This window comes from Lichenostomus cassidix, chromosome Z (genome assembly GCF_008360975.1).
Source record: "Lichenostomus cassidix isolate B80296 chromosome Z, HeHo_3.0, whole genome shotgun sequence".
In the NCBI taxonomy this organism is placed as follows: domain Eukaryota; kingdom Metazoa; phylum Chordata; class Aves; order Passeriformes; family Meliphagidae; genus Lichenostomus; species Lichenostomus cassidix.
The window spans coordinates 49,621,712-49,676,723 of record NC_139511.1 but is presented as its reverse complement, the minus strand read 5'-3'; the positions used below and the strand labels follow the sequence as shown (position 1 = coordinate 49,676,723).

The window sequence follows — 55,012 nt, the reverse complement described above, 5'->3', positions numbered from 1 at the left end:
ATTTTTCGGTGTGCTGGAGACTCTCAGGGAGAGGCAGAGAGATTGCTGTGGGCAGCAGATTGTTGAGAAAACCCACAGACCTCACATCTCTTCCAATGATGGAGATATTACCTAACCAGGTTAGCGCCAGGCACATGATGATAGAACCAAAATTCTGATAAATGTAGGAGGCACTTCCAGTCATTGGACAAGAGAGAACATGAGTTTGCAGTGCCAGCGTGGGATGTTATATGACCTGTCTCTGCCACAACATTTTCTACCCTTCCTTGAAATCATGTGGAGTCACAACTATTGCCATTATCAGGCACTGACAAGAGCAAACATAATGTGAATGATGACTGGGCTGCCTGTGATTTGGTGAGGCAAGAACCTCACAGCAACTCAACATGTGGGCAAGTATGAGAGCAGCACAGGTGTGCCCAAAACCTTCCCAAATTCTATACTTTATAGCTAACTAGAAAAGATTTTAAAACTCCAGTAATTCTGAGAGGGGGGAAAGCTGATCTAGGACCTTTTGGAAAGATCCAGCAATAATTGCAATAGTTACACCCACAGACTGTTTAGTGCTCATCATCAATAGAAGTTCTGGTCTGAGAAGGCGAGAACTGAAACTCTGCCATTTTTATTCTCTGAAAAAAAAATCTTTCACTGTTGGAAAACGCAGTTTTCCAGCAAAACTTATGCTAACCAAACAGGCCTGAATGGAGCCTCAGCATAGCCAAGCCTCAGTGAAAGTTGTTTTGAAGAGCTGACGCCTGAGAACCACAGCTGTGTTTCTGAGCTGTGGGAAGAATGTCAGGAGAAAGATTAGGGAGTCAGAAGTGTTATGAGAAAGAAAAAGGGAGTTACCAGGAGGATCCCTGAATGTGTGAGAACAGACTGCAGGTGTGTGTGTAACTATGAATAGTAACTTCTGTAACAGTATATAAGTCTCTCGTTTGGTGAAATAAAATGGAGCTTACTTTATATCTCATATTGAGACTGCCGTGAGTTCCCTCTTGCCGCGATGTCATTTCACCTTGCAGAGCATCAACACAAATAGGCCTGCCCACATCCAAGCACTCAGAAATGCATTGCCAGCACTAATCACTATTTGGAAAACAGGCAGCTTTGGGAAAGAGGATGGGAAAATTTTTCCACAATGTTTGGGAATGCTTGGCATGCAGAAAATGCCTGCTGGCTTCCTGCCACTCTGCCTGGGAGCCAGAGCACAGAACTGCAGATTCTGCTGATAACATCCAAATGTGTTAATTTTGCTGCTGCTTTGAGTGGTTTTCCTCATCCTTGTCCAAAGCAAGAGAGAGACAGGAGGGGCATTTTACAGCTCCCTTTGAAGCCTGCAGCAGGTTTTCCTTCACTGGAAAAGTGTCAGAACCTTTGTTTGACTTAATAATTTTGCATTTCTGCAGCAGACTGCATATCCCTAGAAGTTCTTGTCTGAGCCATAGGTCCCAGCCATAATCTCATGACTCCATAAGAACAGATTTTGGTCTTGGAGCTGGCACCCCATGCAGATGATGCTCCTTCATTTCTGTCACCCTGCACAGCAAACCCTGGATGTCCTATTGATGGCAATGCCCCCACATTGTCTGCAGCCTTCTCCTAAAGCTGTATCTCAGCCCTTCTTGGTTTTCACTTTCACACTTGCACTCACAATTTGGCACCAGCACTAGCTGTACTACAAGCTTGTCAGGTCAGAGCTGGAGAGATCATCAGGGTGGATTATCTTCCTTGCTGACCCCTTGGTTCTGGTCCTGCAGCTAAGTATTTCCTGGCAGGGAAGGTCATGAATGATGTGGTGACAATTCCCTGCTCTGATTCTGGTGCCACAGGCTGTTTGAGGGATGTGGCTCTTGAGTTGAATGCTGTAAGGAGGCAGAAGATTCTCACACCCAAAATGAGCTTTGTACTCAGATAGAAAGGACACTGGTTATGTTAACTGGAAAAATAAATTCCAGCCTTGAACACCATGCTCACTCTGGCTGCAAGCACAAACTGCTTCACATCCATATGAAAGGTGTCTGCATGCTCCTGTGATCCCTTCCCCATTTGTGGCAGGAGGAATCAAGGAATAACATGTAGAAAAGAAAGCCTTCATGACACCCACCACCAACTTTTCAAAGTAACAGTTTGGACCTGAGTCCTGTCTCTCTGCCATGGCACTAGGAAATGGTAGGACTCAATTTTTAAGCTCAAAATCATTAAGAGGGGTATGGCACTGAAATTAAAAATAATATGTAATTTCTGCCCCCAGGAGATGCATGTTTTCCTGCCAGGGAGATCAAATTTGAACAGACACAAAGAAACATTTACATAAAAACAAACTGTGTTTCTTCTTACAAGACTGTAAGAAGCATACTCTAAAAGAGATCTGTAAGCCAGAGCCGAAGTGGCATCAATTTTTGTGGTGATAACAATACTCAAGCAAATAAACCACAGGGCTCTGAGAGCACATCCGAGATATGCATTACTGCTGAAGGCATTCAGATGAGATGAGAAATGAGCCTGCTGGAGCTATTCCGTACCTGAGCAAGATGCAGAGAATTAGAGTTTGCAAGATGGTCATGTGTGCAGAGCTAACACACACAATCAGGAAGCAGGAGGCTCTATTACGTGTTTTCACAATACATGTTGTACATACTGCTCTCTATCATGATGTGATAAACTGTTTGTTTGCAACCAGAGACACATACTGTAAAACAATCAGCAAAGAACTGGATTGCAGAGCAGTTTGTCATTGCTGATTGTCTAAGCTGTCAGTGACCTCTGTTTTGATCATATTTTTGCTGTTTGTCCTTTTAAAGAACATGTGGCGATATAGCAAGTATCAGAGCAGGAAGAAAGAAACATTGCTGATGCAGAAGTTTAACTGCATCAATCCTTGCTCAAAGCAGAGCAGGTGTTAGACATCTGCAGCCTGGACATAGAAGCACTGCACCTTTCCCCTTCCTCCCTTAACATAATGCAACTTGCAGTGTTCTTTAGTGGCCTCAAACCCTTCTGCAGCCTATGGTTCCATGTTGTGTCTCTGATTGTTTAAAGCAGATAGAACATATGTTGATTTTCTCTCAGCCTTTTCCTATAATTAAAAAATACCAAGTTGCAACTCAATTTTATTTTGCTTTTTATCCAAATTTCATGCAACTTTACAGACAATTGTTAAACCTCACAAACCTCATACAAGATAATGTGTCTGTGCATTTTGTCAAGATGGAAACACAAGAACACAGGTGTTAAATGACCAAACGAGAAATATACCAGAAAATTAATGGCAGCACCAAGAATAAAATAAAAAGTCCTTTCTCAACAGCCTTTGTACCATAGAGTCTTCATCACTGTCCTTAAATGCAATGCATAGAAGTGCACAGCTGCTTCCACTGATGCTCTACTATTAACAATGTTTTTCTATGCAGATGGAAATATAATTTTTCAGTGTAGATTACTCCCTGTCTGTAACAACTGCCTCTAAAATCCTCAAGTGATTCTCCACTGTTTTGTGCTTCAAAAGCAACATCTTCAACATATTTGCGTTATGCTAAAGAATACTTTAGTAGGTTTTTTTTTTTTCAGTTAGGCTATTGGGAAAACCAGAAAAGATGACCCTCTTCTTAAGGAAAGCCTAGTTAAGGACCATAATTTTCTGAAATTCTTGCCATGCAAGTTGAACACTAGGGGTCATATTTAGATAACCACTGACATGCTGCAGAGCACATCCAGGAGAAAACAACCACTCACTCACCAATGACCCATGAATGTTAAACAATTCGCAGAGGAACAGCAGTACTTTTCACAGCATACACAGCAATTGCTAATTTGCTGCAAAGTGCTAGGTTGACTTTTGTATTTCTGTGTTTTCGACAGTTGGGAAACAAAATAAGAAGACTGACAACGTGCTCACAGCATCAGATGCGCTCTGTCTTTCTCCCTAATGGGGACGGCCCGTGTGCAGTTATTTTGTCTTGTCCTTTTGTATTTTCAGTACCACAGTAGTTCCATTTCAGGAAAAGGGGGGCACAAAATTCTTATTGAGACAAAATGCTTCAGGGAAAGCCACGAAGTTCATTTAGGAGTCAGATTCAGAGTCAGCAACACCCGTGTTTTCATCAGTTTTACTAAGCTTTTGTATACTCACCCATTTCCTGTAGTTAACTTTCACTACTTACAATCCCCACACAGAATAGAACTGGCTCCAAGCAAAGCACCTTGATGTTAGTTTTCCACCATTCTTATAGCAGTGGTAAGAGACCAAAAACAGATACATGGGCTGTGGAAGTGCAGCTCTACCAGTTTTGAGACACAGATGTATTTCCCTGCATCAAGCAAGAAATTTGAGAAGTGGATGTGTTTGCATTCCCACTGTGCCCAGCTGCTCTCTGGCTCCCCGATGGCTGCAGAAGGCTTGTTTGCTCATGCTGTCATGGATTGCCATAATTCTGGGTAGATCTCAGCTTGCAGCGTTGTGCTTCTGCAGTTCTGTGAGATGAAATGCAGATGTAGAATACAAGAGTTAACTCAGGCCTAACACCTTTCTGCCCACATGGCTTGCTCGTTTCCTGTGTTATAATTTCTACTACACAGCTGTCCAGCCACCTTAAAAGTCTTAAATACTGGAGGTTCCAGCTTTTCGTTTAGAAGACTATTTTACAATTTGAAATGTCATGCTGTCACAGAGGTTTTCCTGACATCCATCCTAAAATTTCCTTCTCTTAATTTCGTCTCACCAGTCCTAATTAAACACCAACATAAAAAATTCCTATTCTCAACTACAGCCAGATTATGGCAGATCTTTCACGCACATGAAAGCTGAAGAAGAAACAGAGAACCTGAATTTACCGTTGCCTGTGAGGTAAATGGAAAACTAACATCAAGAGAGTCTCTAAAGGATATTCTTTCAAATTTGAAGTGATGTACATGTTAATATATACAGTTTATTTGAACTCAGATGCTGTAGAAAATGTGAAACAAAACTGAAAATAAATTAGCAGTTCAAGACAAATCAAATGTCTAAAGGTTTTTTTAAGAGCCTTTACTGCTCTTTCGTGCTAAATGTATCATGTCACAAACATGTCTTTTAATCTGTCTTTGAAAATGTATTGCCACAGTTAAATATCCCCACTGTTTTGTGGTTCTTGTTGTGAAATTCCCTGACCAGTGCAACAACTTTCTGAAGGGATTAAAAAGTTACTCCAAAGCCTTATTGCTGGTAACTTAGTAGTAACAGGTTATCCCTTGAAACAAGGATTTACACTCCGGCAAGGTGGTAAGAAATCCTGGGTTCATAGACTTGACTAAAACTCATCAGGACTTTGCTGATAATAAGAGATTACTCCATGTTGTCCTGATTAAATTCTGATTTACCTCTATTGTGCTGACATTCAGTTTTCCTATAGTTTCAAATTGAGAGGGATGGTTTTTAATACCCTTTCTCAAAAATCACTGCATTACATTTCCAGTACACAGTGGTTGATTTTGTTGCATGAATCGCATGTAACATGAATCCTCAACAGTGAGTGGAACAACTGATGACATACTTCAACCTCTAAATACTCTGCAGGAAATCAAAAAGTTCCATTCATATAAAAATTTAGTGGCATAGACACTTCTTGTTAAAATACATAGTTGTTCATAAGGTTTGCTCTTCAGAAACCCATGTTATTCCATATAGCATATTTATCTCAGATTTGATTGCAGAAAAGTCAAAACAGTATCAACTGAGACCCCAAAGGACTAAACTAACATTTCACAGTCAAAAGCTTACAGAAGTAAAAAGAATATTTAAAAAATGTTACCGTTCAAATGAAATTAAAAACACTTAATATAACCCTGTTTTCATTAAGATCTCTGGGGAGAGATCAGTATGCCTTAAGAAATGGATTGATTATGAAAAGCACACCAAATACCAGCTATTGAGTCTTAGGTCTATTAACTAGGATTCCAAAAATCATGTTATTATTTTTTGCTGCTTGGGACAGAGAAGCTCCACACAACTAATTGCTGAAACATGGCTTTTCCTACATCATGTGGGCTGGATTTGTGGGTTTGTTTCCAAATCTAAAGCATGCCAAAGAGTGTTGGTTAAAGATCTCACAACACCCCCCCCCCCGCCCCCCCTTCATCCCGACAGGGGGGACATTAACTCAGTAACATGATGCTAACCCTGATTTCAGGGTGGATGAGGACAGCACATGTCCAGATCACGTCCAGTAGCGATGGATTTCAGGCGGAAAGCCTGCTGTCTGCTCTGCCAATTGAAAATGGCCTTGTCTGGAGAAGAGCCAAGCAGACAGTGAAATGATTAAAAAAACCCTCTGGTTTCTTAGAGGTCTACAGACAGTTTGTGTGCAAAAGAGGCATAGTTGTAGCAAAATTATATATTATCAATTTTCTTCCTTGGGTGCAATATGACAATGGAAGCACGTAAAGACAGAGGCTGGTAGCTGAAACAGTGTTCTTGTGAGTTTTAACAAAGCTGAACTGGTACTATTTTCATGCTGGTAGGTTTTAAACAATTTGTTGCAGTCTATCGTTGTGACCCATTTTAAATCACAAGGAGGGCCCTATTAATTCTTGAAAATGTAATCTCAAAAAGCGGAAAGTTTTACAGACTGTTTACAGTCTGTGTTTTACTACATCTCAGCCTCAAAACTGGACTTTTAACAGTAGCATCCCCAACCCATACTATAGAGAAAATTTTTTTTATTGAGCATTTATGTTTATTTTAGCATAATCCATTCCTATAATCAGATAAAGCTAAAAGACGAGGATAAATATTAAGCTAGAGAATTTCTATCCAATAGCAATAGAGGACTATTCCTATCAAATATGTGACTTTGGGCAAAATAAACACCTGATGTACTAAAGTAAGGCAGATGGGGCAACCCATGAGAGGCAGGTCAGAGGCTGGAAGAATTATCACAGGACTCTTATACAGATCACTTTACTTGACATATTTTTTTATTCCAATAGGAAATCACATAAACAAAACCTGTTCACTTAAAAATTGAATTCAGCATTTCAAATCACAAGGTGGACACCTTTTAAAAGCTAGTGAGAAGACTTAGCTTGGGAACAGCTTATGCAAAACACTGAATCATGGACATTTGCTGTGACAATGAAGAGAGTGACTCATCTTTGGAGTACTAGCTTCACTTTTTGACTCTTCAAATCACAGTTTCCCTGCTTGGGAATAGAAGAGGCCCTACCAAGCATGGGGCTGAACATCCTCACTTCTTCTTTTCAATGAGGATCGGTGAATTCAGCACCTTGCAAGGACTGGGTTGTTTGAGGAACCACAGTGCCGTGTTTTGTTATAATTTTCTGTAAATTGAGAAACCATTCCCTCATTGTGGCTGGAGAATTATTTGCACACTGAAAGTCAAATTTTTGGTACTGTAAGAACTAAGACTATATGCTGCAGTCTACTTATCTAGGGTTTTATCTGAAACACATAAATAAAATCTACTGATTCATTAGGGAATAACCCAGAAATACATCTAGACCAAATGTTATTGCTCTGCTGTAGCAAACAAGGACATAAAAGTGGAAAGTCCATTTCTATGGGCTGTCCCAGGACACACAGCACCAAACCACCACGACAGCTCAGGAAAGGGAGAACTAAAGACCACTTGACTCTAGCCTTGCCTAAGGGAAAGACAGCTCCTGGCTGTCCCAGGAGCTCTCTTTGCTGCAGATGGGGAGCTGTTGATCCAGGAACTCTGTGGGATTGCAAGGTGTCCTTGGCATAAGTGAAATGTCACCTCTCCGATTTCTTCCTCGTGCACCATTCAGAATGTGTTTGATTCATGAATCTGTGGCTTCATGACGTGACATTTGGGTGGAAGAACCTGTTCAAGATGTTGCAGCCCTTATTTCCCCACCCTACACGCATCCTGTGTGGCAGTGCTGCAGTTTCTGCAGTTTAACCTGGCAGAGACTATTTCTTTACTTTGGGACAGAGGAATCATTGTTCCAGGCATGGCTTTTAACCACGGAGTCACTGCACTTTAGCACTTCCTGCCCAAAGCACTGCAGGTCTGTCCTGGCTTTTCATTTCCCCTGTGACCAGTAGCTCATTCCTGCCCCACTGCAGCCCAGCTGGACGAACAACTGCTAGCACTGGGGAGCCTGCTAGGGAGGTCACAGACATACAGCAGGTTGTCTTGTGCTCTTCTTCATATTCCAAGGGGCCCCAGGGCATAGAGACATTTTAGGGCCAGACAAAGAGGGAAGTGAGACAGCCATGAGAAAAGTGAGGGTTCTTGTGGATTCAATTTCTCCTTTGAGCTGTGATCAACTCCTTCATAGGATGATTAGAGCTTTTCTAGGCATCTCCCTAGAGGTGTGTTCACACTGTCTAATTTTAGGCATCTAATGTATGTGCTCTGACTAGTCTTCTGAACAGCTCTGTCTTTCTCTCCATTAACTCTGTGGGAGCTCAGGCATCCAAGCTCTCCCCAGGCTCTTCTGCATTTTCTCCTGCAGTTCAAACCCCAAAGTGGTCCAAAATATTGAAACTATACATTTTCACAAGCTCCACTTTCCTGAACTCCACCAGCAGAAGCTGCTAGTTGGTGCAGGCAGCAAAACTCCCCCAGTATTTCTTCTCCTGATGGACCAGCCCCTGCTGGGGGGGACGACTAGGGCATGAAGAGGTCTCCCCTTTAGCAAGCACTGCTGAGTGTTTGCACCCACGTGTTCTTTGTGGTACTCACATGAAGAGAGCCCTTCAACATGAGCAGCCATGCTTGATCTTCCTCTGTCTTCCAAGGGATTGGCAAAGGGACCTATGAGGCTAACACTGTTATACCGAAGATACACAGGATGCAATAAAAAGCCTAGAAAATGAACAATTTTTGTCTTTGGCAGGAATGGGTGATATTTTAATGAAATGTTTATTTCCCACTTTATTCCTGAATAGGTTGTGTCTTGCAGTTGCAAAGTGCTTCAAACCTTATCCTTCAGTGACATTGTGTTGATGTGAAAACGAGATGCACCAGAGACTGGAGAATGTTTGCTTAGTAGGTTATAGAAGCAAATTGTTATTGATAACACACAGATGATCTTTGTGTGATTATGTCTCCATGTGTCTGGTTCAGTGACAGCTGTTGGCAAGGAAGGTAAAAAGGGAATTTATATTTTAAGCAGCCATGGGAGAATTAAAAGTAAAGGAAAGAAAAAAATCTCAATAATCTATGAGTTGGTTCTTTTATTAGTGCATTAAAGAAGTGTGAGGAGTATACTGTTTGCTAGTCACTGTAAAAATGTAAAAATTAACCAATAGGTTGTTTAAGTCCAAATCTTATTGTTCCCAAAACCGAAAAACGAAGGTATACAGAACCCTAAAGATTACTGAAATATCGTTCAGATGAATGTCTTACCAAAAGGTAAGTTTTACCTTGGATTTTTTTAAAGCCCATATCATCCAAACCCTCATTTATAAGAATGGTATATCTGATTAATCCTTTTTTGCAGAACTGAATGAAGGCAAATGCTGAGCAAATATGAGAAATACTGAAAAATTAATGGAATTGAAAAAATAACACTGAAATTCGAGAAAGAAAGTATAGATCTGTGAAGGTAAAAAAGGTTAATGTAATTTGCTGTAAAACTATCTGACTGTCCCTTGCTGGGGAGCAGGGATCCTCAATGACACATGGTGGCATTCCCATGACACCTGAGTATGGGATACTTTCCACCTCTGGCCATGCATGTTAAAGGAGTTGTGCAACCATTGTATGATGTGGATGCAGGCAATTGGTGTAGTGTGGGCAGCTGACCATCAGAAACCACCCTTTCCCCCCACCCACCCTGCTTAGCATGGCACAGAGCTTGCCAGTGGCTCTAGCCACTGGAAAAAAAAATCACCTTCTTTGAGTATTTTTCTCTTAATTCTATGTTGAATCACATTCAATGTATGTTTCTGAAAACGCCATCTTGTGAAAAGAAATCCAAATAATATGCTTTTAAAAGAATGTATCTTTCCCCTCTTTTCCCTGCAAAGATTTGCCTGATCTTAACTGGATTTCTACCCTTGCAAAATGTTTTGATTTTATTCTGATTTAAAGATAAAATTCTGGTATTTTTCTTTAGCTACATTGATTCTGCAGATATTCAGATGGTATTGTGGAAAATAAATTTTGATCTTGTTCTTCTTCATTCAGATTTAGGTTATATTCACTCTTTTTCTAAGTTGCTACATCACAGATTTCACCCAAGGAGAATCTATTTTCCTAGAGTCTGAACCAGTCTTGCCTATTAGTTCTGCTCTTAGTAGAAACCTCTCATTCCACTCCTGGGACCTTCCCTCACCCACATTTGGGACCATCGTGGCTCCAGGTTTTTCCAGTGTGACTCCAGAAATGTTCTTTTTACTTAGAGTGAAGAAAATCAAGATATAACCAGAAACAGGCTCTCATTTTCTGATTTGGTTTCATCATGAATGCATGCATGAAAATCATCCATTTCAGTAAATTCTGCTGGCTTTTCAACATATGCACATAGTCTCTGTCTTAAAACTCAGTTGTTCTGCAATGCTTCAGTGGACGTCAAAGGATTCATGCTGATGTAAGAGATTAGGATCATCTTCACAGTTAGGTAGGGCAGGCTGGGACCATCTTGCCACGTATTTGAGAAGTCTTAATCCACACTAAAACTTCACATGTGGAAAATGAACAAAAGCAATGTTGCAGCTAAACACAAGAATTATGGCACTAGCTCTTGCATCCAATTGACAACTATTTACAGTATGATCTTGAGAGTGCTGGTTCACTCCCACAGTTTAACAATGATCATAAAGTTATTAAGAAAAAGAACAGAGAAGAAACCCACTCTTTATGTTATTACTATTTGTTAACCATCTGATTTGGAGCTCCTTGGTCACTTACTGTGTGGCTATAACCTCTGTGGATAGGATGGCTGCCAAGCAGAAAACATCCAACCTCTCCTCCCCTTTTAATGCAACATGGATTGCCACATTATGCAAGCTAACCACCTTTGCAATATAGGTGGTTTCAAACAAACGAGAGAAAGACAAACACAAACATCATGTCTCAGAAGGGAGCAACAGGCTTGTTTGAAGGCATCCCCAAACTGAGGAATGAATCAGGAGCTCATTTTGGTCTCACTTCTCATTCATCAGCTTATTAACCTACTCATAACCTACTCAGGCTGTCATATTTATGGAATAAAGTGTCTGGCTTATAATCAAATTACAGGCAGTGTAAAGTGTATGCGCGAGACCTCTTGGGCCCACAACTTTCTTTGCTGCTTGATAAAGGAGCCTTGGAAACACTGCCCACCATTTATATGTTAATCACATCATTGGTGTTCCAAGTTCATATGCATTGACACAGACTGTGGAATGAGATGCTGGAAAGCAGTGCCGTGAAAAGAACCTGGGGGTCCTGGTCAATGGCAAGTTGAACATGAGTCAGCAGTGCCCTGGCAGCCAGGAGAGCCAACCCTGTCCTGGGAGGCATCAGGCACAGCATTGCCAGCCTGGCAAGGGAGGGGATTGTCCTGCTCTGCTCTGCACTGGGGCAGCCTCACCTCCAGTGCTGGGGCAACTTTGGGTGCCACAATAGGAGAGAGATACAAAGCTATTGGAGAGTGTCAAAGGGGGGAAGCGAGGAAGGCGAAGGGCCTTGAGGGGAAGGTGTATGAGGAGCAGCTATGGACACTTGGTTTGTTCAGCCTGGAGAAGAGGGAAGACCTGAGGGAAGACCTCAATGTAATCTACAGGTCTCTCACAAGGGGAGGAGGAAGGACTAGCACTGATCTCTTCTCTATGGTGACCAATGACAGGACCTGAAGTTGTGTCAGGGGAGGTTTAGATTGGATATCTGAAAAAGGTTCTTCCCCCAGAGGGTGGTTGGGCACTGGAACAGGCTCCCCAGGGAAGTGGTCACACAGTCAGCCTGACAGAGGTCAAGGAGCGTTTGGACAATGCTCTCAGGCACAAGGTGTGTCTACTGGGGACTTTGCTATGCAGGGCCAGGAGCTGCACTTGATGATCCCTGTGGGTCACTTCCAAATCAGCTGATTCTGTGATTCTGTGATACTTTCTGTGTCATTCTGGCCTGTTGTGAGTTTTCAGAGAGCAAATTGAAAGTAGAAGAGTTCTTGTATTGATGACTTAGGCCTTTACCACCTTTGGAGCCTGTATCAAACTAGAATTACTTTGTTTAAAGTGTTGAGCGCACCTGTCACCAGAGGGCTTCTAGCTGAAGTCCGTTTTCAATGCTCGATCTCAAGCAGCAGGATAAAACATCCAGAATTTCAAATCTGATTGGCAGGAGATGAAAAAAACTGCAGTAAACAAAACCAGGAAAGCCTAACAGGTGAGAGATAATAATTCTTTGTGACTGCAGTCTTCAGTGCTGCCCTACATTGCTCTTGCATCCTTCGTTTTAGTGATTGTTGCATAGAACTAAATCTTGCCAGTCAAAATATCAATGAACTTTAAACAAGTAATTAAAACTGCCTCACAAAGTGGTGCTGTTATGAGTCACACACACACAGAGACACAAAACACACACACACACAGCATGCACACACAAAGACAGCTTCTTCAGGAATGCTCAGGGACCTCGCTACACTGTTGCATGAGTGATAACTTCTCAGAAGGGATAAACTGATAGTATGCTTATCCAGAATGATCGCCAGCAGAGTGGTATCAGGGTATGCTTTCGGTGAATGAGCCAAAGCAAGCAGCCCTGATGAGCCAAAGGTGAATGTAGAGCAGAAGAAATCCCAGTGACAAGACTTCTAGTGTAGTCAGAAGTTTTTCCTGCAGGTGTCTTTTTTTCCTTTTCTTTAAATCATAACCAAATACTTTTCTGCAAAACAATAGCAGCCTCAGCAAAAGTGTTTTGTTAAAAAAGAGTAAGATCTGAAAACAAAACCTACTTAAACTTTTTGAAGAAGAGAGAAAAATCTAACAAACTTAAGAGGTCTGCTTTTCTTTTCTCCTAATTATTCTTGGTTAGATGTCTTAACACTGTCTTTTTATTTATTGCTAACAACTCTGAAGTACTGTAAGTTCATGTGTCAATCCATATGCTCTGCCACATGCAATCAATTAGTTTACATTGTGACTACTGGCTGTAGTCTTTAATAGGTGTATGGGGCCTAACACAATTGTCTCCAGTTGTGGGGAAGTCTTACAAAAGTCCATAGGAGCACCAAATGAATGAGGACTTCAGGAGTATAGTGTTTGCTCTCTGTAATATTTCGTAAGTGTCAAAGAACAAAACAAACCTTAAAATACAAGAAAATCAAACCCCAAACACAAAATAAGGAAAAAAACGTACTCAAATTCCTTCCTTCCTTCCTTCCTTCCTTCCTTCCTTCCTTCCTTCCTTCCTTCCTTCCTTCCTTCCTTCCTTCCTTCCTTCCTTCCTTCCTTCCTTCCTTCCTTCCTTCCTTCCTTTCCTTTCCTTCCTTCCTTCCTTCCTTCCTTCCTTTCCTTCCTCTTCCTTCCTTCCTTCCTTCCTTCCTTCCTTCCTTCCTCCCTCCCTCCCCCTCCCTCCCTCCCTTCCTCCCTCCCTCCCTCCCTGCCTCCCTGCTCCCCCTCTTCTCTGCCTCCTCTGCCTCCCTCCCTTCCCCTCCCTTCCTGCCTCCCTCCCTTCCCTCCCCTCCTCCCCTTCCCTCCCTTCCCTCCCTTCCCTCCCTTCCTCTTATTCTCCCATTATCTCTCTCCTTCTTTCACCCTCCCACACTAAGACTTTAAAAAAGAGACACAATTGATTTATCAGTATTCACATTGGGTATGGAGCACTTATTTCCCAAGAGTTCTTTTGTCTCTACAGTCTAGCAGCTATAATCAGAGGTGCACTGCTAGGTAGCACTTCTTTATTTTGCTCTCAGAAAGGGCCTTTGTAAATTGCCCACAGGAGTTCTGCTGTAGCGCAATGACTGGATACTTTGGTAAAAGTATCAGAAACTAAAGGACAAAAACATATCTCAAAAAGAAATACTGCCATTCATTTAACATAAAACAGAGACTATATTAGCTAAGTGACTAAAACATTTAAAATGAAAATGACAGCAGCTGGAGAGTGGTTGAAAAAAAAGATAAATTCATACTAATTTCAAATTAATCTTGGAATAGAATATGAGGCTTCCAGAATAAGTAGTTATATTATCAGAGCTAACAAGGTAAGAAACATCACTACACAGGGAAGAATATGTAAACATGCCTTTTCCTCATATTTTCTGAAGTTACACATTTTACAACATTAGATGCCAGTCTTCACCTGTAAACATATTAAGTAGTTTCAGATGTTAGAGGATATTAATTAGACATCAGAGTCCATGAACATACTTAATTGAACAACATAACCAAGAAAGATGAGACCAAATGCTAGATTTATTTTCTAATCTAAGCAGAGGTAAAACTTGGCAGGTAAAACTGCTATCAAATGGCCATTTTGAGAAAGCACCCAAAAACTTGGTGGATACTTTGTCAACTTTCCCCATGTTACAGATCTTCAGTGTGACACCAAATTCAAACATTCTTACCAAATCCAAGCTCTTGACCACCTCTGACCTGAAAAAGGCTCACAGTCCTGGTCTCGTAACATCATACATGTTAAAAGATGAAAACACATCCTCTTAATCAGATCATTGTATTTTAAAATAGCTTTTGATCGTATTGTTTTTGTAAAGGTAGTTGTGATGATTGCATGCAGGGTACAGGAAAAGCATGTCTTTAAAAGACTGCAGCCAGTGTCATTTACCAGAAATGAGCTTGGCCCAGGATAATTTGTAAAGGCCACTTTAAATTGTGATAAGATGTTTATTGCCAGGAACACTACTCTCTTTGGTACAGATTTCCACTTTTCTCTCCCCGAAACAACTGACAAACAATGTGGTTGGTCCAAATCTTATAGTCTGCAAATGTTAATTGCTCTTTACAGTGGTGCTTAGGTCTTACCTATCTCAAAAGTAAGATATACATTAATGAAACAGCAGTAAATTCAGCTGTACAAACACATACTCACGTGAATACTCTGTTCATACTATAATCATGAAAGACATGCAGTAAAATAAAACCTTTGGAATATCTGCTAGCATTCTAATATTTTATAAGCTGAGAAACTAAATGAAATACATATCAGTGTACGCAGGATTATGGTGTCGCAATACAATAAATTGCAAAACATAACCTAATATTGGTAACTAGAGCTACGTCCTCCACGTGCTGCAGCACAGTTCTTTAGACTCAGCCTGTGCCTGTCTCTGGTCCCATTAGCCTTCTGCCAGATTGCTCCTGAACTATCTATGTTAAACCTGCAATGCAGAAAAGAGACTAGGAAAGGACAGAAGAGAGAGACTAATGCAAAGCAATTAGGTGTCCTGCGGTTTTTTGGCTCTGAATGTGAACTGTATTATTTCTACTCAGCTAAAATGCCACAGGTATGCTGTAGAAGGAAGGAAGATATTAATCTTATTTTTTTTTACTGGCAGTTAAGATATATGTGATTGTTGTCCAATAAAAGCAGTAAATGTTTCTGGTTTTTGCTTCTGGTTTCATTTTCTCAAGGTGAAGTTGGATACTATTACTGGTGCAGTTACCTCTGTGTTCGCTCTATTATGCTGGATAGAGGCTGAACTTGTTCAGTCCATTTACAGGAAAGTATCCTGCTATCATTGGAAAGAGACTGTGAAACACAATTTGCTTCCTAATGAAGCAAAAAAGACAAAAAAAGGGGTCTTAACTTCATATATGCTAATCTAATTAAAGATCTAGTCTAATCATGCAGACTGCTACTAGAGGAATCATCCTGGTCTTCAGAACTTACCTTGACCATGAACACAATAATATGTTTTTTTGTGACCTCTCCTTACAGGACAGTTTGTTCTGGACCCAGGAAATACTTTCACCTAATGTTTTTCATCCAACTGCATTGAGGCTGGCACTGTATCCCTCTGAATTTGTATTAGTGCCTTCATTTGGATAACAGTAGCATGACAAAAGGTTAAAAAAAAACCCAGTAAAAATCCAGGCAAACATTTCTTCCAGGAATGTTCTGAAAACACATTAGCCTGTCCCTTAGAACTTGGGTAAATATCATAGTGTCATCCCCTGTTACTTGGTTTGCATGACTCCAGATACCAATGATTTTATACATGCTTTTTTTTCCTCCATATGCAGTAATTGCACACTGATGTTACATGCAAAAGGCATGACATTGCAAGGTATTTTCCTGGCATGAAAATCACAGTTTCAGTGCCTGTTCCTCATTGAGTTGTGATTTTCTGGCAGCATTTAGGAGAAATTTGCAAAAGAACAGGTCAAGTACTTCAATGGCTGCATGCTGGGAAGCAAGATTACTCTACCTGGACTGGGCTGGGGCAACTAAGTAAGTCCTGACCTCTTGGATGGAGGAAAGGCTGCTGACAACAGAACCTGAAATAGGACTAAGTGAAGGAAGACCTGACATCTCCTGCAGTCTTTGCTGAAGTAGGAGTCTCATGCAATCTCCTTCAATTGAGATAGCAAAGTCTTATAATTTGCTGGAGATGCTTCATGGATATTTGTGTCAATCTGATTTGCTTTGGAGTCTTCAAGGAAAGGGAAGCTGCTCTTTGAAGAAGTACAGGGCAGCTGTGACAATTAAGTCCTTCACAGAGGACTACACAGACTACCACCTACCCTCAGAGACTTACTTAAAAATGACCTGAACTTAATCAGGATAGGTTTTCAAATATGTTTCTGCAGTGGGTTCTCAATGGAGAGAAACAAAATGCTGTGTAATGGCAGCCTACATGGTCTCATTAACCTGTTGTGCCTCTCAAATAAATAAACTATCTGGAATAGCCTGGAAGTTGTTACTGTCTTCAAGATCATAAAAAACTATTTTGAAACAAAGTTTTGAGCTACTAGGCTGACCCTGCAGGACAATACATTACTTTGGTGACCTTCCATGCCTCTTTACTTTTCTTGTGCTCAGTATGCACAACAGACCTCTTTGATTAGCACTTCCATTCCCAAGGGAGAATTAAGGACTTAATTTGCAGTATACAATCTAAGTGCATTGCATTCTTTTGCTTTTAAAAGTCACCATCCTGTTATGGTTTTTCCCATTTCAGAAAACCTTGGTGGTGTTGTAAGGCCAGAGATTATTCATAGCACCTGCACTGCTCTGTCAAATGCTGATGTCTATTATCAAAGATTTCTGAATATTAAGATAAAAGCCTCTCCAGCCAAATAATTGCCAGATATCTTCAGGAAACAGCACAGGAACACAGGTGCTAAAGATCTGCTTCCTATGTTGGTTTACAGCCTATCAGTTCTCGATATTGTATGATTACTGAAATAGTAATCTCTATTTATCTCCATGGGATAAAATACCAACTTGTCCTTCCATTGAAGCAGTTGGATTTACTGCAGTAATTCAATTTCTTTCAGCATCATTGATCTAGATATTGCTTCCAGATCAAAGTCTGGATGCAGAGTGTAGAGGTGAGTGCCATTTGAGAAGGCTTTTTTTCAAAAGACTTTCATGGAATTTGGCCTGAATTTCTTGTTGAGACCAGCTCTATATTCACTACTGAGTAACCAGACAAACTAAAAACATAGCTCCTGAGACAGCATGAAGGTGTTTACTGGCAAGCACATTTGAATGAAAAAAATTAATGGGGAAAAAAAGGGACAACCTAATCACTATAAGCGACCTTCAGATGGTAGATAAAGTTAGGGGAATAGAAAGAAGCAAACAAAAACATAGTGGAGCAGAAAGGACTAAACTTATCCCAAGTATAACTCCAGCCAGCTGGCCAGTATCTGGTTGTCAAAGTATGTTTAATGGGGAAAGAAAGAAAGAAAGAAAGAAAGAGAGAGAGAGAGAGAGAGAGAGAGAGAGAGAGAGAGAGAGAGAGAGAGAGAAAGAAAGAGAGACAGAGAGAGAGAAAGAAAGAAAGAAAGAGAGAGAGAGAGAAAGAAAGAAAGAAAGAGAGAGAGAGAGAGAGAGAGAAAGAAAGAAAGAAAGAAAGAAAGAAAGAAAGAAAGAAAGAAAGAAAGAAAGAAAGAAAGAAAGAAAGAAAGAAAGAAAGAAAGAAAGAAAAGAAATATCTGTTCTAGAACATAGCACATTGGTTTTGTTTGGATAAATGCCTTCTATAGTGCCATTCTTTGAGATCAATTACTTGTTACTGCACTGCCATGCCAAGCTATGATCCTTGCCATTTTTCTGACCCCTTTCATCCCCCTTTATGTTCCCCCACATCAGTCTATAAATATCCAATATGCTATTTTCTTGTGATCACAGTAAAGAGGGGTTTTAGGCATTTTTTTACCTATATCACCATGGAAACAAGATCTGTGTATACATCTATGATTAGTCTTTCTCTGGAGAAAAAGCCTTCATTATCTATGCAAGCTTACGGCTAATTGTTCTGCATAAGATATGGGTGCCTTATTCCTACCCACTACTTCGGAAATTCATTTCATGTAGTTGCACATAACAAGCTGTAAAGAAGGTTTTATGAAGCCAATAATGCAGATATAATACTTGAGGAATTCCTTTTGGATTGGATATATTTATTTTTCCAAACATTTTGTTTGAGAGAAAACGAGATTGCTATCTGCTGTTTCCTTATTTTTTTGCAGGAAAGCAAAGGGTTGTTGACTTCCTCTCCCCTCCCTTCCTTCCTTCTTTCTGAAGGTACTGTACTCATCTGAAAAAAAAAGAGAACGAAATGATTGTTCCTGTTCTCCTTCTTAAGTCATTTGAAACATTGTCCCTGCTAGTTTTCTAAGTTTACTGCAATCTCTGCACGGGGGGGAGGGAGACAGAGGGAGAGAGACACAGATATTGCAAACACGAGAGCAGGTAGAGTTTAGGGCAAGACTCCTTCCAGCTTCAGCAACTGGTAAGTTAAGTAAAATGCTTTTTTGGTTAACTCTTTAGAAGTGCAATATATATATTTGCTTTTGTATTGAGAAAAGGAGTTAATCAGATACACATTTAACTGATGAAACAATAATAACCATATGCATTAACGGGAAGTCTATTTACGCAATAGATACCTATAGTCTGGTTTTTAGATACTGGTGCTATTACCATGTGGTTTAACTTATGAAGATAGGAAAATAATTTCCAATGGGGCTGATAATATTCGTAACATAATCTGCTGTGAATTTTGCATATATAACTCCTGCTACCAGAATCTTGTTACAGGCTTCACTAACTTTATCCTGGCAATTTCAGCAAGATTCACTGGGCCATTGCTGAAATAAGAGAGGAGCTCTGTCATATGCAAATCAATGCATTTCATTTATCATTTGCCAGTACTGAAGTCTGCTCCAACACACCAACCTGTGCTATACTGGGCGAAGAATTACTGGGGCTGGTTTTGTTCCCTTCAAACTGCATTGTGTTTAGGATTACACATGTTTATCTCTGCTCATCTGTGTATATGATTAGTCTAAGAACAGTGACATTTAAGAGGTGGTAAGACAGTTCCTGGATCTCACTTGAAAAAAAAACAAAACAAAAGAAAAAGTTCATGTTGTGTAGTACATAACAACACTGAGGCTGATCACCCGCATCAGTAATAAGATGGACTCGACTGTTTATCTCATTTGCACTTTTGTAAACATCAATAATGTTTTTCATGTTGGTCATAAGTGGATCAGAATGATCAGAATTGCCATGTGAAATAATGATTGAATGAAGGAGTATGTTTCAAATACTGGATGAGAAAAATCCCCCTCTGTCTTTTGTAGAAGGAGAATGCAGAGGTGTGGCAAGAATTAGGACAGGTGTCCATTTCTTTGCAGAGGGATAATTTGTTCACATTATGATTCAGTATTCTTGAAGCTGCTAGTCTCTGAAATGCAGGATCCTCTGCAGGATGCCCAGAGCCCAGGGAGAGAGGCTGCAAACGGTGGGCAGATACTGCAGAGGGCTGGCAGGCAGCTACAGCTGCCCTGCTCCAGTTCCTGCTCCCACCAGGGTACCTAGGCTGTGCTTCCAGCCTGGGACAGCCTTCCGCTCCTACCCCTCACTGAAACAAATAGTGGAAAGGACTTTCTGCCTCACTCTATCCAGTGTCTTTCTGCAAGTTTTTCCATATGAAGGAATGATCTACCACAAATTCAGCCCAGTTTCTGGGTAAGTTGTAGATTCCTTTTGTTTTGGGAGCAGCCAAAGCAGGTTCTGCCAAAGGAGATGGAAATAACTTGTTTCTTGAACTCCTAAGCTTAATGCTGCTGTTCAGTCTAGTTTGGTACCAATTAATAGTTTATTTGGTTATGCTTAACCCACAAAAATTTTTTTGTCTGCTAATAACAAATGTGTGCCAGGTCTTGTGATGAAAATCATTTGCCACATCTTCCTCTTGGGATACCTGGGTTTATTTTTACATTATTACATACTGATTGAAATTAAAGAGATGATTTGGACAGCCATTTTGACAGTTATATGTAAAAAAACTGGAATACCAGTTTTTATATCAAGTAAAACATTTAGGAATCTTCCAAATATGCACAAAAAAGTACATAAACTCGGTGTTTGTAGTGGTATTTTGCTCAAACTGCAGGGTGTTAGTCTCCATTGCAATCACTTGTAAGTTTTGGTCGGGTTAGTTCAGAAGTTCAGTTTGCCTTGTAGGTAAGAGCAAGCTGAAGCCTTTAGGCACAGATTTTGTTTCTGAAGATGATAAACATTTGTGTATTCTTGATTTAGATCATATATACAATAAATTCCTTTTCTGAGACATTGTCTGAAATACATAAATAAGAACAAGTTCATTCAAATCATAGTAGGTGAACAAAAACAATACATACTAATTTAAAACCCAATCCCCAATAATGAGCACAGAAAAAGCATTTTTAAAGGAATTACTTGTAATTTGACATTAAAAAGCAGACATTGCGTTTTGAACTTTATTCTTAGATTTCACCTATTAGGTTTACTTTCAAAAAATACATTTTCGCAATCCTTTGGAGTTTATTTGTTTTCATTTTGCATAATCTGTTGCTAGAACAACTGTAATATGATTTAGTATAATAGGGGACTATAACAGAACAAGTATCTTTCTTGAGGTGTCAGGAAAATGATTTTTTGGCTGACATGTTATTCTTAACCTACTGAGATCACTTGTAAATATCACTGAGATATTTACAAGAAGAAAAATGTATAGCCTGAGCCTGGATTGGGTACAGATTTACAGCATAAATTAAATGTCTGTGAAATGAATTTTCCATTATTCACCCCAACATTTGTGAGAGACTGGACTCTTAATGGTTAATGACTCAAATCTTAAAATTATAAAAAGTATTGACACAACAAACCAAAAATAAAAAGAGACAGATTGTGTTTATTTTGACTAAAGTCTTATTGCTTCTATTGCTTATAGCCATATTTATGTATATAACATAAATAAGTAAATGGTCAGCCAGTGTATGTATTTCCTTAGAGAATTATTTAAAGTCATTATTTCCATTTGATGTGTTCTCAATTATAATGAAATAAAATATAGAAGAATATTGCTTTCGTTTAGAAATAGAAAACTAAAGCTAGGAAAGTAATGCAGAGAGGTTACAGAAGCAATTTGTAGCCCATGGAAATCCCAAGTTAACAGGTCTGGTTCAAAAAGAACAGAAACTAAGAGAAGTATTTCTGTAAATGTCAATTGCCTTTTTGTATTTAGGACCAACTCCTTTAATGGTTTAAACTACTAAGACATTTTGCATACAGAATATTATCACGGAGTTACATCCCCAGTAAAATTTTGGCATGTCTAATATATATTTTTTACCGGGAGATAATTAGAATCTTTTAGTCTCAAGGAGGGTTGTTTTTTTTTTAATTGTTTTTCATTCTTAAAAACAAGCTCATCAACAAGAGCCTTGTTTTAGGACTATCTGGGTGCAGAGCAGATAGTGGTGGTCAGAAAGACACAATGTGCATCTCACTGACAAACATATTGTCATGTCTTTAAGGTGCTGTTCCTTGTAGCACCAGAGGGATACACAGGATTTAGAACAGGATAAGCATGAGGACATGAATCATGGGAGCAACACAAGACAAGCCCCACATACTGGGGCAGAAGAGTATAGATCACCTCAGACAGCACTTAGGTTGTTTACAATCTTTGCAACTGTGAAGACTCAAAGGTGCAGAGAGATGTCTGAGTGGACGGCTCCACTCCTATGCCAGCAGAATGGCACCACAAAAAACAAAAACAGTAAAGGCTGAACAAGGTAATAGGGTTTTTCTGTGGCTAAAGGGCACAAATCTGTATGTAAGGCAACAGTGTGTAAGGTAACATCTTACTTACTAGTTGATAAAAAATGATCCATAGTTTCTGAGCACCAACTAATGTTCTTCAGTAGCAAGTGATCCAATCACACTGCTTCTTCAAACAGTCCTTGCAAATGCTGTGAGACTGCTACAGATAATTGTCAAATTATTCATTTGTTGAGGGACTAATTTTATAGCTCAACCAATTTTTAAAAATAAGCCACCTATTAAAACCAAATAGTTGCTTTCTTCTTAAGTGCAGTAGCTTTCCACAATCTAACTTACAATGTCACAAGACCACTGAAAAGAAAGGAATTTCATCTTGGAGAAGAAAGAATTATAGAGACACAAATAATGCAAAGCCTTTGAAAAGAAATAAGCAAGTCTGGGGGGAAGAAAAAAGAGACAGAAGTTTACTTGGGATTATTCTTTTTTTGCTAAAAATCTGATATTCTGAAATGGAGAGTGCAGGTCTCCATTGTTGTAGAAATGCAGTGACATTTCATGAATGATATTCAGATTTTTACCCAATGAAGAGGGCTAAGTTAATCCTCAGCAGTTATTAAAACACAAACTGAGTTGCACGTTGGATGTGTGTTTTTTCTTTATATCTATCTGGCAGGGACTAGTTTGTCTTACTTGACATCTAAAATACTAATGAGCCAGTGAAAAACATTACTTAATACTTGGTTTAGTTCCTTTCTAACTTAAAACCTTTTTGACTTGCTTCTGTGAAACAAATGGCTTTATATGTGTTATTCTGCTCTTTATAAGCAAAACTCAGCATTTCGCTTATAAACCAATGATGCTTAATGTTCTGTGAAAATGTCTAATATCATTGGTAGTAATTAAGCTAAGTAATCATAGCAAAAGAAAATGGTTTTGTGCTCTGCAGGTTCTGCAAAGAAATTATGTGAATAATTGCTTTTTTTCTTTTACTTTCATTTCTCATTTCCTGCTTTTTATGTTAGAAAAAAACCCTTATCAATTATTTAAATGAAGGATGAAAATACCACCCTATTTTTAATTTCTCTCCACTCCCTCCCTTTTCTACTATGACAACTAAAACACTAACACATTTTCCTTCTACTTTGTGGGTGTGCAGGAATTTATTTGATTTAAAGGAAAAATCTTAGGTTAAAAAGTGTGTTTCCTGAAAGTCTATTTTCACCTTGCCAATCCTCAAAAAAGTAAACCAGGAAACACCCAGCTTTTCATCCTCATATGCTCATTAGAAGCATTAGAATTCAGAGAGCACTGAAAAATAAGAAGTTGAAGATTGGTATAATTACTAAAAGCTACAATGTGAACTGAGCCTCCTATGTTCATAACATCACCTTTTGCTAAGAGCTAGAGGCAGGTACAACTGACTTGAAATGGAAAGCAAGTCTATGAGAAGGTGCATACATTTCTAGCTGTATTTCTTGGATGATGCTGTAGTAGAAGGGATACTAATGCACAGCAAGCAGGCACGACTCACACAGTCCTCTGTCTGGAGGCCTGACGAGGAATACACACCACCTGATTTCCCTACATGGATGTCTTTTGAAAGTCGGTCTTCCCAGAATGGAGGAGCAGATGTGGTGGCTTTGGGAGAGAAGCATGTGGCTTTGCCCCTTCTTGGGGAGCAGTTCTGACACCAGCCCCTCTGACAAGCCACAAATGTATTGGCTGGGAAGAACACTGTGATTTTTAGTCTTCCTTTTTGCTGGTTTGTTACTATTCCTGACTATGAAGCTCCAGGGAAAAATTATGTGAGAGCATTATTTGAAAAGGAGGTGTCTGTCATACAACACTTCCAGTTAGCATAATTTTTTCAATAGTTGGTTTTTCTTAAAAGTATTTAGAGTACCTGTGTAATGAAAACAGTATCAGGAGGTGGAAAGGGAAGGGATGACCTGTTAATCTGTCAGCTTCTAAGGAACAGCAGAAGTTGTTTGAACCATCTGGTAGGCATCAGCCCACACTTGGTCAGCTCCTTAGTGCAGATTTCTGATGCTGTGAAGATTATCCTGTATTTGCCCAAAACCATTGTCCTGTGATAGGAATTCCAGAAAACTGTAGAGGACCTCCTGGGAGAGCAAGCTGACAACAATTTGTTCATAGGTTCACCAGAAATTAAACTCATCCCAAACATAAATATGCATGAAAATATTTTTTCTATAGAACCACAGCAAGGAATCACACCAGCATGAGTGCTATATCAAACAGTTTTTATGCATAATGCTGCACTCACAATATGAAGTCACCAAGATTTCTAGAAGAATTTTGTATGTCTGCAGGTAGCATTTTGTCAGGATGACACAGAAAGAGTCACATACATCAAAGAAAGGGTGCTGACCAACTCCTTTCCTTTACCAGAAAAAATCTAAATACTAGTCTTTCATTACAAATACATTAATTGATCTTTTCACATCCCACAGAAACTGAACACCACCTAAACTTCAGCCACGGGTAGAGAATGCAATTTAGTGGCTATCACTGGATTCTGCAGGAAAATGATCAGGACTCAGGACTCACCCTAATGACTTGCTGCAAGGATTTTCACTAGTTTCCTGCTAAAAAACAATGAACAGGCTCCCACTGGAAGGCACTGAATATGGTTAGGACAGTAAGTCATAACAGAATTCACAGGGCAATGTAATCATGCTCAGACCAGAGCTTTAGCTGTAATTCCTCTTAAAAGACAGCAATAATTCCCATTAAACTTTCCAGGTTTTTGTATGTGATACTTGTTTTTTCCAGGGAAAAAGTCTGGGTAGAATGATTGGGGGTAGGGTTGTGGGGTAGGATTGATAGAGACAGTTATATTAATATATAAGGTGATTTCTCACAAAACTTCATTTTATAATGTTGGTTGGCCATTCCTAGTCATGCTGTAGTGTCACACTGGTTTGGTGGGATTTTTTGGTTCCCTTTTCCTTGTGATGAAAATCTGAACAGAGTTAGTATCTGGAGTAAGGCTTTGCCATCAGTCATGATGAAGGATTAGTACTAGAGTGGTTTGACAAATGTTCAGAATTCTAAAAATTTTTGATTTTCTTGTCACTCATGTGTTTTTATTTTTGTCTTTTTCTTATTTTTTTGTTTTTGTTTGGTTTTTGTGTGTGTTTTTTTATTTTGTTTTTTGTTTTTTGGGAGGGTGTTTTGGTTTGTGTTGTGTTGTTTTTTTCTTGGTTTTTTGTGGGGTTTTTTTTGTTTGTTTGCTTGTTTGTTTGGGGTTTTTGGGGGGTTTTTGGTTTTTATTCCCTTGGGCAAAAAATAATTTCTCATTTGTTTGTGATTCTGGTCTCTGTTCCAGTAACTGCTGGCGATACTTGGCCAACTCTGAGCTGTCTTTCCCACTCCATATGCTAGTTTATTGAATTCAGTAAAACTAGCATTTTAAAGCTGTTTCAGTTTAAAATAATTAACCTCAAGAATTTCCCCCCATATTTACTGTAGGAATTTGTTTTCCAATTGACAGAAATTGCAGAAGCAAGATAAAATTTGTTTCGAACTTCATATTTTCTGTAGTTTTGGCAACAAAGTAGTGCTTATTTTTAAAACTTTCTAGAACTCAACAAAATAATTAAGACCAATATGCAGGGTGTCTTTTGTGGATCACAGAGGGAAAGTGTTTTTGTTGTTCAGTCAAGGAGAAGATTTAAGTTTGGCATCACAAGTGAAGGTCAAAGCCAGAGAGGAAAGTATCTTAAATTACTTCATGCAGGTACTTCGTATGATCAGACAAAAATGCCATTCTGTGTTGGAACTGAAGAAGGAAATACATTTCTGTCCAAACTAAGTAAACTGATTTTTGAAAAATGAACCCTTATTGAATGAAGTTGAGAGATGCATGTGCAAGTGATAATTTTTCTGGACCATAAATACATATTCAACACAGTTTCAATGCTTTAACAGAGGTTTTATGCTCTGGCAGTTTGGAAAGTCAAACTCTCTAATCACAGTACAGATATATCAAAAGAAGTTCCTTTCAATGCCTCAGCAATTTGCCTGAAGAGCCTTTTTAAACTCTGTCTTATTGAAATGACTCTTATTTTTCTCTAGCTGAGTCTCAACAAAATAAACACAATGGTGTCCTAAGAATAGCAGTGATATGTCTAATTCCTTTACTCTGTTTTCTACTGTACTTTGGTTCAGAGGGAAACATCTAAGTCACTACTAAGCCAGCTTAATTACAAGTAATAGAGGCTAATAAGGATTAATCAGTCTTTACAGCCAAGCAGCTTTTCCAGCAAAAAATCTGCTCAGACTTCAGCTGAAATAAATTTTATTAATCTTTCCTAAATGAATAGGAAAGCATTATCTGGTAATTACTTTTAATAACTGTACACCAAGAGACGTGCTCAGTAGCGGATATATTTTCATAAATATACACACACACATACATATATATATGTACACTACTGTCACTTTCTGGGTGAAAACCTCTTCTTTCAGTTCTTATGGGATATTACATGTCTTACTGAAACACATATACTTACCACTTGAGCAACCTTCAGTTTCACTATGAGTTTTGAATTGGGTGAAACAAGGAATTGAGCACAAAAGAAATACAAAAAGCAATGATCCTGCTGAGGACAAATAATAGTCAACCACATTTAAGAAAAACTAGCCTTTCATTAAAACTTAATCTGTTTTGGAAACTTTTTATGAAATGTCTTCCATACAATCCTCTTCTCCCTTGGCTCTTCTCCAATCATGTTGTGCATATTTTACCTTATACTTTCTTTTTTGAGGTACATGTGAAACCCAGGAGGTGCCCTTAACTGCTGATGGAAGGAGCCAGCTGGCTGGCTTGGAGAATCAAGCTGGAGGTGGTCCTTAGCTACCCTTTAAGATAACAAAGAGAAGGGAGGAGAATAGACCATCTCTCTGGCCTCCATATAGGTGATAAGGACACTGGGATTACAGTAGGAAGGAAAGCTCAATGTATTTCCTTTTTAAAGGTCATGAATGCCAGTGAAAGGTTTGCTTTCAAAATAACAGCTCAAGTATGAGGGTTATGGAAGGGCATGCTTTTTTGATCACTCTAATTTTGGATGTTCTACATAGCTCTGTTATTTTTCTTAAAATAACAGCTCAAACCTTCTCTGTACTGTTTACAGTGTTTAGTGATTGTGCATTGTAGGTGGAAAGATTATATCCGAAGTGTTCTGAAAGTACTGCACACTCTATCAAACATCACTATTTTACTACCAAATCCTTCCTAATATTTATATTATTCATTTTTTCTTCCGTTCACCCTGTCTCTTATAATATCTTTATGCAGAGAAACAAAATCCTAAAGCTCCATGAATGTTATTTGATAATTTTCCAGAGGAAAAACTATTTAACACATAGGATTCCTATGGTGCCAAAAATGTATTATTTTAATTTGCAGTGGCAGATATGGGATAGACAGGAAACAGGGATGGAGTGATAGGACTTCTATCAACAGTGATTAAAGTGACTCCGCGTACTTTGTAAAGGCAGGGACACATCCATGGTTCCAGCCTCTGACATGAGAGCACCTTATCCACTTAAGAAAAGGAAGAAATTTGTCTAATTGGCATCACCTCATAGCAGTCTAATCCCAAATCTTGTTCTCAGCTACACCCAGATATTCCATAATTATTTCAATACCACATAGATGATGTCAGGGAGAAAATTAAGTCGTCTGGTTATGATGAGAGTTGTTCAATTAAGTAATTAATTGAGCTGGCCAATCTGTCGTCAATTCCAATGCCTAGTGAGGGCAGGATCAAATGGCATTTCCACCCTGTCTGCTGGCACCAGTTACACTTTGCCCATTTGAAACTCTTCTACTGCGTGTGCTCCAAATGGCCAACCTGATCTTGTGAGCTTAGCAAGATACCTATGCCCAAATGCTCTTGGGAACCCAGGCCCGTAAGAATACTTACATATAACTGAATATACACTGGCAACATCTAATCTGGGGCAAAATACAACAGCCTCAAAATGGGAGACTGATTTATTTCCCTCCCTAGGAGTTTGGACCCACACCTCTAACCCCTTCCAATTTGTTTTCAGGAAATTTTTTAAGATGCTTTACAATCATGCTGAAAAGTTGACATAATACACCTTCCTGTTTCTTGTATTCTTCAGAAGCCCAGTGTCTTGAGTTAGCTATACTGCTAGTCTGAGCTGACATGTCTGGTTTTACATGCCCATGTGCCTTGATAGAGGAGCTGTGTCTGGCTACACTTAGAAGGTTTTTGTGAAGGAACGGGGAAAAGCAAAAGGTTGGGCCAGAGCTCACCTTTCTGTGGGCAGAGATGGGGCTGGGCTACACTGTGGACCCAGAGGTAGAGACCTGCCAGCAAACAGCTGCTCCCTCTCCTCTTCCTTCCCACTCCAATGCAGCCTTGAATTCCATGTTGGAACCAGCAAATCAGGCAGATGGAGGTGCTCAGCCAAGGACATAAAATCTTGGTCTCTGTATACACTTGTAGACCAGATAACTTTCTCTGCCTCACAGGCCCCCGTCATGTGTAGCTGTGGTTTGCAGTGACTTTGTGTAAACAGCTAACCCTTCAGAGTCTGTGGACTTAACATTCGGTTCATTACTCAGGTTGTCTCTGTGCTGCTGACTGTATTAGCAAACAGAATAGAGAAGTAGAGAGAGGGTGAGCAACAGATGGAATACAGAAGTGAAGAGGGAAGAACATATAAGAGAAGAACTAAGAAAACTCATAAAGAGGAAGAAAAAAAGAAAATAAAAGGAAAAAGGAGGATAAGAAAGAGAAAAAATAAAGAACCAAAACAGCAGCCTAAACTATGCTCCAAAACTACTTTGTACATAGCCTGAAATGATTAGAGATCCACAGGGCTCAAGTACTGCTAGGGGAATTGCCAGTAAGGCCCTAGGGTAGATGATCAGTGGGTAACCTGGTCATACTGCTCTGTCAGCCTCACCCACTCTCGTTAGGCAGAGAAGAGCAGGGAGAATGATAGCAAAGGTGTCCCTGGAGTAAGGACAGAGCACACGTAAAAGCAACAAGAGGGATAGATAGCAAACCATTTTGCTAAACTGACAACACAGCACTCATACTGGGAAGAAGAAATAGATCTGCAGCTGCCTCACAACAGCATCCACCAACTTAATTATTTTTGGTTTAAATCTAATAATTGCAAACACTGAAAAGCAAATTATGCCACAAACTACCCTATAAAAACATCTGATGCCACAAACAATATCCCAGCTTTGGCAGCCTGCATGGTGGGACTGCTCCAGACTTTGAGCAGAGGAAATCTGAAAATGTAGTTTAATACTTTCAGTAATTATCAAAACAAAAATTATCTGTAAGTTACACAGATGTGAATGTGTATAATTTTGATAATGTTTTGAGGCATTTGCCCTATTTTGATGAGTACCAAAGTAATTTTACTCATGTGAAAGGTCTCATAGTGTCTTGCTCACTAAAAATGAATACAAACCCAAGTTATGCACAAATCCAAGATAATTTCAAAGGCTACTCTATAGTCAGTGCAGGCAAATGGGTATGTTTGTTAAATTTCTGTATTTCCCAGTTAATGTAAAACAAAAATTATTCAAGTTAAAATGTTAAAATTTGGGAGAAACAAAGACAATACAGGGAGACTATTTCTACTGCACAATTTTCTCTGAGAAGACTAATTTCTTTGTTTTGGTGCCAGCTCCCAGACAAAAACAATTCAGCTATGCTGGATAGAAAGCCCTGAGACCAGAAGGAATATCTAAAATGACCAAACTTCAAGCATGAAGCTAGGAAGATGCTAAAGTAAAAAAATTAAGGGAATAAATATTATTTCATAAATAAGTTATCCTTGAAAGTTCATTCTTGTAGCATCTATTTACTCTGTCATGTTAAGCTGTCAGATTTTTTAATCAATTAAATTCTTTTGATTTCCATTAAGGTTGTCTGCAAAGATTGCCACCTGCTGACGTTTGTTCTGAGGATATAAGTGTATTCCTCAGTTGGTTGTGGCATAGATGGGTTCCTGTCTCATTGGGCAACAGAACCCATAAGAAATAACAAGGCAAACTGTCAACATTACTTTCAGATTTCATTAGAAGTCTTCCCACAAGCCTTAGTGAGCTCTGATTATGTCCTAGGAAGAATTAAAAAGGTTATCACTTTTCTTTTACCAAGCTTTTACTGAGAAACCCCCGCACATTTGTTGATAGAAAGAAGAAGTTTTATCCTGAAGCCTGCTACCGGCAGATGAAGGTAATTTCCCAGGGAGAAGTGAAAAGACAGTGAGCTTCTCAGTACTATCATACTAAGATAGGAAGAAAAAACCTGATCTAGTCCACTTCTCATTTTTAATCATTCCAGGTCATGTTCATGAACAATTGTTTACTTGTTTCCAACTCCAGTTCTATTAGTGATGGTAATCCAAAAAAGGAAGAGGAATATTTATGGCAATATCTTTATCTTGATAGCATTCTTCATTTAAGCAGACATATGCCTCATAAAAGGCATGTGGCAAGAAGTCTTAGATCTCCATAGACAATTAAGGTAATGGTTAAATCACGGACTTCATTTAACATTGAGTCTACATGCATGTGAGAGTGAGAAAACAAGAGTTTGTAGAAGTTGTATTGAAAAGGATTTGACTAAACTCGGTGACTATTATTTACAGCTCGGGTCTGTTTTTCTAAAAGCTTCCACTGTATTTGTGTCTTCCTCATCAGCATCTGCACTCATGGATTTTGAATGCTTTCTGTAAATCTATATTTATTTTTACAAGGTAGTCCAAATTTTTTTCTTCCAGCTCCAGACTGTTGCAGAAGAAGTGCTCTCTTCATTTAAAATGTAAATAGTCTTTTAGGTTAGCTTCAAATGTTGTAGCATGGAAACTTGAAGGTTGATTTGGGTGTCTTAATATACGCTTTTTTAATATATAATATGGACACAGTTTGTATACTCAGATTGTACAAATTAACATACACTCTGTGTATGTTAATGGAGTCCATTTTTCAAAATATTCTGCTTCAAATGTGGATATTTATGCCTGGAGAACATTGGTGGAGAATACACCTTGCCTGGGCTTCTCTGAAGAATATGATAATAGGTTTGACACTGCTTTTAGAAAAATTCTGGTGTGGGTTTGGACATGGTTTTTTACCTTCTTCCTAGAAGTGTTCACGCTGCTATTGAAGGAAAATAGCAGGGAAAATTGTAAGGAGTAAAATGGTAATCAAATCATGTACTACCTGAAAATACTTGGTTACCGGTAATGGACATATTCACCTTTGTACAGATATTTTTGGCATTTTCAAAGTCTGACAAATAACTAAAGCAGTGTAGATTCAGTAGGGAGCACTTCACTGCTGAAACGAAATTATTTCATCATAATAAAATCCCTTGGTCAGACCCTGAGACAGATGCAAATTTTGCATGAATAGCAAATGAAAGAAAACTGTGTAAATAATTTGCTGCTTAGTTCAACAGCTGTAAAACTGAAAACATTTAAAACCAAAACATATTTGGAAGAGCAGACTGAGAGCCCATTAAACCTATTAAGATAATGATAATTATCGCCATAATCACAGTTGACAAGAATCAGTGATTGAAAAAACCCAGCTGGTTGTTCAATAAAGCTGAAGCTCACCAACTGCTCAACTTTAGCTCAAGAAGTGTAATAATGTTAAATTTGTCACTAATCCTTACTACATCCAGCAGAAACAGCTGTTAGTTTTCATTCTTTCCTACTGCTCATATTTCACACCTCAAAAGGAGAGGAGACTACACTCTTACAGGGCATGGTTTCTACATTCTTACATGTTCAATTAAACATGGAATTTCTCTTCCAGATAAGAGAAACTGTTCAGCTGATTTGGCCCCCTTTAGACTTCATCCACTTTCATCTGTTTCATCTTCTCCTGAAAGAGCAAACATAAGTGCAAACCTAATAATGTAACCTGTTTCCCTTTGTCATATCACTTTCACTCATCTTAGCCTTATTTCTGGCTTTACAATTGTGTTGCCCAAGAGAAAAATCAGAATAATGGTAGTCAGCGTTTAAATTTGAGAAATTTCATAATGTCACATTTTTATGGCTGGACATATTATTAGTCTTTAGATAGACAGTACTTTCATTCAGGAAGCAGAATCTTGATTCTACTGAAGTCTTAAGAAAATTTACTGTTGACTCCAGTACAGGATATTACCTGGAGATTGTCCTAACATATTTGCTTGTAGAGTGAATAGCATCATTTATATACTTTCTTTAATTCTTTGTGTTAGAAATGAGTGGTTGTGAGAAAGTAAATGGTGATTCATATCCTGCGTTAAACTCTCTTCCTCCTTCATGGAAATTAACAAGATTATTAGCTGCTGTATAGATATTCTATTTTGGAAATTCCTCAGTAAATATCTCAACTCACTGTAACATTTCTTTACTTGTTTTGAAAGGGCAGAAAGAGCTAATTTGTGGTTTTGTTTTTCAAAATATTGTTTTTCAAAATTTTGTTTTTCAAAATATTTCCATTTACTTAAAGAAAGAAAATTTGAGGATGTTTGTCTCTTCTACAGAAATGAACTTTTTAATAAGCTCTTGTGTGCTCAGTTTAGGGGGGGTCTTATGTTAAAGGGCCAATACAGCTTGAAAATCTCTGTCTCAGTGAGCTTTCCAGACGAAGTTTTCAAAACCTAGTAGCTGATATATTACTGATAAAAGCTAGAATTTTTAATGACCATCCAATGTTTAGAATCACACTACATAGCACTGCATTTTAAATACTAAGTCCTGTAGAAAGAAAGAAGTTTTAAAGGGACCCAAATATTCAAGGATATTTGAATATAAATATTCATACAAAACAAATAAATAAATAAAAATAGAAATATAAATAATATCAATAGTATAAATATATATAAATATAAATATTTAAACAAAAAAATGCAAAAAGAAATATTAAATTTGGAATCCCTCCCTGCTTCATTTGTTGTGGAGTGTTAAAATGACATCTCCTACTCTAGAGCTGTATAGAAAAAAAGTACTATGGACCTGTATTTAAACTTCAAAGTTCTCTTCTGAGGTTATTTAAAGAACAAGGGACTGCTCCCTACTTTTTTCATTGGGGTCAGATCTGTTTTCTCTTCTACGGATTCCTGTGAACTCATGTTTTTATGGAATTAAGTTCTGGACATAGTTAAGATCATGCCTCCATTCAAATTAGCAAGGCTTTGCTACCAGAATGAAAGAAGAAATTAATTTATGTATTATGGAGTTGGCAGATTTAAGGGGGAGAAAAACCAACTAGGTGATGCATATTTAGACATTCCCTTTCCTTCTAAGTGCTCTTATATTGGATTATGCTGCTTGTGCTGGTCACTGACTATAAACACTTTCCCTTGTAGGTTTGGTCCTGCGATGCCTGTAGCTGTGGCCACTGGAATAAGCCCATATGCTCAGTGAAAGCAAAGGTTAGTAGTGCAAGGAAATAGTTTCTTTCTAGTAATTTCAAGGAATTCTATAGCTCTGTGGTCCAGAAAGAGTGAAACTTTGCACAAAACTGTGTGTGGAAGAAGGGAGTAACTGGCAGCCAAAGAACTAGAGAGCAATTAGACACAACTCACTGTCATTTCTGTGTGGTTTTGGCAGCATTTCAATAATTCAACAAAAGCAGTAAATAACATATCTTTGGTCCTGAATTGCTATGGACTTTCTAAAGAATTCTATACCATTATTGCTGGGAAATAATGAGATACAAAAGTTGAACGATGTTTGAGGCACATACCATGTGGGGAAGATTTTGATCTATAACCATTATGTTCAAATTGTGTGAGTTTACTTTGCTAAAAAGGATTTTTAAAAACTTTTTCTTTACTTCTGGAAAGAAGTGAAGAATATTTCAATATTCGGGGGATTCCCTTCCCCTTCTCCCTTTTTAATAACAAAAAATTGTACCCAAAGAGTTTTCAAGATCTAACTGTTCCTTATTTTGACCAGAGAGTTTGGGTTACAAGGAAACAGTAGGATGAATACCCAGTAAAAATCCTCTCTGATGGAACACACACACACATATAATACATACATATATATGCATACACACAGACATGGTGAGCAGTTTGGAGTGCTACAATATATGGAGGATATAAATCTGTTAAAGAGTGACCAAAGGAGGTCAAGGAAGATAGTGAAGGGCCTTTAGGGGAAGCCGTATGATGAGCAGCTGAGGCCATTTGTCCTGGAGAAGAGGAGACTGGAGGGCAGACCTCATTGCAGTCTACAGCTCCCTCATGAGGGGAAGAGGCAGGGAAGGTACCAACCTCATTACTTTGGTGACCAGTGACTGGAATTGAGGAAAGACCCTGAAGCAGAGTCGAGAAAGTTTAGTTTGGATATTAAGAAAAGGTTCTTCACCCAGAGAGTGGTTGGGCCCAGGCACAGGCACCCCAGGGAAGTGCTCACAGCACCAAGCCTGACAGAGCTCAAGAAGCATTTAGGCAATGCTCTCAGGCACCCGGTGTGATGCTTGAGGGTGTCCTGTGCAGGGCCAGGAGTTGGATTTGGATGATTCTTGGGGGCTCTTTCCAAATCAGGATGTTCTATGATTACATGAATTGATATTCTGTGTATATATATGTTCACTATTTCCAGTCAGTGAGGTAGTGACTGAAAGCAGAATCATGGTATAATTATTAAATACTTGTCCAAGTTGTAAGCAATTAGTTTATCTTTTCCCTCTATCCAATGTGGTTTTTGAGCCATAAGTTTAGAATCCTTCAATTTTTCCTTCAGTTAGTCCTCCTTCTTCATGCATTGTTTGATCCCTTAGTCTAAACTTTCTGTCCTAGAATTTTGTCACTGAGCCTATAGCTTCACATTGTTATCTCAAAGATAATTACTCAGTCTGCAGCATCAGAAGGAAGCAATCTGTTTGCAGGAAGTTTTTTAAGATGCCTTCTCTTGCCCATGGCCTAACTAGGTCACAGAGATGTGCTTTTATCTATCTTTAGAAGAAGGTTTATCCAGCATGGAGCTTCCTGAAATAGAAATAGGAGTGTACTTAGTACTCCACTCACCTTCACGCTCTCCACCCATCACTTCCAAGAAGGATGTTATAAATAGCATCAACATGTCATGGCTGATAGAGGGAAAATGTGTCTAGTTTTCCAACCTAACCTTTTCCGGGTTGGCTAGATACATGTCCACAAACACACATATTCATATAAGTGCATCCCTCAGGAGGGCTACAAGGATGTCATGGGTTTATGCAGAGAGAAAACTGGAATGGCCAAAGCCCAGCTGGAATTCAATCCAGCTACTGCCACTAAAAATAACACAAGAAGTTTCTATACTTATATTCTCACCAAAAAGTGGGCTGAGGAGAATCTTCATTCTTTATTGGATGTAGCATAAAATTTAGTGTTAAACAGTGAAGAACGGCTGAGGTACTTTGTGCATTCTTTGCTTCTGTCTTTCCTAGTCAGACCAGTTGTTCTCAGAGTGCCCAGGCCTCTGAGCTGGAAGGCTGGAAGACAGAAACAGGGAACCAAATGAAGCCCCCATGACCCAAGGGGAAAAGTCAACAACTTTCTACAATACTTAGATCTGCTCAAGTCTGTGGGACTGATGGGATTCCCCCAAGGGTGTCAAGGGAGCTGGTAAAAGTGGTCACTGAGCTGCTTCCCATCATTTACCAGCATTCCTGGGTGTTTGAGGAGGTCCGACGTGACCGGAGATTGGCATCCCGCTCACAAGAAGGGCTGGAAGGAGGGCTGTGGAGCAGCTCATCCTGAGTGCCATTGCACAGCACATACAGAGCAGCCAGTGGTTCAGGCTCAGCCAACACGGGCTCATAAGGGCAGGTCCTGTGCCACCAACAGGAACTCCTTCTTATGACTTGCTTTAGTGGAAGAGGGAAAAACTGTGTATTCTGTCTTCCTGGACTTTAATAAAGCTTCTGATACCATTTCCCACATCATTCTCCAGGAGAAATAGACTGCTTTTCTATGTAAAAAATGTCAGGGTGGCCTGGTCCAGAGAGTTGTAGTGAATGGAGTTACATCCAGCTGGCAGATGGTCACCAGTGGTGTTTCTTGGGGCTCAGCACTGAGGCCAGTTCTGTTTAGTATTTTTTTTATCTGAATGTGGGGATCAAATGTACCCTCAATTGGGTGGGTGTGTTGATCTGCTGGAGGGCAGGAAGGCTCTGCAGAGGGATCTGGACAGGCTGGATTGATGGGCCAAGGCCAAAGCTGTGAGGTTTAACAAGGCCCAGGGCCAGGTCCTGCCCTTGGGTCACAACAACCCCAGGCAGTGCCACAGGCTGGGGCAGAGTGGCTGGAAAGCTGCCCACAGGAAAAGGACCTGGGGGTGCTGGTGAGAGCAGCTGAACATGAGCCAGGCTGTGCCCACGTGGCCAAGAAGGCCAATGGCATCCTGGCCTAGATCATCAACAGTGTGGCCAGCAGGACCAGACAGGGATTGTCCCTCTGGACTCAGCAATGGTGAGGCCACACCTCAAATCCTGTGTTCAGTTCTGAGGCACTCATGGCAAGGTAGACATTTTGGTGCTGGAGCGAGTCCAGAGAATGGCAACAGAACTGGTGAAGAATCTGGAGCGCAAGTCCTAGGACAAGTAACTGAGGGAGCTGGGGTTGTTTAGCCTGGAGAAAAGGAAGCTCAGGGCAAACTTTTTACTCTCTACAACTGCCTGAAAGGAGATTGTAGCCAGGTGGGGATTTGCCTCTTCTCCCAGGCAGCAAGTGATAGGACAAGAAGAAATGGTCTCAAGTTGTTCCTGGGGACATTTAGATTGAATATTTAGAAAAACCTTTTCACCGAAAAGGTGGTCAAGAGCTGTACCAAGCTGCCCACATAAATTAATTGAGTCACCACCCATGGAGGTATTTAAAAGATGTGTAAATGTGGTGCTTAGGGACGTATATTAGTGGTGGATGTGACAGTTAATGGCTGAACTGGATGATTTTAATGGTCTTTTCCAACATAAAAGTTTTCTGATTCTATGACTCTAGAAAGACAAGGGGAAAGGTAGCAGGCTTATTTAAGATGAACCAAAATTTATAACCAATGTTTTAGATGAACCACAAATTCGGATGAAGCTCCCTGTATGATCAGTGGAACATAAAATTTTGCCATGAGAAAATTATTAATCTGCCTCATCAAGATGTATCACCAGATATGCTCAGAGCATTCTTAGGTGTCAATTACTCTGGAGTCTCAGGGGATTTGTTGACATCAGTTTTATATTTAGTTTTATAGTAGTGATTTTGCCCACCTGTTTAGAAATAAACAAACAAACAAACAAACAAAATCTTAGATAAAGTCAATTTAACGGAATATAACTTGGAGAGTTGTCAAATGTCTTTCCTCCCCGAGATCTGCCAGGCAAATATCTCTGGGATTAAAACAAAGAAAATAAATTAATCTCCACCTTCTTATTACAATACAAAGTGAGAGTAGCCAGGAAACATGGCGCAAAACCTGATGGTACACAGTGTCCTTAGATCACTTGGCCATTGTTTTCTCTTACAGCAGCACATGTTAATGATACAAAGAAGTTTAACATTTTTTGGCTTTGGCTTTTCATGTCACAAACATAATAAATGTGCATATTATTGTTTGTATTGCTATATCCTTTAGATGCGCCGCCAATTTCTAGAGCCTGTGCATGCACAGCCAAGGACAGAATTTTGCCCATAAGCAGGCTGACTGAATTAAATTAAACAGAAACATTGCCATACAAATTCAGCTGTGAAGTAGTGTGTCATGGCACAGAATGTTCATGTTGCAAAAATCTTGTGGGGGTCAAATCTGCTGCGGGAAGACAAAATGTTTTTTTTTTGCTTTTCACTTACCAATTTAATTCTGCTTTAAAAGGCCTTTGTCTTATATGGACCTAAGACATCCCTAGTTGTATTTATTTAAAAAACCCAACAACCTTCAAAACAATAAAATAGTTAATAGAATGTTAAATCCAGAAGAATAGGAAGACATAAAGAGATTTGGTGTTTCTTTCATTTTTAAGGAATTTAGGCCACACAGAAAAATATTGAATACGATGAAGAACGAAGACACAAGCTTTAATGGAGACAATACTCGAGCTTCTCCCTTCTCCCACTGCCTGCAGCCACTCAGCCCTGTTACAAAGCCACACAGAACAACTCCATTTGATGAAGAATTCAGAGCACACCTCTCTCACTTCCGCTATGGTCCTCCTCCTCTTGAAAACATGGAATCATTCCAGGGGTCCTTGGAAGGAGGATCTCGTAAACGCAAGAGCATGCCAACAAAAATGCCTCCTCCCATCACCCTTGAGGATTCTTCATCACCACCAGAAAGATCTGAAGATCATCATGACTTAGGCTCTTCCAGTCTCCCCTTGGTGTTCCAACAGCCAGCTCAGCCCAAGTACAGTTCCCAGATGATTGACCTCTGCAACTTTGGTTTTCAATTCTACAGAACTCTGGAGCATTTTGGAGCCAAGCCCATTAAGAAAGAACCAGTGAAGCCTAACATGGCATGGCCCAGTAGCCCAGCATTCATGCAGGCTCCTTACCCTTATTATCCTAAAGTCCACCCTGGCTTAATGTTTCCTTTCATTGTGCCACCAAACTTTCATTTCAGGAATCCTTTTCAAATGAAAAGACCTCCAGAATCACCCTTCAGGAGGGCTGAAGTAAGAGAAAGTGGTGAAAACAAACAGAAAGTGGAAAGAGTAGATGTCAACCTTCAGATTGACGACAGCTACTATGTTGACGTGGGGGGTGAACAGAAACGCTGGCAATGTCCCATGTGTGAGAAGTCCTATACATCTAAGTACAATTTGGTCACCCATATCTTGGGGCACAGTGGCATTAAGCCACATGCTTGCACCCGGTGTGGCAAGCTTTTCAAGCAGCTGAGCCACTTGCACACGCATATGTTAACACACCAGGGCACTCGGCCGCATAAGTGCCAAGTGTGCCACAAGGCTTTCACTCAAACCAGTCACCTTAAGAGACACATGATGCAACACAGTGACATCAAGCCTTACAACTGCAGGATCTGTGGCAGAGGTTTTGCCTACCCCAGCGAGCTGAAAGCACATGAGTCTAAGCATGAGAGTGGACGGGAGAACATTTGTGTGGAGTGTGGTCTGGACTTCCCAACTCTGGCCCAACTGAAGAGACACTTAACCACCCACCGTGGCCCTATACAGTACAGTTGCACTGAATGTGATAAGACCTTCCAGTACCCAAGTCAGCTGCAAAACCACATGATGAAGCACAAAGACATCCGCCCCTACATCTGCACCGAATGTGGCATGGAGTTTGTGCAGCCTCACCACCTGAAGCAACACTCCCTGACTCACAAGGTAAGCCACCTCTCTTGTGTCTGAAGGTAGCACAATGACTGCAGGCTACTAAAAATACATATACCGACCTCCTCAGAAATGTGGCCTCTTGCCAGCTACAGAGGCTTATGCAGAGCAGAGACCCTGGTATTGCTGGCAGTAGTATAAGCCAGATGTCTTTGTCAGTCTTAAGAAAGTACACACAAATCCCACTTTGTAATAAGAAGGAGTTCAATTAAACCACCTGCATTACTTCCCCAAAGTGGATTCATATCTCTCAGTTTCAGTTTCAGAAAGTTTTCATATTTCTCAGGTTTTTTTTTTAATTTAAAAAAATAACATTATTTTGCAGAGCTGTATAACCACCCCCCAATACCGAAATTTTAAAAGATTTTTTATACTGAAATCCAGTTCTGCCACTTTCCCTTAATTGTGTGTTTGTAGGTGTGTTTGTAGTGGATTGCATTAAAAAAAGAGAATGCTATTACTCATCAGATTTTGAAGAATCCTTGTAAGAAGACATTCAAAACCAAAAAAACCTTAAAAAAAAGTCCCCTTTGTGAATATGTTAGCCAGAATGCCAGTTAATGGAAATGGACAAACAGGATTATAATCACAACTAATTCATATCAAGTGGCAGTTTTGCCACTGCTGACAGAGGTGACAGGAGAGTCAGCTTAGGGTAGGAGCAAGCTTTGGAACATTTCCAGAAAGACTGCTTTCAAACATAGGAAAAATGTTCTATTCAAGAAGCTCTGAAATTGACTATCATTTTTTTACAAAAATAATGTTAAGGTAAGTCAAAATCTTTTGCTTTAAAGAAAATGCTTCCATATTTGCATATTTTTCCTTTAATGTTTGAATATTGGCTTTTACATGAAAAAGAGTAAAAATACAGAAAGCCACAGCACTTGAGTCTTATATGTTCTTTGAAAACCTGACAACCTCTACTTCCACATTTGCTTTTTCTTGCTTATAACTGTTCCATGCTTATAATTCCAGCTTGTCCTGGAGATTCCCTGGTCTTCGGATTTACTATGCAAGACTCCACTAATTGAAGACAGGGTAGTTTTTTTTGTCACAGGAAATGAAATGCCCTTGAGCCCTTAGAGAGCTTCTGCTTCTTTGTCCACAGCTGCAGGTGGATTCAGCTGTGAATATAATTTGCAGTACTTAGCTGACCAAATGCAGCCTCATATCAGACGAGGAGACACTTGAAGCTGCTAGTAATGTTCAGTTTTAACTTTGTAATTAGCTGTGAAAAAGACTGACAGCCATTTCACGTCTTTGTAAAGAGGGCCTGCAGAAGGAGTAATTGCTCTCAGCACCTCACTAGTAAATCCTTATTACCTTCAGCACGTTAAACTCTTAAGCTATTTAGTCACAAATTCTTTGATTTTCATAATATCTGAATCACTGTTTGAGAAGCTGAGAGTCAGACCACATGGGTGCAAGTGAGAATATCAGTTACGCCATAATAAATTCAATGGATAGCATAAAAAGTGATAAAAATGATCTAAAACCTCATAAAAATGAGGTAATTCTATTAGGGTTACTGCAAATTCCTCTTAAAATAAACAGGCTTTTCTCTCTTCAATAAATGTAAGATGCATAATCTTATTTGGTGATATTGCTTGACTACTTCTCATTTACTCGAGATAATTTTCTATAGCTTTCTTCAAAACAGGGCTGTGCCTTTTTCATAATCCAACTGTATTCAATTATTAAAGGCAAGCACAACTTTAGTCTTTTAATGGATGGGCTTTTATTCTTGGTCAATAAGTGTATACATTTGATCAATACTTTACTTAAGCAGCAGAGCCAGGCAGGGAAGCTCTGACACTGATTATGTCTCATTGATTTGTGAAAAAACTTCATCATTTCATTAAGCTTACATTTTGTTTTAATTCTCTGCAGCCAGTCAGCTGCAAGTTCTTAAAAGGTTCTCTCAGAACCCTGTAAGAATTTGTCAGACAGAATACACAGGCACCTATTACTTGGAAAAAACGTTAAAAGTGAAATCATTTATTATGGACTTTGCTACTACAGAATTAATGGCACATTGAGTTGCTATACTGCAGATTACATTACCTAGAAATTTTCCATCTACAGAATGTTTTTTCTCTTTCAGGGTGTGAAAGAACACAAATGTGGAATTTGTGGCCGGGAATTTACTCTGCTGGCCAACATGAAGCGACATGTCCTGATCCACACCAATATCAGAGCCTATCAATGCCATTTGTGCTTCAAGAGCTTTGTGCAAAAGCAGACTCTGAAGGCCCACATGATTGTTCACTCTGATGTCAAGCCCTTTAAATGCAAGGTAAGTGCATTTGGTGGCAGAGGTGTTAACCTACAGTATGTTTCTCTGATATTATCATCTTTACGATATGGTAGAATTAGAAAAGCAAAGCTTGCTAATACATACTGCAGCTGCATTTAAATTAGCATATCAGTCTGGTTTTCTCTCTTTATTCAGGTTCTGCTTGTGTAGCACACAACAATGAATGTAAATCCCTGAGGTTTACCCCCATGCCTTTCAGTAACTTTCATCCTAACATAGTTTTGGGGGGTTTTTTGCCTTGTGAGCATTTAAGTGCCACAAACATTTGAGGACAATAAAACATATCCAACTTTTGCTTAGTACAATCATCCAAACAGTAGTCTAAGTGCTTAATGACTTGAAACACTGATGAAAAGCATAAATCAAGTCATGCACCCTGCAGAGGATGGAAAAGCAGCAGCCACAACTTCACACAGTGATGTTACGCAACAGTTCAAGAAAGGAGTCAGAAAAAGCCACAGCAAAATGCAACTACAGAAGGAATTTGAATGGGTCCAATGTAATTACCAGGCTGAAATTCAGGGCGGGACATCAGTATGCCAACAAAACAGCCTCTGAGACCATCTGGCCTTTCTATGATCCTGTGCAAATTCCAGTTTGCTGCTTCCCCCCAGCACTGGAGGCTGACATTCCCTTTCCATCCTCTCTTCTCCTCCCTCCCCATAAACCTTTAAGGCTTTCTTGACCCTGTTAATCTCTAATATACTCGTTATGAATTATTCATGTTTATATTCTTACTCAGTATTGGACACTACATAAGTTCTTTTCCTATCTATCTGGTTCATTACTGTAGTCATACCTTGTGAAGTCAAAGGTTGTAGATTTTTTTCCCGCTTCAATTTGCTCTAAGAGGGCTATAAATACCAACTGTAGCACATTACCCAGCTTATGCATAAGTAACTGATTTAGAAGCAATTTCTAGAACTCTTTCATCCTACATCTTTATGGTATAGAATATTTCCTAAAGAGGAACACTTCATGAAGAAGCAGAGATAGATGAAACATTTTAAATGGAATTATTTTCTTTTGAAAAAATGTAGAACTTCAAAATGTTGTAGGAATATACAATATTCAGTACTAGTTTTAGTAAGAAAATGTCAAAATGAATATTTTTGACTTCATCACTTTACTTTGTTAACTTAAAAGAATATTACTTTGAAAACCTAGCAGCAAAGTCTTCCAACTTCAGTATTTTGTTTTATTTTGAATAATGTCCTAAAATATTGTTTTGTATAGTAGGGCTTACATTATTCTATGTTGAAAAAAGAATTTCTGTTACTGAAATTCTTGGGCTGTAACAGGTCAGGTCTGCTGGAGATTTTAATTCTTTGAGAGAGTCTGCAAACCTACCTTTTGATTCCCATTTGGTTGAAGTCCTCCTTTGACTCCTTAAATTTCCAGAAAGAAACTCAATTTTTGGACCAGGTTTTGGGGGTGCAGTATGTGGATCTACTTTACTTTTAGGTACGTGCAGATTAGCTGGAAGGTTGTGTTCAGCTCAGTGTTTGATGATGACAGACTATTGAAACTTGGAGATGGCAACAGTTGGAACTGGGAAACAGAGTATCACCAGCATGTTTTCCAGCCAGAAACAAAAGCTCTACAGGAGCACCTGTTTTTCTTATTTTTTCACGTGTGTGTCCCCACCCAGTGTTCCTAGGAGGAAAGAAACAAGCACAGTGAATCTGTTTCTCGTATGGCTGAAGGGCAATGAATCCACATCAGTGCCCCTGAGAGTGGAGATTGCAGCAATAAGGAAAGGCAAAATCAGGAATTGCTCTTCTGCATTAGGAACATCCTAACATTACCTCTCTGACAGAGCCCTCAAAACACTCTTGAAAGCAAATATTTCTGGCTGGTACTTGGAGGGTTAAGGCAATGACCAGATAGCAGCCTTTTGGCACCAAGCTCCTCCTCAGCAGAAGGAAGGATATAGCTGTATGAACAGCCTGCTTAACAATGGCTCACATGTCCCTGGGGAACCGCCTGCAAATAGATTTCATCTTGCTTTCTCTTGTACTTTTCAAAGCTTCCTGTTTTCTCACGGTCCTTTTGGACAGTTTACAGTCATTCTCCCTCTCCTTCTTTCTTTGAGGAAAGGAACACCCTTCTTATGAAGAAAAAAAAAAAAAAAGAAGAAGAATGCAAGGGAAAGAGAGCGCAGCAGTAGCCTTTATACTTCACCACATGCAATGGTTTTCTTTACCTTTTTCTCACAGCAAAAGAAAACATGATCTTTCCTATGTGTCTAATCACAGCTAAGCACAGACTATCAGAAGAGAGGGAGTAGCAAATAGTTGTCCCTTCTGTTTCCTCCTCCAGCTGCAGCCTGGATCTCTGTTTGATTTTCCTCTGAAGAGTGAACTTGTCGGTAGAGTGAACTTAAAGGCCTGAGCCTATGTTGCCTTGTTTATTTCTGTTTAAGAAAAAAAGACTGAAGAGTTATGAAGGTTTTAGCCTAACTTTTGTAACAAAATTATATATGAATTCTGATTTGTAGAGGAAGGTTACATGAAATTTACTCCTGATTTTTGTGCTGAAATATTCAATGTTTCAGGGTTTCAATAAAGAATGCAATGGATTTTCTTCAGCCCAACCAAATATGCCCCGCAGCAGATGTTTTGAACTGTATCTTTCCCCTATCTAAAAATGTGTGTTTTAAACAGGAGTCAAGACCAAAGAGAATGTGAGAGAGAAGTACTTTGAGAAGAAACAAAACAGGCTGACAAATCTAGAAGGATGATACTTCACTTGCCCGGCTTAGGAAGACAAAATCTAGGGTTGAACTAATGTAGAATTTTCTAGCAAACTATACTGAAGTCCATTTCACCTGCCAATGCAACAAAGTCTGTTCAGCAGACTTGCAGCTGAGTTGTTTCTCTTCCAGACTTTAATTTCATTTTGTCTAAAGTAGACAGCCTAACAGAGAGTCCACAAGTAAACCATGTTCCTGGCTGTTCCTGCTATCCCAAGTTCTCTTGCATTAACGTCTCATCTCCCTGAGTGCTATGGTGCACTGTGGTGAATTCTGCTGGGGCTCCTCCCATGCAACATGTCTCAGGGTCATCTTTCACACTCTGCTCCTCAGTGCTCACAAGCCTGTCATGCTACAGAGAAAGAAAGTCTTGTTCAATCTTCTAGTTTGATCTGCAGACTCAGGCTCTTCATTGAGCATTAGCTGTGTACTCCAGCTAGATTTGAGTTGCAGTCTTCCAGCATATGAGAGAGAAGCCCACTTCCTTTTACCTCTGGATCACAGATACTCATCTGAAATATGTCTTTTGCCTTATTAAGAGGACAAATTAAACAGAGATTATGCCACACAGTCCCATCATTCTGAGAAACAATTTTCATTTTGGCATTTCTTTATTTTTCCTGCCACACCTCTGCACTCTAGTACCATTTCCTCATGTCCCCAGAGGAGATTTCAGGACACGAACACATTATATATCACTAAGATGTGCCTGACTTTGGGAAATGGAAAACCTGTCAACTTTATTCAGACACAGAACTGTTATGCTGTAAAGAACTATCCTTTGCCAAGTCTCTGCCTTTTCAGTATGAAGAAAGAGAATATTGCCTTGATGGAAAGAAAATAAATGCTCCTCCCAGATCAGTTTTAATGCCCAAGACCTTATAAAAATAAGGACTTGCATGATGTACTCTAGGCACTTACTTATTCAACACAATTTCCCTTGGTTACTAGTTCAGGCAGAGAAGAACTAGCTATAGGAAAATTAATAATTCATTTTTAGTGGCTATTCCTTTTTTTCTACCATCCTGTCTAACACTTTGTTGATAAATTTATTTGCTAGAATTTTAATTTTAGCAAAATCAGAGAGAGAATTTCACAAAAGGGTACATATGCAGCTGAAGCAAATAACTTTTTTAAAAGCCAGTGAATGTTTTCAGACTCTTTTTGAGCACTAACTCAGCTTTTGTTTTACAACAGTACACCTGCTAATTTTTGTATTAATGAATTAATTAAATTTTCCCTCAAGAGAAAGTTGCACAATCTTCTAGCTTGTACTTGTTTTAAACCACAAAGCATACAGCACTATTTCTCCAAGGATCCTTTCACTATCTACATTTCATTCAGATATTCCAGGTGATAACTTTCTGAATTTAAATCCTCGAGTTCTGTATTAGATCTTCTGTAATTAAAAAAAAAAAAAGAAAAAAAGAAAGGAAAAAAGAAGTCAGAATTCAGATTACACAAAAAAATCTGTTGGAGTCTTATTAATTTCTCTTTTGTAATTGTCTGCCAGATGGGTACCCTGCTAGATGGAGGCTTCAGTTACTCAGTAATGGTGATTCTGGCTCATATAATAATAAGGATTATTAAAAAAATTGAAATCTGATGGTGAAGCAAGTTGGGGGCAGGGGGAAAGAAGTAGAAAGCAGACACAGAAGTTTGCAGAGGATGGAAATAGCCACTTGAATGTGAATAAAATTATAAATCCTGATAAGGAAAGACCAGAAGACAAGTAAGGCTAGATGCCTGTCATGGTGATGTCAAGCTCTCATGTTTTAAGAATACATAAGAGTCCAGACTACAAAAGGACCCATCTATATAAACAACAACAATGAATAAAACCCACCCTTATTGTTCCATCAAAGGGAAAATTGCACAATCAATGGCTTGCACTGGCAGGAACATGCTTCAGGGAAAGCTGAGTCATTCTTGCAACCTTATGAGTGTTTAAATTCCAGCTTACTCACTAGAGACACTGCAACACAGAAGTTGATAAACAAAAGATAAAGGGATATTTATAAATAAAGATAAAGGGATAAAGAGAAAAAAGGGTGAGTGAGAAACAAAGAAAAACATGGAATTGCTTTTTCTGTCTGTAAGCAAAATGTGCAGCCATTTGATTTCCACTCAAGGAGAAGTAATATGCTGCTTGACTGTTTTACAGAAGCCCTTATATATTTCTATTTTGTAATTCCATCTCTGCCTGACATTGTTCTTGAATGAAGGCTAGATGTATAAACTAGAAATGGAATGGTTCACCAGAGTGGAAACTTGTATTGTGAATGTCATCTAAGTAAAGAGCCTTCCAGATTACTTCCTTAAGTCTTTATCCTCCTTTCAACAACATTTGACTGCTTTTGGGGAATCCTTGACTATTTATCCTGGTCACCAATATTTAAAAATGGCAGCAGTTCAGAACACTTGAGATACTCAACCATATATTTTTGTCTGTAGGATTTTTGCCTGGGTCTTTGAAAAACATATTGCAGCCAAAATCTGCCAGGGTTTAAGTTGAGAAGTGCAGGTCCTATTTCCTTTTACAATGTTGTCCTTGAAAATACTGCTTCAAACTAATTATTTTCATTTTTACCATTTTTACAGCTGTGTGGAAAGGAGTTTAACAGAATGCACAATTTAATGGGACACATGCACTTGCACTCGGATAGTAAGCCATTCAAGTGCCTTTACTGTCCCAGCAAATTCACCTTGAAGGGGAACCTAACCCGGCACATGAAAGTCAAACATGGGGTCATGGAAAGAGGATTTCATTCTCAAGGTAATATTTTTCAGCAAGATTATTCTCTTTTTCTCTGTGAGATCTGAAGGGGCATATCAGTGAGCACAAATGGACTTTGTACTACAGACCCACCAACTCGTGCCATAGATCCAATGCTATTGCAAGAGATAGAATTCTGTTTGCCTGTGAAACTGTTCTTAGCTATATTACTATAGTGTTACAGATCAGAGATCCCCAATAAATCATAAATTAATCCTAAACTGACAGAAGCAGAAATCTAGAAAACTTACAGCTCTTTCTGACTGTTTATTGGATTCCAGTCTGTAGTGGGGATGGAATCCTGAGTGGGTCTGGATCCAGGAGCCTTGGTCACTCTCTACTGTATTGACACAGCTGGTGTCAGATGAAGGCCATAGGCTCAAGGTCCCACCTACAAAGAAGCACATGAACAGTAGGAGGTATTCCTGCCCCATCTCAAAGTGTAAGGATTTTTGATTACTGAAGGTATCCTGCAAAATATTTCCTGTCTGCCACATACCACATGTATTTCCTGAAGTTATCCTCAGGTGTGTACACGTGTCAATGCTACTTAAAGAAGTGGGGGAATCAGGGAGTATTTTTTTTGAGGGTTTGGGTATCCAAGATATGTTTTTTAAGATTTTGTGGATAAATAATTCTTCAAAGGGCAAGATTCCTTGGGGTTCCTCATATACAAACTCTAAGGCAGGCTAGCACGTCTGTAAAACACTCTAATGACATTTGGCATAAAATTAATGAAGATCCTAAAGACTAATGAAAAAAGTGGTTTTTCTGTAAATCTCCTACAACACCATGCCAGTTAGACAATTACTTGTAATTGGAATTGTCTAAGAGCTTTTCATTGTACAGAGACTCTGCATCCCTTGAGGCTTATCAGATACAAGACAATTTGTAAGGCCTAACACCTGTTTATGAACCATTTTAACAAGTACAGCCTGTTGCAAAGTAACATCTACTATCCAGTGAGACTGCATAGATCCTTCAGAAACTGGGTTCAGTTACTGAGGGGAAAAGCCAAACTAAAGAAAACAAAAGCAAGCAAAATAGTGATGTGCATAGATATTTGCTAGTGAGTGAAATCCTCACCTGGTATTGTCATTAGTCTTTAATGAAGATGGACTATGCCTGCAGTGTCTGAATTATTTTCAAAATATCCTGAAGTTTGGAACATATTTGAGTACACAGATGCCTCTTGGATAATCCGTATTTCCAGCTAGAGGAAAGACACTGACAAATTCTTAAACAAACCAGATCCCCAGGACTGCATGCACATTTACACTACACCGCTCAAAATCATCATTTGTTTATAATAATTTCCTCATTCTGAAGCACTATCTTGTGCACAGAGCTTTTCAGTTGGTTGATTTCTCAGTGGATGAAAGAGGAAAAATTAAGTAGAATCATAGACTGATGAGAGTGTTGTCTTTTCATTTTTAAAGTATTCGCTTTGAACCAGAGTGTCCATAAAACAAATACATTAACATGTTTTTAGTCTCTTCTCCTCCTCTGGAAAAATAAGGTACAAAGCCTAGGACTTGGATTATAGACTGGGATGCTTTAGATCCAAGTTTTCTTTTAAAATAAATAGGAAGGAGGAAGTGAGTAGGTTCATTGGCAAAATTCAGTTTGCAAAAGGCCAGACCACTTCACTTTTCTTCTCAGCTGCATCATCCAGAGTCTGGAATGTACAAAACAATGTTTTGTGTGTCCTAACCTGACTCTGAAGTGTATACAATAGCACTTCTTTTTGCAGCATCTCAAAGGAGATGCCATGAGATGTAAATAGTGAAGTACTTGGAGATAGCTGGATGGAGGACAAAGGTAAAGTATGAAATACAAAGTCACCTCAGAGTTTGTTTTTTAGCCATTTATCAAGTAGTAAAAGTTCCTATATATAAATTTTTCCCTTTTTTCCTCCCCCTCAAACCCCTACAAGGTTTTGGAAGAGGAAGGATTTCTCTGTCCCAGACAAATGTCTTGAGAAGCTTGGAGCAGGAGGAGCCATTTGATCTTTCCCAGAAAAGCCAAGGGAAGGGAATCTCATTTCATTCTGATGGCGAAAGTGCCAAGGGAAGCTCATGCCAGGAAGAAGAGGAAGACAACTGCTATGAGGCAGAGCGGTACAGCCCTGCCACATACCATCATGATGACAACAAGCTGTACATGGCTCAAGATCTTTCTGGCAAACCTGAGTGCATTATGAAGGACTTCAGAGAGTCCTACTGCAATGAGAAGGAAGAAGTGTTAAGTGAGGGAGGACTGGGGAAGAGAATAGGAAATTCAGACAAAGAGGAGACACGTGGAGAGGGAGAGCTTGCAAACAACAAAGAACATCTCAGCTTACGATCCTTTGAAAAGGCCAGAGTTGGTCACTCTCTCTCTGATTACTTGTATTTCAAGCACAGGAACAAGAGTTTGAAAGAATTGCTGGAAAGAAAAGTGGAAAAACAAACAATGCTTATAGGCATTTAAAAAGGACATTTTAAAACAGCTGGAAAATGGCAGCCAGATAGATTTTAACATGAACTGTAAGCTACCAAAGCCTGGAAGTCTGTAGTAATATTTAGAAACAAATAAGGCAAATTAATAAAAATAATTTACAGTAAAACACATGCTTTACAAGAATAGAGCAGTTCAAGGTCATCAAGAAATGCAATAGATATTGAAAAATAACACATTTATATTTATCCATTTGATGTATAACAGACAATGGGTTGGGTACAGAAGTTTACTTCCTTTTATATGGGGATAGATACTTAAATGCAATTTTCTAGTTAGCAGAAAGCAACATACTTCCGCATCTGATTTATTATCTGACTAAATATATATGAACACTTCTAACCATATGCCTCAAAAATATCTGAAAATACTAAGTATTTCATATTATAAGCCAGAGGACTATTAAACATGGCATGCATGAAAATGCTGTCAACATTCAGAACTAACACAGTCCAAATACTTTGATTTACTGAAGTGACTCTTAGTTCAACTACTTACAGTGAAAAATGGGAAACACATTAATAAAAAATACTAATGTCTTGGGAGGCAGTGAAGGACAGCTCTGTAAGGCTTTGAAAGGACTGGAATTTATTACAAAACTTAGTCCTCTGGCACAAGGAATGTTAGTGCTTTGCTGTATTTCAGTCACTATGGGAGTATTCAGCAATTCTTGAAGTTAAATAGCATAGACTGTGTTGATATTTTGTTCTGCTGCCTACTCAGACCAATACATTTATTGGGCAGCATCAGCATGCAGCATTCACAATCTTGCCATAGTTACACATAAAGAAATATGAGTCATTTAGTTGAAAAAAAATTATGCCATTTTTACCATTTATCTCTTCAGTTTATCACGACTAGTAAGGATAATTTTGAAATACACAGATTGAATCAATTTTTGTTTCAGAAGGTAAAAATAACCCTTATAGAACAAGCAGTACCTCACAGATTAAAACATTCCTCTTACTAGAGTCAGAAATTTTCCCTTATTAACATGTCTTGAGCAGTAAGCTGCAGGCCTTTCAGATGAATTTCACTTATGCTGTTTCTACAGTCATACCCAGCTTTTCATCCTCTGATTACCGTGCAATTATGTGTTTATAACGAATGTGGAAAAAGCATATTCCATTAAACATTTCATTAATTGCAAGAATACTTTGAACAGCATAATAATTTCTGCATCTTCAAGACAGACAAAAAGCAGCCCAGCATCCTATTGTTTATAAGGAAATAACAATTTGTTTAGTCATAAAATTTGTCCTACGCCCTTCAGACATCCCAGCTCAAAATGTTAAAATCCATATATTTGGTACCTCCTTCCAAATATTACTACCTTCTTCACTTACCTGCCAAGTAAAAGGTACTTCAAGATTTGAAATACATTGCAATCATGCTCTCTATATAGCAAGTTATAATTCAATACAGTCATCTACTTATGGCTTGCTAAGATGAGTCATGTAGCTGCAGCTCTCTGCCCTATAAGAAAAGCAACCTTTCAAAATAATGTTCCTCACACCAACCAGTTAATCAACATTCACAGGGCAAAGTCCTTATTCCTCATATAAAACTAGATTTGTGTAGTTTGAGGTTGCAGACAGTGTTTTCCTTTTTCGAGGCTCAAACATGGTGTAACTCATATTTATGCAGAAAAAGCTGTTGATAAAAGAAACATCAACATCCAGATGACTCTTCTGAATTAACTCTATATCTGATGTGCATATTTTTTAAAATAAAAAGCTTATGCCAAATTGAAGTGGAAGGTAGGTTACTTTAAACCTAGAATTTAAAAAGTTTTCGGAAATTAGGTGTATCTTAGAGGTACATAGTCTTGTTTTTCCAGGGATGTACTGTTTTATCATAAACGTTCCTCTTCCTTGCTTTAGCTGTAAGACAATGCTTTTTGGAAAAGGAGCCATCTTTCTTTCAAGGAAGACATTATGGTCAAGCAGAAAAATTAGAAAGTTTTCAGAACAATGAGTATAACTGCATTCTTTCTTAGACTATAAGGGAAATGATCAAGTAGAAATTCAGCATGGTCTTGCAGATGGTCCCTTAGAAATGGGAGCAGCTCCTTTAGTTAACTTCTTGACACTAGTTTGTCTCTACCAGACAAAAGCTCCCATTTGAGCATGTATACAACCAAGAGCTGGGAGTGACTAACTCTTAGAATTGTCTCTCTCTTGGTAGTTTACAGCTGTGCATGGTTCAAGATCAGTCCACTCCCCCTTTCCAGACATATTAGTTCCCATAATAAGAAGAATAACCAAAGAATCAGGAATCTCTCTGCAATTTCTAGAAAGGTGATCATGCAGATGGGTTGAATTTAACAAGTCCTTCTCTTCTGTGGTGGGGAAAGCAGGAAGGTGCACAGCCCTTCCATTGCAAAGTCTTGTTGCCTCTTCATTGGAGAGTGCTGTGGGACAGCTAGACAATCCTTATCAAGAAAGAAACAAAGGATTACATATCAATTGCAGTCCAGACAAATGGCGCAAATGTGATATTTTCAGCAGAATTCAGCTCCCAGCAGCTAATATCATAGGATGTATTCTAGCTGGGCTTCAGCCAAGCCTTTGATACTATCTCCCATGGCATTCTCCTGGAAAAGCTGACAGCTCATGGCTTGGGCAGATGAACTCTTGACTTAGGTAAAAAACTGGTTGTATGGCTGGGCCCAGAGAGTGGTGGTGAATGGAGCAGTTGGAATACAATCACTAGTGGTATGCCTCAGGGGTCAGTAATGGAGCCAGCCCTGACCAAAATCTTTATTGATCATCTGGATGAGGGAATGGAGAGCTCCTTTAGTCAGTTTGCAGATGACACTGAGCTGGATGTGAATGTTGATCTGCTGGAGGGCAGGAAGGCTCTGCAGAGGGATCTGGACAGGCTGGATTGATGGGCTGAGGCCAAAGCTGTGAGGTTCAACAAGGCCCAGGGCCAGGTCCTGCCCTTGGGTCACAACAACCCCAGGCAGTGCCACAGGCTGGGGCAGAGTGGCTGGAAAGCTGCCCACAGGAAAAGGACCTGGGGGTGCTGGTGACAGCCGCTGAACATGAGCCAGGGTGTGCCCAGGTGGCCAAGAAGGCCAATGGCATCCTGGTCTGGCTCAGCAATAGTGTGGCCAGCAGGACCAGGGCAGGGATTGTCCCCTGTACTTGGCACTTGTGAGGATGTACCTCGAATCCTGTGTTCAGAGAGCAGAATATTCCTTTGCAATGAGACTTTGAGATTCTGGCCAGTCACAAAATCACACTACTTTTCACTAATTCACAAACACCCAAGTTTAATTCATGTCAGAATAGTAAAAAACTCATCTAAAACTGTACATTATCCATAACAGAAATGGCAAACAAAACTATTACTAAGGTAAGGAGGCAGCGTCAAGTGACCCAAGCAAAGTGATTAGGAGATGATAGTCCTCCTTACTCCAGAACATAATGCAAATGGGTCTTTGACACTTGTTACAAAGAGGCCTCAAGGGACAAATCAAAAGTGAAATAACAGCCTTCATTGTGAAGCACCTTGCTTTTCAAACATAAGTTATTTTCACACTATTTACATTGGCACCGCTTTGGGAACAGACAGTAACAGCCTTTGCTTTTTAATAGCTTTGAAAGTGCTTTATAGAAATTTGCTCTCATAATGAAGCTGTTTCCCATTTCTAATTTTCAAGGGATTAGCTTCCTTATTTTGCCTTGTGTAGAGGCTCAGAAGTCCAGTAGAGACATTGCCTGTGTCCTGGACATTGGGGGATATATTTTCTTCTTTTACTCATTCCTAATGTGAGTTTTTCTACGTTCTAGCAATGTTGTGGAAAAAAAGTATTTATCTTACTATTAATTCTCCTCTATTTGGGTTTTCAGTTTATGGGTACACATGAAACTAAAGCCCAGTCTCTAAGACCTCTATATAAAATCACATCTAGACCGTTTCTTTGCATTGCAGTGTGCAGCCTAGCTTCATCCTTTTGGAGAGCATTATGACAAATAAGAGTGGCTACAAACTCATACAGATTAGATGTTTTCAGAAGTCACGCTGAGGAAAGGTAAATGGGCCCTACCGTAATGAGTCTGGGCAAGGGAAGGCATGTGGTTTGTTAAATTAGAGGCTTTTCTGATGTTAAGGGCAGCAGAGAGAGTTCTGCAAGACACTTCGAAGTACAGAGTAGGTGGAGGAAAAGCCAGAAGCTGGGCTAGTAAAGTAGAAGTGTGAAGATAGACAACATATTTACATGGAAAGAGAAGTTGTACGTGACCTTGGAACAAGGTGTTTTTGGTCTGGCCACAAGGACTCAGCCATCTCCTTCTGCAACTGAGTTTTCCTGGCTGCCAGTCAGCCTTCAGTTTGTGAGGGTAAAGACAGGTGCTCTGTGTTCAGCAGCTCAAAGGGTAAAACACTTTATGATAATATCATAATTAAAATTTATCCTTTGCTCTTTCCTGTAAAACAAATTATTGGAAAGACCAAGTAATGCTACTGCATCCCACCTTTTTACAACTTTGTGTTTTTCTACTACCTATTCTTTGATTTCTCTCTTCATATGGTGCTGCTGGACTCTGCTGTTTTGAGTGTACAGTTAAGAAGTAATATAAGTACTGTATTTATTATTCCTAGAAATTTTAATAATTATTAACAGTTTGAAAATGTCATGTCTGCTTAGCTGAACAAGATGTAACAGAGCTAACATTTTGTACTCCTAACAGATTTTGCAAATAATGTGTTGCATATTTATTTCACGTAGAACATCGAGTTCGTATTTAAAGCCACAGCTCATGAAGTGAACCAGCTACATGTGAATCTTTAGTTTCTGGCTTTTTAACTCAGTAGTAAAAGCATGTATGATGTATTGTATTAATTTAAGCAAATAAATATGTACTGGAGAAGCTGCTGTACTTTTTATTGAAATGGATTCAGAGTTCTTGGCGTTCTAGATATTTTATATGACAAATGCATGGGGTTGGTCTGACAAGGCCATTCTTCACTGAGCATCACTGAAGAGTGGTTCTTGTAAAGGGAGGGCTAAATTAATGATGGAGGACCAGTTAGAAGACAACAGCAGAAGAGCTGCCATGTCCCCAAGGCAGAGAGATCA

At 39.2% G+C, this 55,012-nt stretch overlaps 1 protein-coding gene across 2 annotated transcripts; it reads left to right on the top strand.

Annotated features, from left to right (window-relative positions):
• Positions 1–18,753: 18,753 nt before the first annotated feature.
• On the top strand, positions 18,754–54,803 carry ZNF366 (zinc finger protein 366). Of its 2 annotated transcripts, none has more exons than XM_085043736.1 (6): positions 18,754–18,876; positions 33,605–33,674; positions 38,242–39,570; positions 41,681–41,872; positions 47,250–47,424; positions 49,361–54,803. In XM_085043736.1, exons 3-6 carry the CDS (start codon positions 38,275–38,277, stop codon positions 49,894–49,896), a joined length of 2,199 nt encoding a protein of 732 aa, XP_084899862.1. In that variant the 5' UTR covers positions 18,754–18,876; positions 33,605–33,674; positions 38,242–38,274; the 3' UTR covers positions 49,897–54,803. The 2 variants fall into 2 exon arrangements, with proteins under 2 accessions (XP_084899862.1, XP_084899865.1); XM_085043739.1 differs by lacking the exon at positions 18,754–18,876 and adding an exon at positions 19,824–20,120.
• Positions 54,804–55,012: the final 209 nt, after the last annotated feature.

Coding starts and splice junctions, on each gene's coding strand:
- ZNF366 (XM_085043736.1), top strand. CDS start 38,275: ATGAAGAACGAAGACACAAGCTTTAATGGAGACAATACTCGAGCTTCT. Junction 39,571..41,680: donor AACACTCCCTGACTCACAAG/GTAAGCCACCTC, acceptor TTTCTCTTTCAG/GGTGTGAAAGAACACAAATG. Junction 41,873..47,249: donor TCAAGCCCTTTAAATGCAAG/GTAAGTGCATTT, acceptor CCATTTTTACAG/CTGTGTGGAAAGGAGTTTAA.